Genomic DNA, 72,089 nt, shown 5'->3' with positions numbered 1-72,089 from the left:
ACACACACACACACACACACACACACACACACACACACACACACACACTGAGGTTGTAAGAGTTCAGAGCAGGGTACACAAGGACCCCTCTGAACTCAAAAAGTTGGCTCCTTTCCAACTAATATATCTCTCACACCAGTTACACAGCTCATAACAGAGCTGAGTCTCTGTGCCCTCTTTACCTCGTACACATAAAGGCTCTCTACACGCACACACACACACACACACACACACACACACACACGCACACACGCACAGATGTAAAAAAAAAAAAGTTACATGCTGCCATGCTTTCCAAAACAACCGGGTTAACCTTGCCCAGGCGTACTAAACAGCATTTTAAAACCCTCTTTTGATCAGGCTGGATGACCCCGGGGTTTTGTGTCTCTGCCACATCAACACACAACGTCGGCACAGCCTGCACCCTGGCACCAAAGACAGACAGATGTTGTAACAACCAGCGTGAGTGATGAGCTGGTTGAAACCACATCAGACCTTGTAAACATGAATGGAGATGATATAAAAAACAAGGACACGGGGGGAAAAAAAAAGGCGGAAGCCTGGGAATGATGCAGAATCACATTCACTGTCACGCACAGATCGTCTGCACACACGTTGCAATGTGCTCGTGTGATTCTTCTACAGGTCGCTTTTTAGGCAAACTGTATGATGCACACTTCACTTCAGTTTTGTTCACAATTCAATTTCTATAGTATTTCTAAAAGCAAGAAGCAGTGGAAGGGAAGCACAATTACAAGATGGTACTATAAAAACAAGAGCATTACATAAGTTAAAAAATAAATAAATAAAATTAAAAACAACAACGGAACATAAAACAGAAGGCACAAATGTGTTAATGAAAATGCTTCAATATTCATATATGGACTATTTTTCCATTTTAAACCCTAGCTATTAGACTTTCTAGAGAAATTGAATTATTGAGCTGTTCGATGCTGTTCAAGCTAATGCTTACAAATGATTCGATGGTAACTATTAACGCTCTAAGGACATTTCTTTATTATTTAGGAAAGGTTGGACATTCTGGACTTAATGCTAAGATGAGCTAACCAACTGTACTGTCGATTTACAAAATAGGTAAACAAGACAGTCTACAGCCATGCTATCGTCTCTGGAGGCTGTAATTCGGCACAATGGTGCTTTGAGATGTCAATACCAAATTGCATGGGAATCCATCCAAATTCTGATGTGGACGCTTCACTTAAAGATACAAATGTGGTGTTGGGGATTTGTATAAGCGGACCCAAGAATAATACACAGACACGTCTTTAATCGGTTTATTGCAGGTGAACAGAGTGTGGCGGTGGCTTGTGGTGGCGTGTCTGGAAGTAGTAGGATGTCGCAAAGGCAACCATATGGCAGCAGATAGAAGAAAAGCAGTGGCTGATATATTGCAGTTAAACGAGCTGATTGCGAGTAGGTGCAGAAGACACAACATGAGGATTGTTATTCATCGTTAAATCTCAAATAAGAAGCTGCAATTACCTTCAATTACTCAACTCAGTACAAAAAACACCCTTCGGCATTTCCCCCTTACACAAACACAGAGAGACCAACAGGAGGAGAGGGAAACACCAGGGTGAAACTGACTAAATGGCCATGCTCGTGCCAGCTGGTGGCGCAAAAAGTCAGCAGGATTCATCCAGAGCACACGATAAATGTCTAATATGCTACATTTCACGGCCATCCATCCAATCTGTTAAAAATGTCACCAAAAGGACTAGATTTGCCCTCTGTCCAGCCATGACTGATAATATTATACAGTAACTACTGTACCATTGCTGGCTCTAGCCTTGCTGGTGCCATACCCAACATCTGGAAATACAGACCAGCACATGTTTCTGCTTCTGATGGCTTCCTGACATAGAATGGTATGCATTCTTACAAGCATTTGAGACATACACCATTGGGAAGAATCAGTTAGGTATGTCAAACTATGAGAATATAGTTTTTCATTTGTGATTCTGGAGAGTGTGCGCCTCAACTTTGAAAATTACATTTTAGGTATTTTGAAAAGATTGAAACACGAGTAAACATCATCTGTTGGCATGACAGAACCGAAGTTTGCTTGCGCAACGAGCAAGTGTGGCTTAGGGTTGTTTGTTTCTTTTCTTTTTCCTTCCCTCCAGCTCTGTCTCCACCATCAATTGCCAACATGAGTACAATAAATCTGCATGAGGAGTCAAAACATGCCCTGCTGCCCCTCCTTTCTACAGCAGTAAAATTTGTTGTTTAACATGTTCTCACACACACAGAAAACACAGGCACACTTCCACTAAGAGGGAGATCATTTTGGGCCACAGGAGTGTCTCAACACACTTGTTTTGATGGTCTTCATCCACATTTTCAAGTTCCTCTGCCTGTGTTTACTACGTCACTGAGCAATGTGGTTCTTTTCCCCAATGAAACCTGAGATTGTTACTGTACGCTCAGGAATGTTTTTCACTCGGTAAGTGGCAGTGTTTTCACATCTCTTTGCCTGTTCATGGAAAGCCTCCGTTTGAGGCTCCCCTGTGTGCTCACTCTCTCTCTTTATGAATGAGGAGTAACACATGCCACATGTCAAGCAGAAGTGAACGTACGTTAAGTCTCTACACAACCCAGTGCTCCTCTTGTTGTTGTAACCGATGCTGAATGAGGGCAAAACTGTCCATCATTCTGTAGTAAATAGTACCATCCTCAACATGTGGTTGCTCGCTATACGCTGTGTGAGTGTGCACATGATGGGGATCTGAAGTCTGAAGTTTTCCCATCCAGTAGTTCAACCATCTCATGTGGAACAGGCTTATTTCTGTTTACAAGTAGTACAGAGAAGTTATTTGGCATCTATGCTACAGTTGTGAAATATAACTTTTGCATTTGTCTGACAAATTTATATTCCAGATTAACATTGTTTTTCTTCCAATTTTAAATTCCTTCTGTCCAGTGAAAACCATAAATACCCAAATGTGGTTCTTTTGAAACTGAAATTGTTCTGATTAACTGAAGATTAAGAGAAACTCTCCTCCTTCTACTCCTAAGCTTAAGCTTCTCATGGGACACATGATGTGCTCACTTTATTAAAGTTTGAATTAAATCCGGATCTTTATCTTACCTTTACCACAGTACTTTGCTTCATGCAAACACGATTCAGGATTAAAGAGATCTATTTGTCATAGCTCGGACTGTTGGTTGCTAGGTTGATAGGGGTCTTTAATAATCCGGTTGGCTTTCTTCCTGCACCGATGGGTGTAGAGAGGTTCTCCATGGATGGTAGCTCTGTCAGTTTTCACCACCCTCTGTAAAGTGATGGTGAGAACATGATGCAGCCAGTCAGGATGCATCATGGAATGTAATTCCAAGGAGACAGGGTTACAGTTTCTAAAGGGCGGCAAAAAGAATTCTGATCTATTGAGGAAAATGACTAAACATACATATTTCACCGTTAAATACTCTTCCTGTTGGTTGACGCAGACTAATAGTCTGTGAAGCTTTACATGTTCATTGTTTTGCCCAGTGGCAATAAGAGCCAGCTGCAGCCAGGATATACAGTATCTGTGGTCACTAACCACCAGGAAGTTAAAGCTCGGGTGTGAATTTTGTTTCCAACAGATGGAAATTAGCCCCTGGGCTACAATCTGGCACATTTACATGTTGGAATGACTATGTTTATCAATGTGCATTGTCCTGAAATAATTAAATAAAAATAAAAATAAAATCTGTGGTCACTAACCACCGATAGGAAGTTAAAGCTCGGGTGTGAATTTTGTTTTGCAAACCTATCCATGTTCTGCCTCGCACGGTCTCCTTTGAATGCCCACCAGCAGGCAGGCTGACAGGACATCGGTGCATGATGACATCCACCCAGAGCTTGTGTTTATGATGGAAAGATAACGGCGGCAGGGCGATGAGTTGATGGGGCCGTGGGGGTACACTGTATCTTGGGGTCAAACCTTTGACAAATTTACCTCGGAGGCGCAGGTCAGCGGAGAGTTCAAAGTGTGCCAACAATGTAATCAACGAGTTGATTTGGGGCTGTGACAGCGATTTGCTGAGATATCTATTGCAGAGTAATCCTAGTTCAGTATTTTTGACAACTTGTATTTATTGTTTGGTATTACTGCATGGGTAAAAAAAAAAATATATATATATAGGGGAGAACGGGGGAATCTGAGGCATCGGGTAATGTGAGCCACCCCCTGTATCTAGGCAACGGAAGACATTTGTGGTCATGTGAGATATATGTTTTCAAGCCCCTCTCATTTTCCCATGGCCCTGAAAGAGAGGACCTCATGGTGCTGTGGTAAGCATGTTTTTTTCACCAAAATAGGTATTTTGCATGTAAAAGTAAATGTTCTTGCTCAACTGTTAATCAACTGTTGTGCCAAAGCAAATGTATTAAAGAGGACCTATTATACTACTTTTCTGGTCTTAATTTCTTGTTTTACACTGCTATAGAGCAACCTGACACGAATCACATCACAAAAAACTATGTAGATTTTCGGGAAGCTCTTTCTCTTATTTTGGCGATCCAGCACGTCCTGTCAACACTTGAGTGTGTGTGCTTCGGCAATCTCCGCTCCCTCCGCCTGTGCATCGGCCATCTCCGCTACCCTCCCCCCCCCCTCCTGCAAACCCCACTCCGTTGTGATTGGTTACCTTCCTTCCGGAACACTTTCAGTGGCGGGAAGCGCGAGCATGGACCTATAAGGGCGCGAGGCAGACGCGAGGCAGACGCGAACAGGGAAGTGACAGCATTACCATACATGGAAACATCCGCGTGGGGACTTCACGAAGTTTTATGCGACGTCACGAATTATGAAAGGGTAGACCGCTTTGAAGACGTGACTTCTCGGCTGGCTAGAATAGTGTTTAGTGCTCGGCACAGACACCCCAGACGGTCAGCAGGGAATACGTCGAAATGCATGTAAGTCATTATTTGATAATTTAGTATGGTTAAGCATGACTATGAATCATCATAACAACGTTTATAGGTCATAAAAGTCAAAAAGCATCATAGGTCCTCTTTAAGGTAGAAAAACTTCTATCATACGTGTTGATGAACAACCAACATATAAAAACCATGTGATGATATTAGCTAAAGATTAGCCTGAAATGCTAAGAGAGGTAGTTTTTTCTCAAATTGTGGTGGTGGGGGAAAGTGAGCCAAATGCTGTGGGGGAAAGTGAGCCAGTGCCTCACTTTCCCCCACCATGGGGGAGTTAAGTTTAGTCTTAAACATATTTTAATGTAATATTACATGACATATGTTTTATTTTAATGTCATACACATTGTAGAAAAGCCATCATGCCAAGGAAATACACCAGGAAGACGACCTGGGGCAACCACATGGAAAGAGCACCTTCTCATCTTTCCCTGTAACCTTCAGGGCTGGAATGTAGAATAGGCCTAGTTGTAGAGTATGACAAGCTGATGTTATAATCCAGTTGGGTCTTCTCCTGTGTTCTGAGTCCCAGGCTGTTCTCGCTGGTTCTGATTTTCCTATGCTTTGACCCCCAGACACAAGCTGGCTCTAAGGGTCCTGTGTTCTGACCCCCAGACTGTGTTCTAATCTAACTGGTTCTATCTTTCATTTGAATCTTATTAAAACCTTTTGAATTATAATATGTTGTATTTGATTTTGTTCAGAGTTACTTTCAAGTGTTTAGAAAATTTGCTTTGCTTAATTGACCAAACCCTGTTATTCTTTTATTATTCCGACATTAGTTCTGGAATGTGTGGCTAGCTTTCAGGATTCTTACTGTTACAATATGTGTTGTTATGGTAGTTTCAGAGTGGAAAAAGTAAGTGGATCAGTTTACCCCACAGCTGGGGTAAAGTGAGCCACATGACAACTATTTTTAAAACAATCATATTTTCACTGCCCTTTGCCTTGAAAAAATTCTGCTAATGCTCATTTCTAGGAAACATCCTGAATTAATGGGAAATGTTTACATTTGAGTGATAAATCATTTTAGCTCGCTTAGAGAGAAGCAAATGTAAAAAGTGGCTCAGATTACCCCGTTCTCCCCTAGATATGTGTAAACCAGCACATACAGTAGGTAGGTGTCTTCAGCTGCACTTCTCCTGCTACCCTTTGGTCAGATATTCTTTGTTCTATCAAGGAGCTTCTACACTCTAACTGGCTAAACAAATATTTGAAAACAATCAGATAATGATGGTCAGTACTCCTTTTAGAGTGTGCATGGATGCCCCAGTTACTCTCTGAATGTACAAACCGTTTACCAACAGCAAACTTTGAAGTACTACATTACATTTTGAAAACTGGTAAAAGGCATTTTAGTGTAGCTACAGTATAGTGAAGATTAATATACACATTTTTTATTTATCTTCAAACAAGACTAAGAGTGTACAGCCATGCTAGCTGCTCTGTAATGATGAAAACACAATAGCAGCTGGATAATAGTTTGACTCGACAGCTAGTGAAAAGTGGGTGTCCGGTGCCATGATGTATAGCATTATCCTGTGTAGTGTATCATACTGAAGGCCCCCCAATGTCCCGACAAAATAAAAATAAAAAGTTTTGTCTTTGAGACAAATTCCAAAATGTAGTTGCTGACGGAGTGCTTTTCTGTGCACAACAGTAAAGAAGCAGAGATGCGTAAGAGGAATAATGTAGTGTATGCGTTATACGTGGAACTTTGAAAGAGAAAAGGTAATTTCTTTTTTCAAACACAAGCCTGTCTGAATAATACACACTGCTTCGGACCCCATTGTCCGTTTTCATTCCGGTTCTTGTCTTCTGAACAAGTAATAACAGTCAATCTTTATTTTAATACATTTTTTGGGCAGTTTTATGCTCTTATTAGACAGTTTGAAAAGACAGAGATAAAATGGGGCAGAGAGGGGAATGACACGGGGAGAATGACCACAGGCCGGATTTGAACATGTGGCCTGCTGCTTCTCTGTACTGAACCTCGGGGGGAGGAGGGGGGGGGGGGGGGGGGTGGGCTTTAACCACCACACCATGAGCGCCCCCATAACAATCAATCTCGAGGAGATCATAAGATGAGATCAGTAGACCAACATTTGGTACAGATGGATATCTGTTGTGAGATAATCATTTAGATATATTAAGTATCCTGTCATAGTGGGTTGGAGTTTCCTAGGAGTTGTAGTTCACAGATATTTCCTCTTTCCAAGGAATACAACCCTAGTGACTCACTTCGAAGCCTAAGACACGATTTCTATTCTTTCAACTTGTTGCTGTCAAAGAGTTCGGGAGGTGGGCCCTTCTCATCCAGGGAATCCTGACCCACATACTGAACCAGCCGTCCCCTTTTTAGGAGGAGTTCAGCAAGTTCACAGAGATCTCCCTCCTTACAAGCTCCAGCTCCAGCTATTTCCCCATCATCTCTATCAATAGCAGTGGCCTACTTTCTGCCCAGAGTCAATAATGTATGGACGTTCGTAAGACCCATATTTTGCCTGCGGAGTCGGTGTAGTGTAAGGCGGGGAAAGAACTCACCGACCCGCCAGTCAATTTGAATGTGAGTGAGTTTGAGTCATCAGGTTTGCCTGCCCTGTTTGCTGATTACTCCAATGCTGCAGGGTCAGCTGCCCCCTACATCAGTTCATCACTTATCTCTCTGCCTGCCAATGTCCCGAATTCAGAGCCCCTTGCTGATTTAGATAACAGGGAAGATTGAATAATGCTGTAATCAAAGGGATATCTCTAAGACGAGAGCTGAGTGTTCCTTGGAGTCAAGACTCAGGATATCACACAGAGCCGTTCAGTCAATTCAGGAGACTTCAGTTTAATCTTAACCAAATCATCTAGCCGGCACTAAGGAGTACTACATTTAACACTACAGATGTGAAATAAGACAATCACTTTTCTTCATATTTTGTGTGTGTTGCAAAACACACAAACAGTACGCTCCTGCCACAATTTGCCTTTAAAAACAACATATTAGTTCATACACCAAAAGCATATGTTTTTATATCAGCAGATAAGTAACATTTAACATGTAGACAAATTAGTGGGAAAGATAATGTTCCGGTCTCTTCAAGGAGCAAATAGCACAAGAACATGTTTATTATTACATTGCAGAACGTTTCGCAAATGCTACATGAGGTCAGAGAAGGGTGGTGCGTAGCACTATTTGCCAACAGGGAACATCACAAGAAAACATGTTTTCTCTATGACTTGCACCGTGCATGCACAGTGCCAGCTGTCAGTGGAACTTCCAGTGTTACTCCATGTTCAATATGCCAGTAAAGATCTGCACACTGCGAGGTTGAAGTCCTGAGTAAAGCCTTGCTCAACAACATGCAGCTCTTGCCTTTTTGTTGTTCAGTTAATAAAGAGAAAAATCAGTGAGGGAATAAAGTGTTCTACCTGATTTTACTAATGTAATGTACACTACACACAGACTCGGCTGACTATCAGTGGTGGAATGTAACTATATACTTTTTTTTTCAAAAGTTCTCCAAGTTCAACATTTAATACACTTCAGTGGGAAACATTGTACCTATCACCACACTACAATTATCTGGCCACTTTAGATCATTTTACTAAAAAAAACTAATTACTGTACCAAATTATTATGTTTGTGTGTAAATATTAATTTGAGTTTATAAAATATTTTCTTTTGTTACAAATGAAACTACCCAACAGTGAATACAACTACAGCTGAAAAGATTATTCAATAAATTGATGAATCGATTGACAGTGCAAAAAGCCACTGTTAGATCAAAATGACTACGAGGTTTTGAAGTATTGGTTGGACAAAACTTACTATGGATAGTCATGATGGGCTATTTCTGCTTTGAGGACTTTGACTTTTAAGTACATTTATCTGATTATAGGCATACTTACTGTGTACTCTACTTGAGTAATGAATCTGAATTCTTCCTAAACCCCTATTTGCTATATAAAAAAAGGAAAGCAGCCACGCATTTATGAAGCTTTAAACTGGGAATGTTTAACTTTCTTGCTTAAAACGACAGTTACATTGAAAAGTTATTGTTAAACTTTATGTCTTTTGTCTAATTATTACAGCTCTACAACGATACTCTACAATACAAGTATCAGTTTATTCAATGACATTTTTGTAATTGTAGTGTAATTTACCTCCACTAAACTCTTGCCTTCCAGAATGACCCAAAGTGAACACTGCTTTGATACAGAAGAAATCTCTTAAATGGCATTTAGCAATTTTTTCTTATGGAGACCAGTTTACTCGTCTTGGGTAGTGTACTGTTCTCTCTATGTGTTATGCTCTTGCGTGAACACAGATTAAACAGCCAGCCAAACTCCTTATTCAAGAGCCAGGAAGTGAGCGGCTTGCTCCTTTAATATCTTCTTACACATAAGTCAGCATTTCTGACTGCACTGAATTCGGTGTAAAACTAGGAAAGAAAGATACAAAAAAGTGTCTTAATAAACAGTCATGTAAATATCAGTATCAACGTGTTGACTGCTTCATATTAACTCAACAGGTATTAGCACAGCAGGCTAGAAAACAAAGCAACTTCGCAGGTAAGAATACACACTGCTGTCACACAAGCACGGCATTAAACCGTTACTTTTATACACAAAATACCCTTGAAAGATATCAACACATCTTATCACACCTGTAAACTATGTGTAACACTTACAACCATTGCTTTCTGAGAGATAACTGCATTGATGCGGCCGTGAGACGATGTACACACACTCGTTTTTCCTCTCGTTTACGTTTTTACTTCCTACATCCGGTTCGGGAGATTTTCAAAATAAAAGCGCCGGAAATACATATAAACGTAGAAAACAGTAAATTAACATTTCAATGTCATTTTGAGTGTCTTTTAAACATATTAAACATATTCAGGGCAGAACACTCCCCGTCTGGCATTTACTGATGCCACTTAAGACTTAATTGTCCTGATTTGACCTCTGGCTTTCCTTTGCCAGGAGTAAGACCACTTCAGTGACAGGCCTTAAGAATGTCTTTACTTTGTCATGTGATGTTGTCCTGACCTCAACTTTGCGGACTTTCCCATCACCGCTTGGACTGGTAGATGTGACCAGACCCATAGGCCACTCGTTGCGGGGGGAATCAGTCTGTTTAAGTAGCACAATGTCTCCTACTTCCAGGTTGCGACATGCTGTGTGCCACTTACGCCTTGGCTGAAGGGTGTGGAGGTATTCAGTTCTCCATCGACTCCAAAACTCATTAGCAAGTGCCTGCACCTGTCTCCATTGACACTTGAAAAGATCCTTTTCCCCGAAACTGCCGTGTGGAGGAGACACACCTGGTTTTTGGGTCAAGAGCATAGCAGGGGTCAGCAGCATTGGAGAGGAGGGATCGGAGGAGACCGGGACTAAAGGTCTGGCGTTGATTATAGCACACACCTCTGCCATTAAAGTACAGAGCACATCATGAGTCAGGTGAGCATGTTTGGTTCGCAGCAACATGGCATCGAGTATCCTCCGGGTCACGCCAATCATGCGCTCCCACACCCCTCCCATGTGGGATGCGTGCGGGGGGTTGAATTCCCATGTGCAACCATTCTCATGTAAGTACTTCAAAGTGCTGGTTTGCTTTGGATCATCCGGTCTCATGCCCAGTTCAGAGCTGGCTCCGATAAAGTTTGTGCCCCGATCTGATCTCAGCTGCTTCGCTGGCCCTCTTAAAGCGAAAAACCTTCGGAGGGCATTGATGCAGCTGGCTGTATCCATGGACTCTATGACTTCTACATGCACAGCTCGGGTACTCATGCATGTAAAAAGTATGGCCCAGCGCTTACTCTGAGCTGCGCCACCTCTGGTGCGTCGGGTGAGAACCTCCCAGGGGCCAAAAACGTCCAATCCTACATAGGTGAATGGCGCTGATGAGCTCAGGCGCTCTGGAGGGAGGTCGGCCATCTTTTGGACCTCAAGTCTTCCCCCCAGCTTGCGGCAGGTTACACAACGATGAAGGACTGAACTTATCAGCCTCTTGCCAGCAACAATCCACAGGCCTGCAGCCCTGATTGCACCCTCGGTGAATTGTCGCCCTTGGTGTTCAACTTTCATGTGATAATGATTCACCAGTAGTGTTGTTATGTGACTTTGTTTCGGGAGAATGACTGGATTTCTCACCTCTGGACTGATTGATGCATGTCTCAGACGTCCTCCGATCCGTATGAGGCCATCATTCATGGATGGATCGAGGTTCAGGATTGTACTTGTTCTTGAAATTTCTCTGTCTTCTTGCAGTGCAGTGTACTCTTCTGGATAAGCATCTCTTTGAACAGACTTGAGTATGAACCGCTTGGCTGCTGTCAGCTCTTCTGGAGTACGAAGTCTGCTGCATCGATGCCATCCTTTACATGTAGCTGGTGAGTCAGATCTGAATGAACAAGTTTGATGGATCAAGAAGGAAACTGCCCTCAGCAAAGACCCCCAAGTGGAGAAGCGTTGGAAACGTCCTGAGGTAAGTTTACATTCACTAATGCAGGTAGCAAGAGTGGTCACTTGAGGTCTCACATCTGCATCTGTTTCAGGATCCACCAACTTAAAGGTCTCCTGTGTTTCAGCCAGAAACGGTTTGTGAAGGAACTCTGGCCCTGTAAACCACATGCTGCTGGTAAGTTGGGACGCTGGAACAGATCTGGTGGCCAGGTCGGCTGGATTTTGACCTGTAGGCACATGATGCCACTGTTGAGGGGAAGTTGTCTTGCGTATACGGTGAACACGGTTGTGTACATACACAAAGAACCGCTTTGATTCATTGTATATATAACCAAGGACAACTTTACTGTCACAATAGAACCTCACTGCATCTGGTTTGTGGTCAAGCTCGTCGAGGATCAGTTCGGCCATCTCTACGGCCAGCACAGCTCCACACAGTTCGAGGCGAGGAATGGTGGGCTCGGGTTGAGGAGCCAGCTTAGCTTTTCCGAGCACAAAGCCAACTCGACACTGTCCATCTGTCATGACAACTCTGAGGTAAGCTACTGCCCCTATTGCCCAGTTTGAAGCATCAGAAAAAAGACATATCTCTGTGTATGTGGCACTGGAGAGGGACCGTTGTATGTAGGAGCGGGAAATATGTAGTGCACTCAGGTCCTTTAATGATTCTTTCCATGTTTCCCATTTGTTTAACTTGTCTGCAGGAAGTTCAGTGTCCCACTCGTGAATGTCGGCAGAAAGTTCTCTGAGCAAGGCTCGCCCTTTAATGGTCACTGGCGCAACCAAGCCCAGTGGGTCGAAGAGGCTATTGACGGTGGATAGCACTCCACGGCGGGTGAATGGTTTGTCGTTGACTGCCACTTTAAATGTGAAAGTGTCAGAGTCTATGTTCCAGCACAAACCGAGACTTCTTTGCACTGGAAGCTCTTCTTTGTCGAGGCCCAGGTCTCTCAGGCCTGCAGCCAGGTCGTCAGGTGTGAAGGCTTGCATCACTGTGACACTGTTAGATGCAATTTTATGCAGTTTCAGATTTGATTCTGCCAGCGAAGCTTGAGTGCGCTTGAGCAGATCGATGGCTTCAGTCTCAGATGGGAGGGAGATGAGCCCATCATCCACGTAAAAGTGTCGCTCAACGAAGTGGCGCGAGTCAGAGCCGTACTTTTGTTCGCCTTCTTGGGCAGCTCTCCGGAGGCCGTGTATCGCGACTGCCGGCGAAGGGCTGTTCCCGAACACATGTACTCGCATCCTGAGCTCCGTCACTTCCTTAGTTAGATCATTATCCTTGTGCCAGAGGAATCTTAAGTAGTCTCTGTGGTCTTCTCTCACCAAGAATCCATAGAACATTTGTTGGATGTCAGCAGTCAGTGCAACAAGCTCTTTTCTGAATCTGAGCAGCACTCCCAGGAGCGAGTTATTTAAGTCAGGGCCTGAAAGCAGGACGTTGTTAAGAGAGATGCCATCTTCTTGTGCGCTCGAATCAAATACAACTCGTATCTGACCCGGCTTTTGGGGATGGTACACTCCGAAAATGGGTAAGTACCAGCACTCTGCACTCTCAGGAAGAAGGGGAGCTTCTTCAGCATGTCCGTTTACAAAAAGCCTCTCCATAAAGGCTACAAACTGTTCTTTCATTTCAGGATTTTTACTCAGAGTACGCCGCAAGGAGTGGAGACGGGAGAGGGCTTGAGCACGGTTATTAGGAAGGCGTGGCCTGGGGGACCGGAAAGGTAGGGGAGCAGTCCAGCTGTTCTTTTCATCTCTGTGGAACTCCTTTTCCATGACCTTCAGAAATGTTTCATCCTCGAAAGACAAGGCTGGTTTGTCATCATTCTCTGTTCTCATGAACACACTGCATCCAAGCTTGTCTTGAGCTGCCACACCGTTGCCAGAACAGCTAGAGAGGTGAGTAGAGGTGCCGTGTCTGTGCTCCCCGCCGTAGCTCACTTTTTCTTTGACGCTGATGTGTTTCTGACAAGGCGTCAGATAGGATGGACGTCCATTCTGCAGGACGTTGGTCTTAAAGACGGCGACAGTGGGTTTGTGAGCACTATCAATACAAACTTCCCCCACTATAACCCACCCTAAATCCAAACGCTGGGCAAAGGGTGCATCGTGGGGCCCACTGATTTGTTGCCTCACCTTGTGGACACGTATGAGGTCTCTCCTCAGTAAGATCAGGATCTGCGCCTCAGGATCAGGCTCTGGGATGTAAGGCGCCACAGGTCTCAGGTGAGCGTGGGAAAGAGCGACCTCTGGTGAGGGGATTTCTGATCGATTGCTCATGATCTCATTACATTCAATGAGTGGCGGTAAGTTTAAACATACTTCACCATTTATTGCTTGTACCTGGAAACTGACTGCCTTCATTCCAGTCATTTCCACAGTGCCGGCGCATGTTCTCATCAGGTAGGGTGAAGCGTTGCCTTGTATACCAAACAGCTGGAAAAACTCAGCTCTAGCCAGCGAGCGATTGCTTTGGTCGTCAAGGATGGCGTACATCTTGACTGAGCGTTCCTTTTGTCCTTGTGGGAAAACTTGAACCAAGCATATCTTTGCACAAGATCGTGCTGGGAGGCCTTCTCCGCAGACTTCAGTGCACCGTGACGTAACCTCTGAAGGCGTGTTGCTTTGCTGCTCTGTGTCTGGCTCAGTCACAGATGACGCTGCTGGTGAGAGGTGTATGTCTGGATGCATGGCTGTGCAGTGTCGATCACTCTCACACTCGTAGCAGTTCAGCTCCACAGAACAGTCTTTGGCCATGTGAGTTGCAGAGCAGCACCTAAAACATCGTCTGTGCTCTCTTAGCAGTCTTTTGCGTTCTGTCAGCGGCTTCATTTTAAAGGCTCTGCACTTTTCCAGAGGATGAGCTTTATTGTGAAGTGGGCAGTATTTAGCTGGATCACCACTGTTTCTCTTCTCCATCTCTGCTCTATACGTTGAGTTTGGACCTGCTGTTGCTGACAAGTCTGTCTTGTGGACGGCTATAGTTGTTCTCACACCCTCATGCTTTGCTATGGGCCTCTCATTACGGAAATGAGTGCGGCTGTTGTTCATCACGACAAAGCTGGGGTCATTTCTAGCTTTTGCCTCACCGTTGACAAAGTCAGCAAAGAAGGAGAACGGGGGATAACTTACATCATAATGTTCTTTATATCTTGACCCAGTAGACAGCCATTTTTCTTGCAGGTTTATTGGCAGCTTTTCGACGATGGGGTTAATGCCCCGAGGTGTGTCAAGGTAGCTGAGTCCAGGTAAGTACCCGTCATCTTTGGCTGAGAGCAGCTCCATGAGCAGGTCACTAAGTTCTCTTAGTTTAATGTTCTCCCTTGAAGTGAGACGAGGAAAATTGTCCAACCGCTTGAATAGAGCGCTCTCTATCGCTTCAGGGGCGGCGTAGCACTCTCTGAGCCTTGTCCAAGACATCTGAAGTGCGGCTTCAGGGTTAGTGACATGTACTGCTCGAATTCTTTTTATGTGTTCAGATGATTCCTTTCCTAGCCATTTTACCAGGAGATCTAACTCTTCACCAGCTGTTAGGTCTAAGTCTTGAGTGGCGTTATAGAAGGAGGACTGCCACGCTCTGAAGCTCTCAGGCTGGTCATCAAACTTGGTAAGACCTGTAGTTACTAACTCCCTGCGTGCCAGATATTTAGCAAAGTCTATCATGTTAGCAGCTGGAGCAATAGCAGAAGTCTTTGTGTGCATTGGTGTTGTGGGTGAACCATCATGACGGTGGATGGGGCTTAACTCAGGGGGCTCCTGCGTTGTCAGTGGCTGTGTCTTTTTTATATGGGGAGGGAACAGTGTGTCTGGGGCAGGTGTGTTAGGACTGAAGCTGGTCTGAGCTTGATGGTCCAGATATGCCTCTGTTCGCTGTTTAATTACCTGTGGTGAGACGTCACTCCTGAGGACACTGCCTATATCCCCATATTCTGATCGTGCTGCAGCTTCCAAAATCTCAGCCTCTGCGTTAGCAGCAGCAGCTGCTTTTTCAAGTCCTAGTGCTTCTAGATCCGCTTCTATTGTAGCTTTTTCCAAATCCAATTTGGCTCTTTGCTTTTTCAATTCCAGCTCTTTTTGTCCATATGTGACTCTGGTGCGTGCAGCTTCAGCTGCGGCTCTGGCCTTAGCAGCAGCGCTAGCCACTGAATGCTTGCAGGAAGATGTGCGCTTTGAGCTGGCCTCTGACGCTGCCTTTTCATCCTTCTGCGTTGTCTGGGCTTCCATAACTGCAGCAGGCGAATCCCTCTGATGATATGGTTTTTTACTGTACTGTTCTCTCTATGTGTTATGCTCTTGCGTGAACACAGATTAAACAGCCAGCCAAACTCCTTATTCAAGAGCCAGGAAGTGAGCGGCTTGCTCCTTTAATATCTTCTTACACATAAGTCAGCATTTCTGACTGCACTGAATTCGGTGTAAAACTAGGAAAGAAAGATACAAAAAAGTGTCTTAATAAACAGTCATGTAAATATCAGTATCAACGTGTTGACTGCTTCATATTAACTCAACAGGTATTAGCACAGCAGGCTAGAAAACAAAGCAACTTCGCAGGTAAGAATACACACTGCTGTCACACAAGCACGGCATTAAACCGTTACTTTTATACACAAAATACCCTTGAAAGATATCAACACATCTTATCACACCTGTAAACTATGTGTAACACTTACAACCATTGCTTTCTGAGAGATAACTGCATTGATGCGGCCGTGAGACGATGTACACACACTCGTTTTTCCTCTCGTTTACGTTTTTACTTCCTACATCTGGTTCGGGAGATTTTCAAAATAAAAGCGCCGGAAATACATATAAACGTAGAAAACAGTAAATTAACATTTCAATGTCATTTTGAGTGTCTTTTAAACATATTAAACATATTCAGGGCAGAACAGGTAGTGCTCTTTAGAGGAGTTTTTTACAATCTGTTATTATTACCCAATTGATGTCTCCAGGGAGTTTATCAGCTTGGGCTTGGGACTTTGAATTGTTTAAAGACATGGACATTGACCAGAAAGGGAGTAAAATACATTATAATCCATGATTGCTTTAGAGCTGCATTATGTAACAATTCCTCCAAATTAAATGTCAAAATATGTAAAAACTAGTGGTGGGCCGATAACGGCGTTAACGTGCTGCGTTAACGCCAGACTCTTATCGGCGATAAAAAAAATATCGCCGTTAATCTCTTGTTCCTCTTATTTTAGCGCGGATGTATACCTGGCCGAATTGCACTGTAGTGCACGAGTCAGAACGAGTCCGACTTCGCACCTGTGTAGCCTACCACATCAAACGTAACGTGCTGACATGGATGCAGCTAGGAAGCCGCCGGGTTTGCTTCAGGGAAAATGTATTTTTAAGAAGCTTCCCAATGGAAACCTCGACAAGACCAAGGTTGTTTGCACCTTGTGCAATGCGGAATTGGTTTACTGTAGGAGTTCTAACAGTCTGTGCTCTCGGAAGCGGCCGGGGCATGCGTGTGTGCAATGGGAGAGCTTTGTGTGGAGAGAAAAAAAAGAGGCAAGGGAAATCGCCAAAGCCAATGCATAGCCTCGACTCATTAAAGGTTGAAAATCACTGAATTACACAACATGTAGGCTAGCCTATGGCTTACGGCTATGGAAATCATTATGGAAACAATATTTTTTTTTATCAGTGATAGCTCAGCTGATCTCGTTGCTATAGAGACCACGTCCGTCCGCTTTGTTTGACAACTGACAGAGCTGCCAAGTCTCACCCTTTTGGCCGTGAGACACACTCATATCAACCAGCTCACACTCTCACACGCTAGCCTACAACTCAAATTTCTCACGCGGAGAAGTTAATCCCCAAAATAACGATTGTTTTGCGGGACTTTTATTTTGACAGTCTTATATTGAAAAGCTAACGGACATGAGTTCCGTGACATCCTCTTTCTGCACGCAAGTTAACTTGATGCATTAGGTGTGCACCTGCACAGGAGATGAGCCCCTGGTCTGATGCGCCACCTGGCTTGAGAAACACGTTCTCAAAGACTTACTTTGAGTCATTATTTAGGGAGCACAGCAGCACACACATATTATGATTGAATTCAAATGAGCCATTTTAATCTAGATTAATCTAGATTAATTCCAAAATTAATCTAGATTAAAAAAATTAATCTATGCCCACCTCTAGTAAAAACACTACAGTACGGTTAAGGTTTGGGTGAGGTTTAGGCATGAAACACAGCTCTGTCAGATTTAGTTAAGGTTAATATAACTACTTTGTAAATGTTAGGGGAACGTGAATATCATGGTTACAATGACACAATGACTTGATTACTGTTCAAGGATCATCTTGGTCATGAGCTGACTGTGTTGAAAACGGTGTTGTCTGCTGGTTGTGAAAGATAAATATGTTATGGCCAGTAGCCAGTTAGCTTAACTTAGTAAAAAAAATGTTAAAACAGGTGGAAACTGCTAGCCTGACTCTGCCTAAAGTCAACCAAATCTGCCAACCATCACCTCTGAAGCTCCCTAATCAATATTTTAAATCTTGTTTATTTTAATCTGTACAACAACCAAAAGAAGTCACTGTGCCTGGAAATCGTCCCGCACACAAACCACGTAAATTGCCAAGTTTTTGTTTGAAGTATGGATGCAACTGTGGATGAAACAATCAGAATATAATATTTTAATAGGTTGTCTTTGTGAGTGGATGTTGTTACCTTTGAACAGAGATAGGCTTGTTGTTTACGCCTGTTTGCCAGACTGGCTGCCGCCATCATGAAACATGGCCTTGATCTTCTCATCCAGCTCTTACCAAAACAACAAATGCGTGCATTTATTTATTTCGAAATATTCCTTTCATGATGTTATCTTCTTCTCTAACAGGCTGTGTATAATATTGATAATACATTCACAGAGAATTGATATTTGCCAAAGCTGACTGATATTTTCATGTGACGCCACATGTCAAACTGCATGCTCTAAATCTGATAGAACAAATGTTCGCATTTGTGGATGTGTGGGTGGTATTTTTTACTTTTTTTCCCCTTCTTCTTGTTCACTCCCCAAAATGCGGAAAACATCAGTCAGGGTTCAAGGTTCTGATGCCACCTGAGAGTCGTTTTACAGGCTAACAACATGGGGGCCCTGCACATGTTATTTGAGTCATGCCAGTTCTGAATGGCTGGTGTGTGTGTGTGTGTGTGTGTGTGTGTTGGCCAAAAGAAAATGCCTAATCAAAGAGCCGATTAATGAAATTACAATGATTGATTTCACATCTTTTTTATACTATATATAAGGTTTTGCTAAATCTAAATTTGATTTTTACCACATTGGAGGCCACATTGAAAGAGCTGAAAGAATAGAATAGAATTAATTTTTTCTTATAGGATTACCATGTTTGAGAGGACTATTGCAAAAAGGCAAAACACTCATTTTGTCAGGTTTTCAGGGAAAGACAGACAATAACCCAATTGCAGGACACAGAAACAGTTCAGATTCAAAAATAGATTTTAATGAAGTGGATGACAAACCAGGTAGTAACACAGCGTGGCAAACAAGTCCAGTTGGGGCAGGCAAAAGGGAAAGTCCAAAGACAGGTCGAAAAACGAACACGCAAGCAGGATCGGAACACAGGATGAAATCTGAATGCTGGAAAGCTGGGTGAACACACTAGGACATCAGACAATCTGGCAACTGACTGAGGGAACTGAACAAAGATATATACTGGGGCTGATTAACTGATGAGGAGCAGGTGAGTGTGGGGCAGACCAGGTGAATGTAATTAACAGGGAGTGCAGAGCAGGAGGGAGTGGCCGGGTCTCAAATGACATGAGAGAAAGTAAACCAGGAAAACAGACATAAGAAAACAAACTAAATACTGGCTGAAGTTGTGACACATTTATTCTGTTTAGTATGTATTTACTGTATGTTTTTATATATATATATATATATATATATATATATATATATATATATATATATATATATATATATATATATATATATATATATATATATTTTTTTTTTAAAGAGAATTTCACTGAAAATGCCCAATTCCCCTTCTTCACCCCTCTACAAGAACACACACTTCAAAACACAATCTGAGCAAACACACACACGGCCTGTAATCTGTCAAATATTTGCCCACGGTGCTGAAGTGTGGCAGTAGTATTTACTTTGCCAAAGTTTCGGTTCGGTCGCTCTGAAACACGGTTCAAGCGAACCGCGTCACCTCCGACGTGTCCTGTGTGTTTATGTATACAGCGAGGGGAGGGGGCACTTCCTCAGTCCTTCTGAGGTCATACGATCCACTCAACGTGGATTCATAATGAATAGTGGGCTCGACCGCCACACCGTGCAGCACCGATCCCTGATTGGTTCTGTGCTTGGCAGGAATAAACACTGCCAGTATATATATTGGAGTGAAACCAACCAAGAAACTACCAAGAAAGCAAGAAACGAGAAACCCAGCAACATCCCTAAGATAACACAGAAAAGCTACTACTGAACTTTATGCTCTTGTTTTTCTTTTTTTTAAGAAAAAGAAAAAATACAACAGCAACAAAAAATGAAATCCTCAACTTTGAGTATGAGGGCTCAGATCCAAAAAGTTCCTCAGATTGTGGAGCTGCTGAAGAAGGAGTTTTTTGGGCTGCTGCACTTCAAACCCAGATCCTTAGTGTGCGTCCTGGAGGAGAAGGATGCTGTGGAGGCTGTGGCTGCGCGGTGCCCTCACGCTGCTGCCTCCAGAGCGCACAGTCTGGACGCGATCCCCGGACCCACTAACTGGCCGCTCGTCGGGAGTCTGGTCGAACTTATCCACAAAGGAGGTCTGACAAGGCAACACGAGGCCCTGGTACAGTAATATTAGCAACTTCTGCTTCTAGTAGTCTTATTTTTTTCTAAGGGAATACAGCCGTTTCCCCCCTTTTTATATACAGCCAATGCAGCAACAAGACAAACATTGTAGGCATATTTCAATGTGAATAAGATTTATCTAACTTATTACTGACTCTCATAACCTATTGTAGGTGGACTATCATAAGAAATTCGGCAAGATTTTCCGACTGAAGCTGGGCTCCTTTGAGTCGGTGCACATTGGCGCACCTTGCTTGCTGGAGGCGCTCTACAGGACGGAGGGCAATTACCCGCAGAGGCTGGAGATCAAACCATGGAAAGCATACAGAGACCTCAGAGACGAGGCGTACGGACTGCTTATTCTGTAAGTAGGCTTTCAAATGTCTCTTTTATTCATATCAAACGTGTCTAAACTCGCCAGGACGCAGCTTATATAGGCGCAAATGTATTAAATGAACGCTCACTGACGGGTTGAATCCACGCGGTTGATTTTGCAGAGAGGGAGAAGACTGGCAGAGAGTGAGGAGCGCCTTTCAGCAGAAACTCATGAAACCGACAGAGGTGGTGAAGCTGGACCGCAAGATAAATCAGGTGAGATTCAGACACTTAAACACATTTCCGAAGATATGTTTGATTTATATCAGGTTGTGTGTGATTGCTGACAGACAGCTGTCGTTTGGAAATACAGGTTTTGGAGGACTTCGTTGGCAGAGTTGGACAAATTAACGTCAATGGAAAGATTGAAGACTTGTACTTCGAACTGAATAAATGGTCGTTTGAGAGTAAGTTCAATTGTTTCTATTTGTGTGATTCATAAGAGCTGCAGTGAATTAGATGATAACTTTCTTGATCTTTTGTTTAGTATTTTTAATATAAATGTAAAAAAAAAAAAAAAAAAAACAAGACCTTGTCTAAAACCAAAATATGTTTCAGATAGTGGAAAACAGGTTGTCTGCACAATAACCACTATTAATCAACTAATCACTGCAGCCTTACATTTTCTTTGTCCTAAACGATTGGTTGTATCTATCAACACCTTTTTCATACCTATGCCATTTTTACTTTTGGTTGAAAATGTTAAAGTTTACAATTTGTGATATATCTCTTTTTAAAATGTCTTACACGTAGCTCAGGCTCCCAATTTCATCCTTTTTTTTGTTTCTTCCTTCAGCCATTTGCCTCATTCTCTATGACAAGAGGTTCGGTCTGCTCAAGGAGAAAGTCAATGAGGAAGCCATGAACTTCATCACAGCCGTAAAAACGGTCAGTCAAGTCAACTTTATTTATGTAGCACATGTATAACTGCCGAGGCAGGCCAAAGTGCTGGGGCCGGTTTCCCAAAGCCTTCGTAGAGCCTTCTTAACGCTTCGTCATTCGTAACCCCTACGTAGAGTTCCTACTTAACATTTCGCCTGTTTCCCGAAACGTTCTTTGCTACGAATCTCTTTCGTACGTCCTACGTTGGTAAGGTTGGTCTGGAGCGCCCGCAGAGCCTTCTTAGCTCTACCGTAGGGATGTTTCAGCTCTCATTTGTGTCATTTAACTAATAAATCTGACTGTATTTCATATCAAACGGACACAGCGATGACTGTATTAAATAACAAACTGTTAAAAACGATAACTGTATATAGCGTACATATCACATTTAAAGTAAGCTATATATGTTAGCAGAATACCATTCACTCTGATTCACAAAGTGTTCAAACTATAAGTAGCCTACATAGTCATCTAACTGACTTGACAATCAGCATTAACTGATTGGATGCGATGTCCGTCAATATGAAAATAGGCTACTTTATACGTGATACACTACAGCCTACAGTCGAATCGTTTTTATCAGTTTGATATTTAATACAGTCATCGCTGTGTCCCTTTACAGTCAGATTTATAAGTTTAATGACAAGTGAAGTCCCTGCCATCGCTGTGGCATCGCCAGAGATAGGCTTGGCTACTACAGACCCCCACATTTCCTTCCGTAAGCACCATGCGTAAAACGGACACGAGTGACATCCCTGTTGCGCATGGAACTGCCACAAGTCATTCATGAAGAACATAATTGCTGGAAACAATCTTAATCTCCTCCGCTGTTTCTATATTTTTCTATAGCCTAGGCTACCTTTTTTAAATCAGTAGGCCTATAGGCTATGTTAATACGTTCGACCAAGGTTAACACTAGAACCATCGCATTGTGTTCCACACACTGCGGAGCTGTCAGCTGAGCCGGCTCAGCTGACAGCTCCGCAGTGTGCGTCGGATTCTCCGCCTTAAAACATGTAAACGTGTGAAAAAATTAATGAATAATCAATTAAAGCTTACCTTAAAATAAGTGTGCCATGTTACTGTTTATTGTATTTAGGATTTTAGCTCATTTGGACGCTGTTTGGGCCGTCTGTTTTTATTGATATAGGCCATTGGCAATATTCTACTTTCAGTTTCCTTACTGACCCACCACGAAACGTGATTATTGTTCTTACAGATACTTAGATTATAAAGCAAGAGGTGTTAAATAAATGTTTCGGCTTAGAAGGATTTCTAGTAATCTTTTATTCGCAAAGACTTGTCATGCAGCTTCGCATGAAATAAGCAGGAAATGGAAAATCGAACTCTGAGCCATCGATTTCTGCACTGGACAGCGCCGTGTACGAGCCACGTAGGGACTGTTTCTTAAGAAGACTCCTAAGAGACCGTTCGGGAACCACGACTACAGAGGTAAACAACTTTGGTAAGTCATAACGTAGGAGTCTTCGTAGCGCGCTAAGAGATGACGTTATCGGGAAACCGGCCCCTGTACAGTAAATAATGTTAACAGGCAGCAGTGAGCGGACACCTGGGATGATCTGTGAGACCCAAGAGAGATTTTTCTGTGACTGTGATTAGATTTGACAGCTAATCCCTTTTTTTTGCCCTGTCTTCTCTGTAGATGATGAGCACATTTGGCATGATGATAGTCACACCGGTGGAGCTCCACAGGGGCCTCAACACCAAAACATGGCAGGACCACACCACAGCATGGGACTGCATTTTCAGCACAGGTACTAACAAAAAAAACATGAAACAAACAGGGGCCCACATCCTCCACAGATTCATTTAATTTCACAAAGTCCGGGTACAGTTTGTATCCCATGATACCGTTCAAACTAGGTTGAGTTCACTTCCAATCAGACGATAGATAAAGAAGAACAGAGGGCGGGTGGATTTGAACCGGGTGCCTCCTGTGTTTTTGTGTACTTGGCACTCGGGGTAAACGGTGGCAACAGAGTTGTAGTAAACTGCATGACCTAAGAGGGAGAAATCTGCCAAATATTTGTAGTAGCAGGAGGTTGGAGGGAGGAAGAACGGGATGCTGGTTTGCGCCGTTTGTTTGGATGTAGCTCGTTACAAGCTCGCACTGAAAAACACACAAATAAACAGGCCCTTTTTCCGACATTTGGTAACAAGCTTAAGAAAAAAAGTGGTGGGAGCGAGGGAGGTAGTTATTATTAGCTTATAGTATTTTGAGAAGCTGTGGAGTGTAATACATTAAGTTAGCTTGGTGTGTTTCTGTGCCCTGTGACTTAAATTATGCTTAGCCTGTATTAGCTCATGACTCGCATACAGTCACAGGTCTACCAAATACATACGGAAGCAGCTGTACAGAACCGGTGCCTCACAGTCTCCACACCATTCAGATCATATGGATGTGATACTGCGTGAAGACGAACTGTCCACATAACAAACTTTATAACATAGGTTGGACATGTTTCCACTACATTACTCATTCTATAAAGTATCAGAAAATAGTATGGGGAAGGTTTAAAATGTTTTATTTTGTCTGACCAGCAGTCAAAACCCCACAGTGCAAAGCAGAAAAATACTCACGTTGGAGAAGCTTGGCCCAGCAAATATTTGACATTCTTGCTTGTTCAATGGCATTGATTTATCAATCATCTACATTGTTTCAGAATTATATTTTATCTAAGAACTCATTGATTAATTGACTTATTTTTTCAACTAAAGTCAGCAATATCAGACCTAACAGAGCTCAAAATAAACCAAATAATTGAATATTGCGGTGCAGGTGTATCCGATCAAGTTGTAATACTGTTTAATTGAAGCACCATAGGCCTATAGAGACGCAGTGGTCACACTTAGAAAGTAGCGTTTTGATATAAAGTGGCATAACATAACATGCCCGCATGATTAAATCTTGACTGTGTTGTGTTCCCTCAGCCAAGGTCTACATAGACAGGAAGATGAAGAAGAACTCCAGCAGAGCTCCTGATGACTTAATCGGCGACATCTTACACCACAGCCGCCTCTCCAAGAAAGAGCTGTACGCTGCCATCACAGAGCTGCAGATTGGAGGAGTCGAGACGGTAAACCAAGAAAAGTTAGAAATGTTTTGATTAGTACACTTAATCTCTTTTTTGGAAGAGTTACATGAGCATGTCGATACCACTGTGTTCAATATGAAGCTACAGCCAACAGCTAGTTAGTTTAGCTTAGCATATACAATTTGCAATAGGGGTCAGCCTGGCTCTGTCCAAAGGTAACTTAATCCACATGCCTCTTAAACTCACAATGTAATACAGTTTATTGTGTTTAATCCATACAAAACAGAAGTGAAAATAACTTCACGTATCGCATTAGGATTATGTGGCGGACTAGTTTCCTTGGCTGGAACCTTTCATATGTTTTACCTTCGGGTCGGGAGAGAGAGAGAGAGAAAAATGACTGTGTGGCCTCACAAAAAACAAACAGGTGCTGCAGTTACAGTGCTTCAAAGAGGAAAATTAATGTGCTGCGCATGTAACTGAGGAGCCTTTGAGGAACCCCAAACATTCCTCTGCTCCTTTTAGGACCCCACGGAGGAATGCATTTAGAGTAGCTGCCTCATTAAGTGACATATCCTCTCTGACTTTTTCCCTCTCTCTCTCTCTCCCTCTCCCTCCCTCTTTCCCTCGCCGTTTTTACGTTTTTCTCAGACCGCCAACAGCATGCTGTGGGCTATTTTCAACCTCTCACGGAACCCTGACGCCCAGAGGAAGCTACTGGAGGAGATTAAAGAGGTGGTGGCTCCAGACCAAGACCCATGTGGAGAGCACCTCAAGAGCATGCCCTACCTCAAGTCCTGCCTCAAGGAGTCTATGAGGTACGCTATGCACCAAGGTCACGCAGTGACAGAAAGGCTGCAACTCTAACGTCATTTTGTAAAGTTGATGCATGACTTTTCATACAAGTGGGCCTACAACGAAAGAGGCTGCTGTTCCCGGCACTTCATAATGCTTTGGGGGTTAGCTGCTGTTAACTAACTGGCTAACACTGAGTTCTATCTGTAGCACTTTCAACAGCTCTGTGTAGCCCTAAAGGGCTTAACCTCCTGCACTGTTATTGTTTGAGGGTTAAACAGTGCGTAGTGGATGCCAAAAAGTAAAAACTAAATGTTTACTTAGATTTTCTTGTAGAAAATAAATTGTTTCGATTAATAGATGAAATAGTACATACATCAATCGATAGAAAAATAGTCGATATTGGCCACCCTAGTTGTAGCTATACATAGGACATAACATCCACTGATAAATTAGATTTTTCCAAACAGTCCACAGTGTCCAGTCAGACTCACTCGCGGCGTTATTGATTTCAACCTGTAACACGCAGATTAGGAGGAAAAACGCTCACACATGACTGGCTCGAAAACAAGCTTCATGAGATATGGTGATCCCAGTTTAAAATATGTATGCTGTACGGTCACGTTCAAATAACTTCATAACCCTGTTAGGACCCTCTTTCTTCTTTCTCGGTCACAAGTTGTCCTACATGTTATTTAAGGCTAATGCCATAACCACATCACGCAGGGAATGTACTATACAACATCTGACTGGAGATTACGTATCACCTCGTAGTACACTGTGAAAAACTCGGGAGTGCGATTATCTTCCGTTAAACATCTTAGATATTTTTGTTATGCCATATGCTACTATGAGGCCAAATTCCCACACTTTTTTTCTATTTTTTTCAAACTCTTGCAGGTTATCGCCATCAGTCCCATTCACCAGCAGGACCCTGGACAAAGACACTGTGTTGGGAGATTATGCCATTCCCAAAGGAGTAAGTGGCTTAGTTCTCGTTTCCATACTCCTTACATGAGCAGATTACGTTCTTGTATTAATTTACACTTGTCTGATGTCTGAATGAAGCGTGTTACACTCAGGTACTGTACGAAGTCTAAATGGGGCAACTCTCACAGAATGTTCAATTCGGCAAAACTACGAGGATTAGATTTACATTAACAGGGTCGTCATTGGTCTTAATCTATTTGGTTTACCTTCTAGCAAGGACGGAACATTCTACCAATTGATTTTTGAGTGATACTGTATAAAAACTGCAAAGCACTAATCAATTGTTTTCCTTTACAGACAGTTTTGATGATAAACACTCACGTACTGGGCACCAATGAGGAGAACTTTGAGGATGGGAAGCAGTTTAAACCTGAGCGCTGGCTGCGGGAGAACGGCTCCATCAACCCCTTCGCTCACGTTCCCTTCGGCATCGGAAAGAGGATGTGCATCGGCAGACGGCTGGCCGAGCTGCAACTGCAACTGGCCATGTGCTGGGTAAGATGAGACAAAGTTCAGATGAGAACACAGTCAAATATACCATACAGTAAATGTCAAATCACAATCAAAAACTGTGTACAAATGGGTAGTTCAAACTGACTAACAACTGACCCTTTATGATATTTACACTGCTGAAGCTTCAATTGACTAATCAAATCCTATTCTGCTTGTCTTCCTAACAGTTGGTCAGAGACTTTGAAATTGTGGCAACAGATAACGAGCCACTCGACGCCATCCATTCAGGACTGTTGGTTCCCAACAGAGAACTTCCTGTTGCCTTCATCAAGAGATGAGGTGAGAAGAAAACCTTTTTCTCCATTGTTGCTTCTTTAAAAAAGAAAAGGAAAAAAATTACATTTTGGAAAATATGCTTACTCTCTTTCCTGATGAGAAGAACGATACCACTCTCTTGTTTGTCCGTTAAATAGGGAGCCACAATCGACTGGTAGTAAGCTTAGCTTAGCATATAGAATAGAAACAGGTGGAAACAGCTAGCCTAGATCTATCAAATAGAGTATCTGCCAAAATATGACTAATATATTTGATTTGAAGCTTTCGTTTTCAGTTTAACTACAGGACTTGAAGACTGTGGCATTCACTCTAATTAATTATTTCCGTTTGTCCTCCTCTCTTAGGCTCCATATTCTACTCTTCTGGACGTAGTAATGGAAAGATGATACCTCTGTTGCCATGGCCCTGATGGTCCAGTGACTCCCTATATTGCTGCTCTGTAAATAGAAAAAAAAATAAGAAAAAAAAATATATTATATATTTAATCATACCATGAATACCTCACACTTATTTAAAACTATTACTTATGACTGTTAATGTCTGACCAAAATACCAGTTGTTATGTACAAATGTAATGTTGCACCAAGGCAGCTGTCCTTAAATATAAATGTAATGTCCTAACCTCAGACATGTGTATGTAAATGTCAAACTATTACCTTTTGCTTCACCTTGTTTAATAACTTATGTATAAATATAGACATAGAGACATATTTTATTCGCTGAAGTAAATAAATTAATAAATGTATTAAAATTGTGCCTGTATTTATTTGAAAAAGCAAAGTCTTTGGGTTCATTTGTGTGATTTGGAGCTTGAGTAAAGGTCTTCTCATTCCCAGACAAGCTCTGTTTACTCAAGAGTTTAACCCAACACTATAGATTGAAATAATTAAAGGCTAATTCTTCTAGCTAATCCATGCATTGTTTTACATGGACTAACTGAAATCCTTTTGGGTTGCATGGGGGTAACGTATTAAGCATGATGTATTCCTGTGTAGATTAGGGTTTTCATAACCTTGTTGGCCTCTAGCTCCTTGGAAAATCACTACTTGTTGTATCTGTAAGTCACACCAAGTTTCATTTAAAGGGTTTTATAGGGTCAGAAGCTTTAATTTCCAGTATTTGACAAGCAATTTTTGAAAACACTTGAAACAAGTAGATTGTTTTTGGCGGAGCAGCAGTGGCTCAGCACAGTTCCACATGTTGAATGTGTTTGTGGGTAAATGAGGAAAATTGTCAGAGAAGTATACAGTAGCCTTCATGTTTCCATTTACCTTATTTATTTAGTTTAGTGTTTTACTATTTCTATTAAAGAAACGTCTGCGCCTCCAATAATTGCAATATAATATGGTTATTATGAATACATAGTCTGTATTAATATATGGTATAATATAAGGACATACTATAGTCCTATACATACTTTTATTTTTATAAAATGTCACTTTTATAGAATATCACATGTGTTTATTTTCAACATGATCATTCAGATAAAGTTACAGTACAAATGTGCATGGTGATACAAACATATGAGCAGGAGTAAGTCTGTGACCCTTCCACTAAGAGGGAAACTCACACAATGCAGAGCAAACTCATTGAACCTACGATGAAAACATTTGTTGTTGGCAGTTTCACCAAAGATTGATGATTTTCCGCTCTACACCTCTCAGATGGTTTCGTTTAAATAACTATTTGAGGCCCAGAGAGTTAGAACATCCAACCTATCTAATCATCTCAGGACAACTCAGATTTATCTTGTGACCCTTTGGTTGGGAACCACTAGACGGAACAACCTCTCTGTGTATAAATCAGTTGAAACGAGCTCTGCCTCAACTAGCTACAACAGCAAACTGCTGCGTATACAGTGAAGCTACCAATCTATTAATGTTATACAAGACAACATATCACTCAGTGAGGCCATTTTTTCTGCAGAACAAGCACTGTTACTTTATTGCTTTTATTTGCTTGTAAATAAACAATTTTACATTGTGGTTCTGGAACTTTTACTTAAGTCAACATAAAAGCTACGAGGAGGTTACAGTTTCTGTTGACTGTAGCGGTATTGTTTTTACGACATGCACCGCAATGTGGTAATGTATTTATGTGATTTATGTGATTATGTTGGAATGATAATATGACGATGGTGACGCAGAGTGAACTTTGATTTAGTACCGTTCATAAACAGAGGATGTTCTGGTCTGCCTGTAAAGACATTAATAAGAAGTATATCAAAATAGCGTTGTTTTTGCTGATGGTCTCGTTTGCTGTTACAGGTAATTTATTATCATCAGAAGAAAAAGGTGACCGTTTAAGTAACATTTAAAAGTTGCTCGTATGAGGTTAAAGGACAAGGGACAGTTATTTGAAGACTCATGATCTGAAAGTAAAGTGACACCTGTTATCAGTTTGTCACGTTCTTTACTTCCCCACCCTGGCAGTTTTCACGCCACCTCAAGTCTTTATTCACAAGACCCAAAGACTCACATATGTGACTTCAGCTCAGGAACTAGTGACTTCAGCTCAGGAACTAGTGACTTCAGCTCAGGAACTAGTCACAAGAGGTTTCAAAGGCCTCCAAGCATTTCCATGCTTCATGCATAGCTCAAGATTGTTTTTCATGCTAAGATTAGTGACACAAGACAAGTCTAAACTTTTATCACTGACCTGTTGGAATACATCAGTTATACTGTAGAACTCTAATGTTGCACATAGGATGCATATGAATAATAAGTTAATACTTATCTGCCCATTCAAATTCTAAGAGCCGGTTATTATTTAAAGGATCAGTTGGACCAAGTTACAAAAAAATCGAATACAAAAAAAAAAAAAACTTTCAGTATGATTCACCTACCTCCAGTGGTATAGCTATTAAGAATGTTATATTAATTCACATGTATTTGGAAAATGCTTTTCTAAAACTAAAACAACTTAAAATAAGTGAATTGTGTTTTACTACTATTGATCAAAGAAAGACAGCTGTTAAAAGTAGATATCTGCATTAAAAAGAGACACAGGGACAGTTGCACAATCAGCTAAATATTGTGGAAGAATGTTTAAAAATGTTAGTTTGTAGAATATTTTATGGAACGATTCCCCTAAATATTGTTTAAATATAATTACATTCATAAAGTACCAAAGGTGTTTTTCTGTAAGTTGTGGTTGAAATGACCCTTTAAACAGCAACAGAACTTCTGTGTGGATGGCAATTGTACAATACCGCCACCCAGAGGCCAAAGGCTGCTTTCACTAACTCTATATTTATTTTATGTCATATGTTATTTATTCAGTGCAAACAAGAATCGCTAGGTGGAGCCTATGTTATAAAGGCTGTCCCGATTTTTAATTTTTTTAAAGACATATTTAGTTTATTCACGTTACTTTATTTACTATTTCCTCAGACATTATTGTCAAATATTAATTATGTTAAAACACGTAATTCTGCCTTAACACTGAAAGCCTATGCATATGTAAATGCAGTCCTCCCACAACGATATTAGTCATTTACTAGGCTGTGAATTGCTTTGTACTATTTGTATTTGTTCACAATTTACAGAAACATTAAACTTCTAGAAAAGTTGTCTGTTACTTGTAACTGTTTCTTTTTATCGAGGCTATTTATACACTTATTTTTTTTAATTACTTGTATGTAAATAGTTTTATGTTTTTTTTCTATCGCTGTTCACCTTTATAGTCTACGGAATACACACAGGGAAGAAAAACAATTAGAGGAGGAATTTATTTTGTATTTAATTTTTTAAATATTTGAATTTATTTATTATGCACTTCGAGAATTAAGTCGAAATACAATACTGTGAAGGAAAGAGGAGGACGTTTTTTTATATTATATTATATTTTCACAAGGATGAAGTAGACATTTCGAGAATAAAGGCGAAATTTTGATTCTCGAAATTTTGACTTTATTCTCAAAGTGTATAATTTAAGAAAATATTAATAAAACCCATTTAAAAAACTTCCTCTTCACTTTTTTTTCTCAATTTTGTATTTCGTCTTATTCTCGACATTTCGACTTTATTCTAGAAATGCATAATTTAAAAAAAAAAATCCTTAAATCCCCTAACTTTTTTTCTTCCCTGTGGCCCAAATACGACTTCCGTGTTAGTCCGTGTTTTTAGCTGTAGCCTATGTCTATTTTTTTTAAACTGACCTCACCTTACATAAATGCACTTGAACAACTCCTATCTTTGTTTAAACCCCCCAAATTATTTATGCAAAGAAAATATTAGCCATTTTGGCCAGGCCTTGCTCGGAAAAGAGGTCATATGACCTCAAGCAATTTTGCCTGGTTAAATAAAGGTTAAGAAGCATACAATATAATTTGACCATAGAGCCTACAGGATATATTTTGCATAATAACAGGTAGGCTACACGATGACTGTAGCTTACACACAAGAGGAAATGAGACCTGTGTTGGGAGGTTGCACACACACACACACACACGCACGCACGCACGCACACACACACACACACACACACACACACACACACACACACACACACACACACACACACACACACACACAGACAGACAAGAGAGAGCGATAGAAGCAGGTCTGCCTGTCATCATCAGCAGTGACAGGAAGCGTCTGTCGCTCCTTCGTTCATGTCGCTCTGTGTTGAACGTGTTTTTTATTCGAGCAGCCGCGCATGTGTTGAACTTGAAAAACAAATAGTTAGTTTGATTTTATTTTAGTATCGTCTCTGTAAATTCAGTTTGCGTTTGATGCCACAAGTTCTTCCAAAAGATACATAGCCTACTTTTCAGAAGGAAATCTTTGCGTTCTAAGGTAGCGATGACTTCTGGAGGTTTGGGGCTACCGGAGGGCCTGAGTCAGGACATCAGTCAGGAGGAGTTGGACTTCTCCGACCTGTTTCTCTACAATCCACCTGGAGAATATTTCCCTGACGGCTGTGATAAAGGTGTGTATGCATTAGTGATTCTGCTCAACATCATATCTCATTTGCACTGACATGATGTTATTGTCTTAGTATTAGGCTACATTATATGAGGATGGTGGTTCTGCTTTGAGATTGTATAGACTAGTATTAAAGTGCCTTTGGGATATCCATCAGTAGGCTAAGTACTTAGCTGTCAGGTACTGATGTTATCCTCCTCTTTCAGTACAATTAAGTAGGGAAATCAGCTACACCCTTCTTTCTGCTTCACTTCAGTGCACACAGAGAATTAAGTAGGACTCTATGCTGTCTTTAGCTAAAATATTTAAATACACTCAAAAAGGTGTTTTTTTCTTGTAATTCACTTGGATGCATGTTTGACCTTCACTGTGAAGAAAGATGCATGTGCACAGTTTCGACACTAAATGACTCATTTCACATTCATTCTGTTGAAGAAGGAAAGTTTCTCTGTGCTCACCTTAAATCTCAATTTTAAAACAGGGACATACAGGATCAGGCTTTATTGGCAAGTAGTTTTACACATTCTAGGAATTTTGCTTAGTTGTACCCTTGCAGGAGGCTAATAGAAATAATAAGACAGAAAAATTAAAAACATGTAGCCCCAAGCAAAAGTCAAGAATCATTAATCAAAACTGAAAAAGGTAAAGAAAAACAAAAAGGTTGTGTCGAAATACAGTATATCCAATATATTTTTAAATGAACATTGATTGAAACAAATGTTACAGTATAGAGAATCATATTGGTGTAAAAGAAAAAAGGCAACCTGCAAAAGAAAGTAATCCCAAAAATGGGTTAATGTAACTTTGAAAGCCATGAATTAAAAAATATCAAGTCACTGGGACAGATTATAAGAACATTACCTGTAGTCAAAGTGCTAAAAAACACAGTAAAAGTTTTTTAAGAAAATGATGTTGACAAATCATACAAATGTTGGTATTTATTGATTAAGACGGTTGCAGTCCGGGAGAAAACGTTGTTGTGTCGTCAGGTCTTGATGGTCCACAGTCTGTTAGATAGAAAGTGGGTTGGTTGGGGTTACCTATTGGAAGTGTGATATGCTTATGAGCTGCAAAGTGTTGCATCACACTCAGCAGCACATTTGCACAGCATGCAGATGTACACAATATTCTGACCTCAACTGTACAAAATAGTGAGTTATTTCAGCTTTTGTGGGCTGGTAGGGGCACCATACACCCAAATATGTGTGCACAAAAACTAAGAAAGTCAGTTTTTATAATATGTCCACTTTAAGTTGTCTCAGGGTAGTAGTAGGAGTCAAGTAGTCAGGTACTTTCAATATGTTTGCAAAACGTAATCCTTACTTTGGTTTCTTTACAGATGATTCAAGTGCTCTTCTTCAGGCCGACAACCGGCCTCCTGTACTGGTGGTGGACCATCATCACATTGGGTACATCCCCAGCTCCATCCAGCCTGCCTCCTCCTCTCAGAGCCCCACCACGGACCACCTGCCTGGGGCAGAGTTTGACTCCCTGGGCCTGGTATCGAGACCAGAGACCATACCTGCTCCCAGCCCCAGGATTGAGATCACTCTGTTGGGCGACTCGCTCAGCTCTCACAGCCTTGAGCTTGGCCCTGGCACCAAAGCTCTGGGCGCCTACAGGGAGTGTGTGAGCCCCGCCAGCAGCAACTCCTCCACGGGCTGGCCTGTGGAAACGCGCTCTCCTTCGCCTTCGCCCAACGTCTCCCCATCCAACGGAGCTGGGTGTGGCATGGGACTGTTCGCCTTGGACCTCTGCCCGGGCCTCCAGGGCATCGGCACCTCCTCGGCCCACTCCTCTCCTGGAGCCTCGCCTCGTAACAGCGTCACGGATGAAACATATCTCCTGCCGCAGCACCAACGCGCCTCCTCATCGCACCACCACCAGCGCTCCCGCTCTGCCTCACCACACGGTAAACGCTGCTACGAGCAGTCCCATGCCTGTCAAGGGGGGGGCACTCCCGTCAAGCAGCGCTCCAGGAGCCCCAGCCCCATTCCCTCGCCCCACCATGAGCAGCAGGGTTCCTACTACCTCCACCACCAGTACCACCAGCCCCAAGCTCAGATCTCCTCTGCGGGCCTGGAGGAGGTGCTGAGCGGCCTCAGCTCCAGTCTACCTCCCAGAGTGGTGCCTACTGCAGTGGTGCGAGATGTACACGCACAGACCCAGAGACAGGACTGTGTGTACGGAGAGGGGTACGACAAGCCTGAAACCTTCTATATGCTCCCAACTGTGTGGCCTCCTCCTCATCATCCAGTCCACCACGGAGCATTTGGGTGTGTGATATGTAATATGAACTATGGTAAACGTTTTTTTGGATTATCATATTTTGTCATTCTTATTGCGTTTCTCTTGTTGTGTTTCCCCGCCAGTGGTCTCTCCGTGGCTCCGCTTCTGTCTTTAGAGTGCCCGTTGCCCAGTCAGTCCGGTCAGTACGAGCTTCTCATCCAGCAGCAGCCCAGATCTCACCACCGAGCTCACTATGAGACGGAGGGCAGTCGTGGGGCTGTGAAGACACCTAACGGAGGGCATCCAGAAATTCAGGTGTTTTTTGTTGTTTTTTTGGCTCGTGCATGGAGGATTTGGGGTGTGCAACAAAAGACAAAGCAAGCATGAAAAGAGAAATCACTGCCACACTAAAGTTGCAGATGAGATTGTTCATGTAGGGTGGTATTTCCTGGATTATGCTGTGTTTATGTAAAACCGACAGCCAGGCAAATGAATGAAAGAGCTTCACGTCACCACTCCCATGAGGACAAATTATCCAGGACAAGCAGTGTTTTCAAAATGCTCAAATATACACTTAATAGCTGATATATTGACAAACTGTGTAGTCCAAGTATTGCTGCATGGCTTGCTGCTCTGGTGAGTTAATTAATAAGCCACTGTTGTTGGATTTCCTGCCACTGATGCAGTAAAGGACTATGCAAAGCAGGGTCCTTGCTAAGCCGGTTAGATAGTGGCCTGTGAAATCATGCCCAGGGGGAAAAGAGATTTATTCCACATTGAGATGTTGTTGTCTGCAACCACAGACATTAATGGTATTATCTAGTTATGATTAATTCAGTGTGAAGCATGCACATTTATTTGCCTACGTTGCCCTCACTAGCTCCATGGGTACCGAGGAACAGATCCATTGGGGCTGCAGATCTTCATAGGGACGGCCGACGAGAGGCTTCTGAAACCCCACGCCTTCTACCAGGTCCACCGTGTGACAGGAAGGACGGTCACCGCACCCAGCATGGAGAGGATCATCAACGGGAACAAAGTGTTGGAGATCCCCCTGGAGCCTAAGAACCACATGACAGTGGCGTGAGTAGGGAGACTGTGAGATACATGTTAACCAAGAAAGTCACACGTCAATCACAAATTCTCTAAACATGTGGCAGCAACATAAATCACTAAAGACAGTTGTCTTTGACCAAGCAATTACTACTGTGGTGTTTTTATGCTTTATCTCTAGAAAGTAACAGTTGCAGAGATACGCCCATCCCCAGTGGTGTGCACTGTTCTTGTCCTTTTCCTTATATCTCAATCATCACCCATGTTAGCTTATGCTGCCCATGCAAGCTAAATGTTTTTGTCTTTTCTTGCTCCTATTAAGTTGCTGTTACTGCCTACGGAAACATTAAATGCATCACTTCCTGTGTGCCAAAAAAGGTTTTCCAGGAAAGGCCTACAGTACCAGACATTGGCTGCTCGCGGCAGTAACCGCTTTGATGTAGTAGATGCACAATGAATCACTGTAAAACATTAGTGAGATAAATTATAAATTACATCTAATCTGACTAATCAAGACAGACTTCATCAGCTAATAATGCTTTGATTGGGATTGTGTCAACACAAAAAGATTCTAAAAAAAAAAAATCTTTTAGGCCTCAATTTTTATCTTTATTAATCTCATCACATCTTCTTACATTGCACAGGATTGACTGCGTGGGAATCCTGAAGCTTAGAAATGCAGACATCGAATTGAGGAATGGTGAGACGGACATTGGACGGAAAAACACACGTGTGCGTTTGGTGTTTCGAGTCCACATTCCTCAACCTGGAGGCCAGCTCCTGTCTCTTCAAGTTGCCTCTGATCCGATCGAATGCTGTAAGGAGTGCTTGATTCCTGATAAACTGAATTTTGCAAACCTAAAAGTTTACTGTTATTACTTCATTCCAGCTATTCATGTGTTGTTGGCAAATTTACTAACTTTAAGAACTCTTGTCTACGTTCCTATTTCCTCAGCCCAGCGCTCGGCTCAGGAGCTCCCTGCAGTGGAGAGGCAAGACCTGGACCGATGCTCAGTACTTGGTGGTCAACAAATGGTCCTTACCGGGCAGAATTTCACAACTGACTCCAAAGTGCTATTCTCCGAGAAGACACAAAGTAAGGCAGAGATATTTTCAGCACTAATTGAATTGTCTGGTAATGGTATGTAAGGTTAACTCTTTCCATCACTGTAATTGAGATTACTTAAAGCAAAGCACAACTTTTTGTGGAAAAAGGCTTATAAATTGGTAAACAGATTTTGTACAGAGCAAGGCTAGCTAGGAAATTCCACCTACCAGCACATCCAAAGTTCACAAATTTAAAACAATTTAAATGTTGTCAGTAAAAAAACACCTCTAACATGTATCATAGAGGTGCTGTTTTATATTTACTGTACACATGAAGGAGGTGTTAATCTTTAACGTGTGTGGTTTCTTTTGTTGGCTTGTGATTATTATGTGTGGAGCCTGTATTTTGACACCAACCTATAGTTCCTCATCCTAGACTCATATTGTGTGCAACACCCAAATAGATACCTGTGTGGCCTCTTAATATCCTGCTAGAGTGAATCCACCTACTTGTGTAGTATATGTATTTTCAGATTATTTGCATGTCGCCTGGGCAACATCAACTTTCAATGACGCACACTTTGCTTCAGCCCACACATTTGACTCTGTCAAACTAAGCCCATTACTTTAAACTTTTACTGTTTTACTGGAGGTGAAACGTTTTGTTTATTTCTACACGGAAATTTCTCACCTCGCAACTGCTCCCCCTCCCACGCAAAAACAAGAAGTTGGGTTACATGGTTCGAGAGCTGGATGGGTACAGTTGACTGCATGTAAAGCCTCCATGTTACTTGGTGTGGGGTTTTATACAACAGGATGTGGTTAGAAAGACTGATAAAGATTCAGAGCCAGAGCATAGGTTTTCTTTTGTTTTTTGTATCGTAGCGCGGGTAGAAAACAGAAACACTAAGTAAAACAAACTGAGGTGGGAGTGAAACACTAAACCAGACATAAAAGATTCCACTGTCTGTGTATGAACGTGCTCACATTCGGTAGACTAATGTAATGTACAGAAAGGACTGACTTCTGATTTCTTATAAATTCTTTTCAGCCCAAAAAACTTGCTATTTAAAAAAAATTACAATTTGCTTATTTCATATCTTCATGAAAGTTTTTTTTCTTTTTGAAAGTAATACAAGTAAATCAATAACACTCACACATCTGTATGGCAAATATGAAGTTAAATCCAGTTAGTACAAATCCGGAAACAGAATTAGACTGGCTCCGGAATGTAACAAAATACCACAAGCACCTCTTAAACCCAGCATTTGTCTCAGCCTCCATTGCTGACGAACAATGTTTAATAAATAGGTTAGCACTGTAGCACTTAACGCTTTACTCACACGTTTTAGTGCATTAGAGGAATGTGCAATAACATATTAACACCTGCACTTCATCCCTACTCCTTACATTTTTATGCAATACAGCAATTTGCACTATTAAGCACTATGTCATAGATGATGTTCAAATGTTTGTTTGTTTTGTTATGATTGATTTGTTCTTGGTTTTGATTGTAAAGTATGTCTTTATGAAGCAATCATGCACTGCGCCCAATCCAAATTTCCACACAGGGACAATAAAGTTAAACCTAACCTAACCTAACGATCTTTTCATCTTACTTTTATCCTCAAGAAAGCAATCAAGTGTACATCCCAAACTATCAAACTACCGTCAAACCCTAACCCTGGTACACTGTTTTCCTTCTGCTTTTTAGATGGACAGCAAATCTGGGAGGTAGAGGCAACTGTGGACAGAGACAAAACACAAGCCGTGAGTCATTTCACAGTTATCTGCACCGAGAAATGCATTAATGCAGTAGCATCATATTGCATAACCAAAGATTTGCTTTTTCTAGATATATACGAAGATTACATCAACTTCGTCTGGTGCTGTTACAAAGTGACACACGTGAAAAAAAGCAAAACACGATGACTAACTCAACATGCTGATATCATATTTGATTTGTATTTTGGATGCTACATTTTGATCTGAAACACACATTTGAGAGATTTGGGGTAGCCTATATCCCTCTGTTAAAACATTATTTCTATTTGCTGTCTAGAACATGCTGTTTATCGAGGTCCCTCCTTATCGAGAGCGGACCATTTCCCACCCAGCCAAAGTCAACTTTTACGTCATCAACGGGAAGAAGAAACGCAGTCAGCCTCAGCACTTCATCTACACTCCTGTGCTAGGTATGTATCAGAGGGCATGCTAGCCACCTCTGCTCTGTCATCACAAGAGGAGTAGGGCTTCCTTGAATGTTTGAGAAACAAGAAAGGGTACAGAAAGGTCATCAATTCGCAACCCCTGGCCAAACAGTCTGGAGATGTGAGGAAATATTGGTTGCCCCTCTATCAACCCAAACCTCTGGCTCAAACACTAGAAGGAACACAGTTAATGTGCATTTTGACTTTTCCTTCACTCTAAAAAATATTTCAAGGGCTTAGTAAATGTAACAGTAATATAAAAGTATTTTTTGCTTGAAAAAGATGAGTAAACATCATTTTGGTGAGCATTTGGGTTAACTTAATCAAAATTCATGAGTAAAAATTAAACAGAAATATTTGTGTGAAATGTAATAAATAAAGTAAGTTTATTTAATCAACAAAATGTATTACTTGACTGACAGATTACATTGTGTAAATATTTTAGAATAATTACAGTATGTTTCATTGATATTTTTGAGAATAAACTATGAATAGAAAATATTAAGTAAATCTACTCATTATTCATGGTTTGTTTTACTTGATTTCTAAGCTTTGAAATCTACTCAATATTTTTGAGTGTAAAAATGTTACATCAATTAAATTAAGTAATATGCAGTATCTGTTTTTAGAGTGTTTACAGTGATGCCAGTTAATAAAGATAAAAATGAAAATAAACCGAACATTAAACGGTTGAGATGTTAAAAATTTGGCAAAAGTGTTCTAAGTCAGCCATCCCGTGATTAAGTCAAACTTAAATAATACAGGAAATAGCAACACTTTGTAAGATAAGGTCACATGTGTTATGAATGCAATACAACATTTCAACCTGAAGCAGCTACTACTATCTACAAGATTTCTATGGTCTTCATTTAACAAGAAATCATTCCATATCACAAGAAATCCACCACTCAAGCTGATAGCAGTGAACTGCAGCCACAGCATATAGGGTTCTGTGTAGGGTGACAACTCTCACTTCCTCTATCGAGGGAAAATTGGTCACTCCTCTACTGTTATCACTAATGCTTTCTTCGCCTACATTAAATACCCACATCCGATATGTAGACACACACACTTGTGTTTTTATTCATTAACATTTTAGGAAACAAAGGGCCTCACTAGAAATAGATGAGGCTGGTTGAGGAAAAGGGGTGTACGTCAAAGAAATCTAAATTACACTCCTTCATCATGATTTTTAATTGGTGTAAATAAACCAGTCGCTGTAACATATTAGTATAGCTAGCATGGCTCAATGTATGTCACTCGGTTGGTCGGTCCAGTCAAAAAATCTCATCCAATGGATTGCAACGTCATCCTGTACAGATATTCAGAGAGAGTCACAAGAGGATGAATCCTGATGATTTTGGTGATTCTCTGCCTTTTCCTTGAGAGCCACCAGCAGGTCAAATGTTTCACATTTTCACTGAAATAGCTTGATATCTATTAGATGGATTGGCACACCATTTTGTAGAGACTTTTATGATTCCAAGAAGATGAATCATATGACTTTGTTGATCCATTGACTTTTGCTCTAGCATCACCAAGAGGTTGGCATTTGTGGATCAGAGTGATATTGCTTGAGCCTTGGGTGGATAGCCGTACAACCCATTTAATTTGCCAACTACTTTATCTTTTTACCGGACACCTGCAAAACTAATGACATTCGTCAGCATCAGCTGTACTTGAGTTTATTGGAAAATAATTACTTTTAGCAAGTTAACAGGACAAAATCAGTTAACATATGCCAGCTTAATATCAGACTGTTAACATTGCCAATGTTAGGATGTTAGGGCGCACTCACACTAGTGCCGTTTGCCTGTTCCGTGCTCAGCACGATTCAGCACGATTCCCCCCCCTCCCCACTCCCCCCGCAGGCCCGTGCTCACACTGCTCGTGGCCTGGGCACACTTGCACCTTGCCTACGTCACCGTGCACGTTTAGGATTTGGAGCTTAGTCTACTTGTAGGCTATACGACTGTTTGTGAATATTTTCATCCGGCCAAATTTGCATCAAATATTCCACTTCCACATTAGAGCAACGAGAATCCTTAAGCTATTGTTTTTTTTTAAATGTAGTCTTGACGTAATAGGTCGCGGTGAACAGTCTCATATTTGTGCAGCACGCTGTTTATTATTAATATAACGGCCCGTCATCAGACCATATGTATCCGGATGGTTTTGTACACATCGATCGCTCCATCAAATCCAAGTCAGAACTTTTTGTATGGGCAGAGATCGTTTTTTTAAGTGTCTTTATAAAGTTTCTTGTTAAACCTTAGTGTAGGCTACTGTTTCCTTATCACCGGGCTGCGGTGTGTTGTTTTGGGTGCGTCTCCACCGCCATGCGTAAATGCAGTTATGACAGCTGACGGGAGGAAAAAGAAAAAAAATCATCTGACGAACGTGAGTAAACACGAAAACCTTTTTGCTGTGCTTTCTGAGCCGACCTAATTAGCTCTCTCCCTCTTTTATTAGCCCACACCTAGGCTTACACACACGTTAATTCTCACACATTATAGCTACAAGTCCAAGTGGTGGGCAATTCTGGTGCCGACTAGTAAGGCAGCGGACGTTAACGGACAGTGCATCCTTAATAAATTCACGTCAGGAACGCCGCCTGTGCGCTTGCTTGTGCGCGTGTCATCTCATTAGCATCTGTACTTTGGCCACGGCACACCTCTCCCAGGTGTGCCGTGGCCAAGGGGCTGTTCCGTGCTGGAATACGGATGGCGTGGTCACACTAGCCAAACGTTCTAGACTTTAGTATGCTAATGAGCTTTGGCACGGGGCCGCGGCCCTAGTGTGAGTGGCCCCTTAGAATGCTGATATTGGTACAGCCCTCACAGAGACTGTAAGTTGTTCCTGGCACTCTTGCCAGTGAACTGATGATAAACCTATACCTATCTCTTACTCCCATCATGGTCAAATAAACTCTGTATTTGTATTCTAGCCGTGAAAGCAGAGCCATTGGATGACTACCAGTTGAATTCGTACGGCTACACAGACCATCAGTCTCGCTCTGGCCTGTCAATGAAGTCACTCTACCATCACCTGGAGCAGGACAGCAACCATCAAGCCTTGAACGTTTCTCCGACACTGTATCATCTAACCACTCTAGACCCCAGAGCCCATGTGTTAATCCCTGATCCGCTGGATGACCAATCGGTTTATTACCAGTCCAGATCCAGCAGTCTGATCAACAGCCCGGCGCTGTACCACACGGCAAACCAACATTACAGCAACTGCGGTACGGCCCTGCTCGGTGCTTCCCCAATGGCCTCCCACCCTGCCTCCATTCCCAACCAGTGTGTCAGTGCCAGAGTCCCTATGGGCAAACTGGGCGAGGGTCCTCAGGTCGGCGATACATTCGAGGCCTGTTTGGTGTCAAGACATCAGAGCTTTGTGCAGTCAGCGCTGCCACTGGGTAAGTCCCCACCTTCAAGATACATCCACAGCCAAGCTCAAGGAAAGGGCGGAAGCCGAGCGGAGACATGCAGCCAGCCTCTGACCCAGATGGGCTCCGGTAGAGGAAACCACGAGGAAGCAGCTCCGGAGAGGGTCGCAGTAAAACAAGAGAACCTTCGCTATGCTTACCTGGAGGATGGTGAGTGTTACTGTCACATACTGTTTTTCTAAGGGGGTCTGTATTCTTCAAACTACAGTCATATGAAAAAGTTTGGGAACCCCTCTCAGCCGGCATTATAATTGACTCTGCTTTCACAAAAAAAAAGATAAAAGTGGTATGTCTTTAATTTACCAGGAACAGCTAAGTACTGGGATGTTTTCCAAACAAAGATTTTTTGAAAAGCAGTATTTGGTTGTATGAAATAAAATAAAATGTGAAAAACTGGCTGTGCAAAAATATGGGTACCCTTGTGGTTTTGTTGATTTTAATGCCTGTAACAGCATGTAAAACTGATGACTTTAAACGCAAAGTTGGTTGGATTATGTTGTTAAGCCTTGAACCTCATAGAATTGTCTGTTTAATCATGAGAAAATGTATTTTAGGTGCCTAAATGCAAGTTGCACTTCTCTTTGACTCTCTGCTGAAGTGAAACAGAATGGGATCATCAAAACAGCTCCCAAAAGATCTGAAAAACAAAGATTATTCATTGTCATGGTTTAGGGGAAGGCTACACGAAGCTTTCCCAAAGGTTTCAATTGTCAATTTCGACTGTAGGGAACGTTGTCAGGAAATGGAAGGACACAAGCATAGTGGCAGTTAAACCCAGGCATAGCATACCAAGAAAAAAACAGGAGCGGCATAGGTGGAGGATTGTGAGAATGGTTGCACACAACCCACAGATCACCTCCAAAGACCTGCAAGAACATCTGGCTGCAGATTGTGTATCTGTACATCGTTCAACAATTCAGCGCAATTTGCACCAAAACATCTGCTTTTTATAAAGACCAAATAACTTAATTGTTGTCTCATCAGTCCAAAGCATTTTCTTCCAATATGAAGCTGGCTTGTCTAAATGAGCTTTTGCATACTCCATGCAACTGTATCTGTGGCGTGGGCGCAGAAAGGGCTTCCTTCTCATCACCCGGCCATACAGATGTTTTGGTGCAAATTGCACTGAATTGTAGAACCATGTACAGATACACAATCTGCAGCCAAATGTTCTTGCAGGTCTTTGGAGGTGATCTTTGGGTTGTGTGCAACCATTCTCACAATCCGCCGCATATGCCGCTCTTGTACTTTTCTTGGTCTGCTAGACCTGGGTTTAACTGCAACTGTGCCTGTGTCCTTCCATTCCCTGACAACGTTCCTTACAGTAGAAATTGACAATTGAAACCTTTGGGAAAGCTTCTTGTAGCCTTCCCCTAAACCATGACAATGAATAATCTTTGTTTTTCAGATCTTTTGGGAGCTGTTTTGATGATCCCATTCTGTCTCACTTCAGCAGAGAGTCAAAGAGAAGTGCAACTTGCATTTAGGCACCTAAAATACATTTTCTCATGATTAAACAGACAATTCTATGAGGTTCAAGGCTTAACAACATAATCCAACCAACTTTGCGTTTAAAGTCATCAGTTTTACATGCTGTTACAGGCATTAAAATCAACAAAACCACAAGGGTACCCATATTTTTGCACAGCCAGTTTTTCACATTTTATTTTATTTCATACAACCAAATACTGCTTTTCAAAAAATCTTTGTTTGGAAAACATCCCAGTACTTAGCTGTTCCTGGTAAATTAAAGACATATCACTTTTATCTTTTTTTTGTGAAAGCAGAGTCAATTATAATGCCGGCTGAGAGGGGTTCCCAAACTTTTTCATATGATTGTAAGTGGTGATTTGTGAGCGGATTGGTGAAAAGCCATTTATAATCTATCGTTCAAATATGTCTCACTGGTGTCTGCTTTTAAATCAATCAAACCAACAAGAATGCAATTATACAGAGATTGGCAGGGAAGTATGCAGGGTTTCGAGTTCTCATTTTCGTTCTTCACATAATTACTTTCCTCATGTTCATGTACTAACGAGTGCTAAACCCTACTGATGTTCTTGAGGACGCATTAATGTGTCATTATCCCCATTTGATTAACTCATAGAGATGGATAAGATGTCATTATATGTGATTATATACCCTTCTAATGGATCTCTGTCTCCCCCTACTTATGCTTGTTTTGTTTTTGTTTTTAAAGTCCTTAACAAGGCATGAGATCACTGAATTGTTTGGCTGAGCAGTAGAGGATACTGTATTCACAGACAAAAATGAAATAATGGAATATACAATCAAGAAACAGAAAACATACAAACTTTAACTCAGACGTGACATATCAAAGCCTGTGGGATGAGTAATTGTGGTCCAGTTTGCAAATGCATACAAGCACACTGCAACAGTGCGCCTCCAAATCCTTCCTGTGGTTTTCTGTTAGGCCTTTCTATCCACTTTCCAATCTTTTTCAGTGTCTCTCAGTCTCTCTCTCTCTCTCTCTCTAACACACACACACACACACACACACACACACACACACACATCTGCAAGTAAAGTAACATTCGTAGAAGCTTCAAGAGCACATTTAGTCTTCATTTTGATAAATCTAAAACTTATTTATTAGGGAAGTGAAGGGGAAAGAAGCAACTCTACCATGAATCATGAGAACAAGTGATGAACCCTGACCTTGTTCACTCTGGGGCAAAGTTTCAGTTAACTCCTGATTGACGATAGAAACAAGACGTTTCCTGTATTGGCAAATACATTCAGATGCACCTATGGTACAATCAAAAAGCAGCTTTGTCCTTTGTTCTGGTCTCTTATACAGACTGGGGAAACATTCTATCTTATTAAGCATCAAAAGCAAATTGACCAATTAAAACAATTATTTTTATGTTATCATTATTTACATTTTTCCGATAATTTTTAAATAATTTTTTGAAAGAAAAAGATCATTGATCAGCCCCTAAACCATTGCACTTAACTTTGTTCAATGAAATAGATACATCTAGTGGACGTTAATTTAACTGCAACACAAATAGAGATTTCTAGCTATCATTGGACTGATGGAAATGTATGAAATCAGAATATTTCTAGGGACACCATTGTTTTTTTAACCACAAACCACAATAACTCAGGTTCAAGTCAGGTTGGACTTTTGTTGCACTCCCCATATATCTCCCTCCCCCTTACTGTCATCTGTTTTCTATCTATAATAGAATAGAATCATACAATTCCCCCGCAAAAGTTCAAGTTTGGCGACTCCTAGTGGTAGTGTTAAAACCAAAAAACGGCTGTAGATGTCATTATACCCTGAGCCCCGTAACAAATCAAACAAGTAACTTTAGGATTAATCAAAAAGTTATAACAGCTTTTACTGGAATTGTTTCCTTTTAGTCACATGCTTTCAACATCAGAATGGTATATAAATCTTTCCTTATATGGGTATATGAATACGAAAATGCTTTGAAATCCTTCACAGAATTACAAAAAGTAAGTATTTTGTCTTGATTTATCATTCTGCATCTGCGTAATTGTGATCATCAAAGTTGCTCACCCCTACTTGTAACATTTTCTAGTGCATGACATCATAAGAAGAGACCTGAAAGGCCACAATGGAGAGTGATCCTGGACTCCTGCAGCAGCCCTGATGTTCATCAGATTTGAAGCGTAAACATAATATATGGAGATCAGAAACTATAAATATGAAATCCTGATTGTCTTGGAGGATGCTTGTACTTGTAAGAATGGTAATAAAACAAATGTGAAAAGAATTCGTGGTAGGCATTGAAGCCAAACAGTAGAAACAGAACCGCTATATGCTTGTGTTGACTTTATTTCAAGACTAAATTGTCATTCTGTGGCCCTAGGAAAGTCTTCACTGGGCAATATTTGCATCTAAAACTAAGATGTTACATTGAAAAGCAAGTTAGCTCTTTGTTAGCCTTCAATATTGCCATATATTTTAGCCAAGGTAGCAGAACATGTACCTTATACATAATACAGTGTATCTATTGTGTGGTTATTTTATCTGACTTGACTTCTATCTGTTCATATATTTGTACAACTGCTCTTTGTACCTGTGTATACAATATTTTATATTAAATAAAATCAGTTTATTATATGAATCTGTGTGTCAGCATTCATTAAGAGCAGGAATACAACTACCTGCCATGACGCCATTATTTAGCCACTATTGAGTGTATTTAAAATATTAGTTCTAAACAAGGAAAAGTTATATTTTTCAAACTTCTGCTTATAGAACAGGCAGGTTTGTCTTGTAATGAATAATAAACATATGCCAAAAAAGTGTAGCTCAAATCAGTGAAAATGTCTAAATACCCAGATAGACCTATGTGTATGATATTCTCAAAGGTAATATTACATTTAAAATAAAAAGGTTTATTTCAGTGTTGAATTCTTGATGCAATACAGTGTAAGAAAGTAACTAGGCTATATAGCCTACCGTAAGTCCATCAGATATGTAGGCTAGCCTATAAGTTTCAAGATTATCACATTCACCACAAATACAGGCACAGTCATTGGAAATTAAATTATTGTCTTATTCTTATTTCCTTACAACAATGCAAACATCTAAGACATGAAAGGTAGTTATAAGTAACCAGGCTAATAGCTGAAGCTAAACACCATATCAAGTTTATTGAAGGCTAACCGAACACTTTTATCTCAAACAGTGAGAGGAGAAAGCACACGATTTTCTATTATTTTTTTCCACTGAAGCATTTAGAAATAATAAATAAAAAGGTTAGTTATTGCCGTTAGGGGGCGACATTTTCAAAACAATCACCGACGGGACCGGAGGCGGATTGCCTATCCGTGACGTCACTTCCCATCGACGGATGTTTTTTTTTTCTCCCTTTGTCAGCTGAAGAATTTACATCTTCCCTTTAAAGTGTTCCCCAGCTTTGGGATTGGAGTATTCCTGTTCCCGGTAAGTCTGTAATTAACATGTTACGTTGCATTAATGGTCATGCATAGCTCATACACGCTTTTAACAAAGTGGTCACACTGGTTTGATGTGTTGTCAATTATCCAGAGCGGCGTTGTGAATGTGCGTCCCATACAGGTCTATCCCAAATAGCAAATTAGAAATCTAGAATAAATGTTTTTTCATCGCCCTTTTCTATACAAGAGCAGGATGTATGATTTGAATTACATTTCAGAAGTTGTGTATTGTTTTAAGTTTATAGTGTGGGGTGGGGCTACAGCTTCCACAAGAAACAGATGGTCTCCTCCCCAATGATTAGCCATACTGACACATTTTCGGTCATTCAACCTTGATCTTACTGTGGGTGCAGGGGTTCCTGCGCAAAACCGGATCAAAAGAGCCGGGAGCACCATGTCTGCAGACCTGGACCTGTCCCCTCCAGAGGTCCCTGAGGCCACCTTCCTGGAGAGCCTACTGCGCTACGGACTCTTTCTGGGAGCCATCTTCCAGCTCATCTGCATCCTGGCTGTCATCTTCCCCACATCTAAAGGACATGAACTGGTAAGGAGGACAGAAAGGGTGAAGGAGAGGAGCATTTGCTCTTCTTTCTATTTTCTAACTGTGTTCCCCTCACCTTGCTATTACCTCCTGTAGTTTTTGGCGAATTCATAAAAGGCATTTTTTGCAAATAATGAACAAATAAAATGCCTGCAATGATAAACGGATATCAAAATGTATTACAAACACACCCATGACAGAAGCAAGTGAAACAATAACACCCTCATATAGAAACAAGTGAGCTATACAAAAAGCATCATTATCATTTTCTTGCATATGACAATAAAGACATGATGAAATACATCACCGTATCCATACCTTCTACCTGATACTTCTTGTGTAAAAGCAGAATGTATCCCTTAGAAAAATGCTTGCTTCGATGTACGTGCCAACTTGTTGAAAAGCAAATTGTATCCCCTACTTTCATATATACTAGTTTATATTTTCCATTTTTTCCATTTGATATGACATTAGGCGTACAAAAAGTAACAGTTATCCCTGCATATACCTGTTGGGTATATTCAGTTTGGTTTAAATGAATGAGTTCGAATGAGATCATACCTACAGGTAAATCTGACTTCACTGACATGGTCAGTATACAATATCCCTTATCTCTCAAAAAAATAGCTTATGCTTTTTTACAAGTGGCTGAAAGATTAATATTATGTAATGATGTTTACCTATGCAGAAAGGGTGCAACAAAAATACTTTTAGTGGTGGCTGCATGTGCTATTCAAATAATACTTTACCTTGACAGACGTACAGGTTTTGCAATAACACTAGACAATGTTACCATAGTCTTTCTGAAATCCAGAGAAGCCAGACCTCAATTAGCAAGTGTTGTGCAGAATATCTTATTTTTGAACGTCCATGAAGACAGAGCCACCAAGGGCTACTCTCACAATCTCCACACTAACAACTGTCAGGAGAGATTATTTATAGACAAGAGCAATTAAACCCACTTTCTCATTATTCTATTTTCAGACATTGTGATCAGATGCACTGATTACTCTCCACAGTCTGTCGCCTTTTCATTCTTTGCTCGCCACAAAGAAGATTGCACTCACAGAAACAACGCTGACAGAGGGAAAGTGCTGAAACACATCAGAATGTATATGGTTGAGTGTGTGTTTGTGCGTGTGTATTTGTGTATTTATCCTCCAGAGAACTCCATGGTTTAATTGAGATACATTCACAGACAGTGTGAGCTGTCAGAAGTGATAGAAAGCAATGAAACAAAATAATATAACTTTTGATCACATATTATTAACCCCTATGCACAGCACAGTATGTTGAATAAAACACAAACTGTTTCGTGGCAACATTTACATATAAAATAATATATTACCTTGGTAAAAAATGCTATATGTGCAGAAGTCGGACAACAAAAGCATCACTTGCATACATCTTCAAAACACACTTTTCTAATCATGCAAAGCAGTCTTGAATATATTCACACCATATTTATTTATATAAGTGACTCAAAGGACTTATTTGGAAATGACAGGGTGTGTAATGCTTCCTGTGTTTGCTCTACAGGAGGAGACAGAGTCAACTGATGGCAAGGCCGCCGAACAGCTGAAGAAACCTAAAGGACCAGCGCCTCAGATTCGACAGAAACCAAAGAAAGAAAGCAAAAAGAAGCGATAGACCGAGCTGTGTGTGTGTGTGTGTGTGTGTGTGTGTGTGTGTGTGTGTGTGTGTGTGTGTGTGTGTGTGTGTGTGTGTGTGTGTGTGTGTGTGTGTGTGTGTGTGTGTGTGTGTGTGTGTGTGTGTGTGTGTGTGTGTGTGTGTGTGTGTGTGTGTGTGTGTGTGTGTGTGTCTCTTTACCTGCCTGCCTGTGTGAATGTGTGTGTCATGAATTATTCTTATCACTACAGGTATGAAATACTAAAATAATGTTCCAACAATAAAAAAATATCCTATTCATATTCAACTGATTGTTCATTTTGTATCGGGTACATTTGTTTTACATTTATTTTCTTTTATGATTGGATATCACTTACTGAATTGTATTTGTATTGCAACAGATAAATGCATTATGTAAGAATGCCACTCAACTGTTTATATTCATTGCTGAATTTTAGTTTGGTTTAAATGAGTCAGAATGAATCATGTCCTGTGCTTATATTTACTCCCTTGGTATGGCAGAATGCAGCATGACTTACTTATAAAGCTACAGCTTTGTGGCACCATAAGAGCATATTTCACTGCAGGTAATGCAGCATATTTATACTGTATAGGCATAGGGGAGAACGGGTAATGTGAGACACTTTTTACATTTGCTACCCTCTAAAGGAGCTAAAATGATTTATCAGTCAAATTAACACATTTCCCATTAATTCAGGATGTTTCCTAGAAAAGGGCATTAGCAGAATTTATTCATGACAAAGGGCAGTGGAAATACAATTGTTTAAAAAAAAGTTGTGTCTCAGTTTACCCCAGCTGTGGGGTAACCTGAGACAGACCAGAGAAATCAAGGGGGTAAACTGATCCACTTACTTTTTCCACTCTGAAACTACAATAACAACACATGTTGTAACAGCTAGAACCCTGACAGATAGATTGAAAACCAAATATTCTAAAACTAATGTCGGACTAGTAACAGAATCATGGGGTCTGGTCAATTAAGAAAAAACATTTCTAAACACTTGAAAGTAACTGATCAAATACACCATATAATTCATTTTCAATAATTAACATTCAAATGACAGATAGAACCAGTTAAATTAAAACACAGTCTGGGGGTCAGAACACAGGACCCTTAGAGCCAGCTAGTGTCTGGGGGTCAGAGCAAAGAACAATCGGAACCAGCTAGAACAGCCTGGGACTCAGAACACAGGACTAGACCCAGCTGTCATTTTCCATCTTTTGAGTCTTTGATTAATATTTTTCTGCATTTGTTTTGTTGGGATCATTCATTGAATAAAGACATAGTACTTAGAGTCTATTGATGTTAAAGGTCACTCTCCTGTCCCCCACATACATATGTGCCAAACCATGCCGTTGCTGACACCCCTTCAACCATCAACTCCCACCTCCAGCCCACATTGTCTTTTGTCTTATTCAAACTAGTCTCCTTACTACCTCAAATATAACGGATTCAGTAAAATAGGGCACAGACACTGTCTCACTTTACCCCACAGCATTTGCCTCACTTTACCCCACTGCCACAATTTGAGAAAAAAACTACCTCTCTCAGCAAATCAGGCTAATTTCCAGTTATCATCATCACATGGTTTCATATGTTGGTAGTTCATCAGCATGTATGATATACGTTTTTCTACCTGAATCAATTTGCTTTAGCACAACAATCGATTAAGTTGACAGCAAGACAATTTACTTTTACATGCAAAAAAGACATTTTTGTGAAAAAAAACATGCTTACAACATCACCATGAGGTCCTCTCTTTCATGACCAAGGGGAAATGAGAGGGGCTTGAAAACATATATCTCACATGACCAAAAATGTGTTCCATTGCCTAGATACAGGGGGTGTCTCACATTACCCGATGTCTCACATCCCCCGTTCTCCCCTATATATATACATATATTCATTTTTACATTTACTTGATATTTGGAGACCATTGATGCTTCCTACTCTAAAATTAAAATAAGTAAGTAAATAAAGAAATTAAAAATAATACCCAAACTATTAATTTATGGGCAATTTTTATATCATCCAAAAACATCATCATAGATCAAGTTTCCAGAAAATAATCATCACCTGTGTTTGGCTGAGCCTACCTCTGTTGTGGTCACAGCAGTCCGCTGTGTTTTCCTCGTCTGTATCTGCCACTCCCCCTGTCTGTCTCACTTCGCACCTGGTCCTCATCTGCAATCACGCTCACCTGGTCTTCACCTCCAATCAACTCCCCTTCATAACCCGTGGATTCCTTGCTGTTGGCGCCAGATCGTCCTATGCGCTACCGTGGTAACTATTACGTACCTGGCTCCAGTTTACTGTTCCCTCGCTCTCGCTTACTCGTCTCTTGTTTCTTGTTTCTTGTGCCTGTAGCTGTTGACCACAACCTAACTTTTGTTTTTCCTCTGCCTGCAGTATCCGGATCACTCTCCAGCTTCCCGGCTTTGGTCACCCCCTGGCTCCCTCACCCACTACCTGCTTCCCCACACCATATATAAATAAACCTTTTTTATATAAATCCTACTTCGTCTCTGTCTGCTCTTGGGTCCAGCATCGTAACCATAACAACCTCCAAACCATTGGGGGTCAAAAATCCTAATTTTAGAACACCTGTGAAGCCGCATATCGGTAAAGTATCAATGCGCCAACAAAAAGTAGGCCTATCCGTTCATAACAAGGAAATGTGTGTCGCTTAGCAACCCATCATCCCAGCCAGCATAGATGACAAAAAAACATGTCTAGCCTACTGAGCATTTGTGTCCTGTTGTAACTAAAAGTAGGCCATAGACTAGGGCCTACTTTATTACAAAAAAATCTCAGACGTGACTCAGAATTATTTAAAAAGAAAAAAATTATCTGAACGGGGTTTGGTTTGCATGCCAACCACTGAATTCATCCGTCGAGTTGCGCAACACGACGTACATCCTCTTCACTCCGCCGTCGCTGCGTAAACAGCGTAAAATCCAGGCTCATCACATTTGCGCTCTCGTGTTTCGTCAGTGATGCACTATCCCATGCCTTCCCCCTACGAGGCATGTCTCCTCCACTCCACTCCCGCTGCCTCGCATGAATGTACGTTGCCGTCGTCTCGCGCCAGCTGCTGAACGGGCTGCTTCACCCTTTGCTTTGGTGTGTGTTTGTCCGGCCCACCGCAGCCTCTCGCCCGGCAGCTGTGCCCTCTGCTCCTGAAGGCAGCCCCCGTCATGACCTCCCCTTTCTGCTATTCTGCCCAAATTCACTAAATGGGAATCGTGGTTGGTCCGAGGTTTCCACAGCAACTGGCCGTCCGCTGCCATTATTTCTCTAATGAGGACAGCCATACGGATTTAAAACGGTTCCTCGGTGCGCGTCTCTGATTTTTGGGCTGAATCTCCAGACGCGTCAAAGGTGAGTTAATTAGGCTAGAGTTTGTGACGTTTTTAATGGGAGAAATATTTGAGGAAATTTCGGGATTAAATCCAGTTTGTTGGGGGATTGTTGCTGCGTATTTTTCATACTGATGTGTTACAGACAGCGTAGCCTACGATGCCCCCCGCTCTCTCGCACTGACTTGTATTGTATTTCATTGTTGCACAGGCCATTCAGTCGGTGCCGCGCACACATTTGGTCAGCGCCGCTCGGTCTGTGCCAGCGCTAATAGGCTAGGCTGTTGACTATTTACTAGCCTACACCCCGCACAAAATGCGCACTGCATGTGCAAAACTATCATATTACTGACTCTCTCATGACCAAACAGTCCTCCGGGAAGAAGCTGTAAATCGACTGCGGATGGAAAATATAGCCTACAATCCATCGAAATTCAAAATGGAGCTCTAACAGCACCTGTTTTGATTCATCAGGCCGCATATGCGCTGTAGCCTATATGAGCCGAAGTCTACGACAGCCACAGCAGTCTTGTCGCTTTTAATCCCTGATCCCATTCACAAATCCCTGTTTACAAGCCTAATGTGGATCACTTTGGGAAAGCACGTTGATGTTTTTTTTGTTTTTTGTATCCTTCCCATAGCAAAGACATTATCATCTTGACAGCTGCTACTCCTGTAGGCATCTTCTACCCCACCCCTTGTTTCTTTGAAAGCAGCTTTGCTGACAACTGGTGTCTTAATCCCGTGGAAATAGAATTTTAATGATGTGGATAATCTATTTAGAGTTGGTTTTGGGGTTTTGGACAAGTTCCAGCTAATTTCCAAAAAGCAATGAATTCAGGTTTAGTTAAAACAACAAAGACACATGAATCATGAGAAAGCTCCCATAAAGGATGCATGGTAGACTATGCCATGCCAACCTCATCTGATAAACATGATAAACACAAGGCGAGCTTAACATGAGAAATAACATCTAAAATTGGTTTGTTGAATGATTTTCAACGGTTCAAAATCCAAATGTATTTTTTGTTGAAATATATTTGGCATAAAAAGTTCCCTTTGAGGAGGTAGTTATTTTTTCTCTAAAATGACATGAGCGATCATTTTTGTATCAACATTGTCTCTGTGTATTTGTCTGGTGATTGACTGATACAATTGCATATTTGTTGCAGCTGCAGTTGGTTTGTTTTACTGTTCAAACCGGCTTTTTTTTGTTCATCTTACTGTCAGAACACATCATTAGATTGATACACTAAATGCTTGAATGGAGATCAAATATTTGCTTCTTTTTATTATCAGCTGTTTGTTAAGGAATTACGGGCCAAGTCCGTACAGTTTGTTGCGGTTAATAATTTGCTAAATGTGTGACGCCTCTTTGACTGTACCAGCCTTCATGAGTCCTCCTTAAATCTTCGCCCTCGTTTGTAGAATCCATGATGCGGTAGCAGTTTTTCCTCATAGCCTGGTTCACTTGAAGCCCAGAGCCACCAGTTAAAGATTGACAGAAAACGGAAGTGGGTTTTATCAGCTGAGCCACACTCCCCCTCTCTTCCTCTTCTCCTTCTTCTTCCTCTTGGCATTTCTCTGTATGTTTGAGGGGAGATGAGATGGGACAGCTACTGGACACAAGCTCAAGCTTTAGTTTGCAAATTGAGACAGGTCAGCAAAATATTTGGGGACAAGATTGAAAAAGAAATATCTTATTGAGGCATTTTAACGTTACTAAAATATGAGAATACTTTATTGTTATGTGACTGCACAATGTATTTTCTTTAAACCTGCTGACTGCACTCTCCAGGCTAGTATATAGACAGTCTGTGTATTATACATGTGTGGACTGCTCTGTTCAATGTTATCATCCAGCAAGGAGCAGGATATAAGACAGTGACGCTAATGTGCACATTTCCTCTTGTTTTGATCTCGAGGAACCATCATTGCCCCCCACCCCCTCCTCCCTAGCCTCTCCTCCCCGGGGGCAAACTGTAATTTTCCCATTCGACTGAAACATTGGCTCGTGCTCCCTTGCTCTCTGCAGCACTGTGGCAACTGTTACCGTCTGTTGTGACTCAGGGAGGTTTGTCACGGCCAAATGTGCTTCTGTGCCGGACCACAAACATACAACGTGTGTGTGTGTGTGTGTGTGTGTGCTCAGCTTCAGATGACGGATTAAAAAAATATGATTAGACAGGAAACGAGAGGGTCAAATTCTTTGTGAAAACAGTTGCTTTTCAGCTCGGAGACATTCTCTGCTTTCCAAATTGCATACTTCTTTTTACTATAGGGGAGAGTGGCCTAAGTTGTGCAACTTTTCACTCAAAGTGACTTTAAAGTAAGGCCTTGACAGTAAAGTCTCCAACTCACATATGTACATATAGTTCAGGGTGTTGTGCATCCCTGGCAATAAAAACTTTGGATCTGGAATAAACTGTTGAAGAAATATAGCTTTCGGAAAAAAAGTTGTCTTGTTGCACAACTTGCCCCCGGTGTGGTGTAAGTTGTGCGGTTGGAGAGAATACCATGGGGTAAATTGTGCCATTGCTATATATCTCATAAACTGTAATGCAAGACAAATCCATTAGACAATCACTTATTTAAGGTGTATTTAAAGTAAATAAAGTAAATAGTTGACAAAGATTGAAGGACAATTTTCTCAAACAAGGCCTAGCACATCTAATGGTTTTACCTGCAAAGCTCACAATGACAAAGTCACCATCATCATCTTTCTGGCCATCTGAACTCTCATCAGTGGTGTCGTTAAGTGGAATTGAGATGTCACTCTCTTCTGAGCTACTGTAGACAATCACTTTCTTTTGGTGACCAGCGTATACAGCCATGCCACTGGCACAACTCTCAGAAATGTACTTTGCACTAGTTGCTCCGTGCTTGTGGAACCAACTGCCACCTGACAAATGTGATTCCCCCTACATTTCTGCCTTTAAATCAAGGCTCAAAACCCATATGTACACCCTGGTGTTTCCTCCCCATTAACTATCTTACCTCTGCACTACTATCTGTGTTTATGTGGATGTATGGGCTTTACGTCTTTTATTTTGTTTATTGTTATTTTACCTTCATTGTTTATCTACTGAATGCACTATGTACAGCACTTTGGACAGTGCAAACTGTCATAAATGTGCTTTTATAAATACATTTTACTTACTTACTTACTTATAACTCACCTAGGCCCTTTGGCACAAATCACCCCAATCCCAGAAATTTGGATAATAAGCATGATGCAGCAATTTAGGGCTGACATCGTGCTAACTGTATAGACTCAAAATTTAGCATACCAAAGCACTAAAACATGTGTTAAATGTTTTCAAACGTGTCTATAATTGTTCAGACACGTGGAAATTTTACTTTGAAAGGCAAAACACAGTTTTTTGATCTTAAATGTGCTTATATCTTATTCCTTGTGTCTCCCTTCTTTACAGGATGAGTCAAATGGATGGCTCTTCATTTCCAATTTCTTCCACGGTTTTCTAGAAACAAGGGGTGGCACAACTTCCAAAATGCACAACTTAGGCCACTCGCCCCTACTACATACCACAGCTAACCATTACAAAGTATGTTGTTTGTTTGCATGCAGTAGGCACACAATTGAATTTGGGACATACTTTTACTTGTTTATTTCATCATAACATTGCGCCTTGAACTTGCCTCTAGCTTGTATCCATCGCATTTATTCGCTGGTTGTTTTCACTCGGAGGCTCAGTCGATGTGACGTAACTTCCGCTTCGCATTGGATTGTGGGTCATAATCGCCCAAAAAGCAGTCAGATTTCCACACTAAAAATTATAACCGGATTTAGTAGGGCATCCAGGTATTTTTCAGCACTCTTCATTTGACCACATGTATTGGGACATCCTAAATCTACCTTACTAAATAGCAGGAACGTATGGGTATTGGAATGCAGCCATAGTCCTGCAGTCCAAACTGTGATAAAACTCCTCAACATGTTGACATGTATATCTACTGTAGCAAATTGCTGCATTTTATAGTATGGAACTTCAGTGTCTAGGCTCATTGGTGGTATTATCAAATGAACTTAGAAACCATCTACGTCATTTTCTCCAAGTCCAAGATGTGTAGATAATTGACTGTATATCATTAGGGATTTAAAGGATAGGTTCATACTTCTTCAACACTCGCATGCTAATCCTAAGGCTAAGCCACGCTAGAGGCTCTTTGAGGCTCTGCTTGAATGCGGAGAAGCTTTGACCTGCATGCTAACATCAGCACTCTCACCGTGATGATGCCAACATGCTGAATCTGATGTATAGCAGGAATACTGATGGGGCGTTGATGAAAACCTTAAAGTGATTACATGTCATCCTTATTTGAACATGAAAGTTTGCACCAGATTTTGTGACAATCCATCCCATAGTCAAGAAATATCCTCCAAAGCCACAACCGTCAGCCTTATGGTGACACCTGAAAAAGAGTCAGGACATCACCATGGGCAGTAGAATTCATCATCTGGAAACCAAAATGTCATGTAATCCATACTGTAGTTGTTGAGATATTTTAATTCAGAACAATGTGTCCAGCTTTGGCGTATTACGTAATGTCTCTATGAGTGAAGCCTGTGGATTTTCAATCACATTCATTTGAATCAGGTTAAGTGCAGATATACTGTACTGGTCGGTATCGGCAGGATGACTTGAAATAATGCGAACATTTTCTTCAATCCAATAGCAGTGTCGATTTATTCCATCTTTTCAAAGACCGACTTGCCTGCTATATTTACTTGCATCCCTTCCAGGCGACTGAACACACTCTCACTTTGACTTTCTCTTCCTCTCGATACAGTATTTGACTCTCACACCCAGGGTTCAATTCATGTACAGGGAAAGTTATGTAGATTTTGTAAAAGTCGTTTAACACTTTGACAAGGACGCAGGTTGTTGATGAGGCAGTTAAACTCCTGCTGTTGCGAGCAGCCTTCACACTAAGCCTCTATTTGCCATAATTCAAATCTAACCCCTGAATATCCCTTCACACAACACAAAAACATAAATCTTTATTTACCCAGTCAGCATGGCTTTGCATTTAATGTCACATTTCTGACATCGCTCAACCATATGTTACATAATTAAATTTTTACAGCCCATTTCAAACCAGAGACGCAGCTTGTACTGCTTTGAATCAAGAAATGAAAAACTACAGTAAGCACAGAAACATGCACTAATACAGTCCAAATTAAGAGTAAAAAAGTGTTTAGTTTGATTTAGACATTTGGGATTACGAATAATGACAAATTTCTTTTGGAATTCGATTTAAATTGTGTCCTGGGAAACTGATAGTGTTTCTTTGTCACCCCTGCAACCCATCTCCCTCCTCGTCACTTCCTTCCTCCCATCCTGGCCTCCAACTGTTCAGGTGCCGGTTCTTGTTGCAGTTGCTGGCAATCCTAGCAGTCAGGTGCAATCTGGATGTCACAAATTCCTGCGGTGCTCCTATTGAATTCATTCTGTCCTCATTTCCCATTCCTCAAAATCCTTCAATCCATTTTTTCCCTCTTTTATAATTTTCTTTTAAAAGACTTAACAATATCTTAAGTTCTACCTGCTGGCGCTTTTGTCCTTCCCTGCCTCATCTTGACCTCCACACACTCCTCCATGTTATATCAAAATGTTGGAATTATTCCCATGTTAGCATTTCTTGATATTAGGGCATTCTGACACCATATTAGGAAAAATCGTGAGGCTCAACTCTGTTGTTTACACACGCTGGCTCCGTGGCTTTCAGAGGTATACAATCATGTTTGCAGCATCCTGGAGAGAACCAGCGGAAAGTGAGTGTCATAGGACATGATTCCTGCCATCGCTTACTTCCATGTGTCAGTGTGTCCTTAATCCTGAGGTTTTCCTAATTGACTTTTTATTCAGCCAGAGAATCAGGTATAAAATGTCACTTCTAGCTATGTCTAAATTCCTTAACTATATATACTTATTAAGGGGAAGTTGTTGTAGCCTATGCAAATATATTTTGCGAAGAATGTAAACATGTAACAGATAGATACTAATATTGTAAGTGTGAAGTCAATGATCATGTTACAATCAAAACTGTGCCGCAATAGTGTGTGTTTTTTAATATAAACTCTATTAAGACAGGGGCATTTTCTAAATGATGATGATTGTTCAATTCAAATGTATACACTCAGTCACCACTTCATCGGGTACACCTTTACAGTTTAATGCAAACCAATACAATGAACTACTAGACTGCTGAACATCTGTTGCTTAGGTGCCTCCATCGCTGTACTCATTCTGTTTAAACCTCTGAGTGTCTCTTAATGTCAGTGTGCTGGTAGATGTTTACAGCAGGCAACAAAGTCCCCTCACTGATATCCACACTATCCGGCCGAATTGAGCGTTTTCACTTATCACACAATTCCCACAGTCCTGTCCACATTTCCTGCAGGCCTTTGGGTATCTCTCTGTCTGACTCAGTGTGTTGCACCATGGGATACGTTTACCCCCCTGTGTGCCAGATTACATGCTGGCAGGAGTTGAATCAAAGCTCGCATGACTGTACGTGTGTGCTTGAAATCGCTGGCGCTTGCGCACATTGGAGCAGCTTACTTGCCCACGCATCTCCACAGTCGAGTTCTTTCCATATCTTTTGAGAATTCCCCTACCTGCGTAATTATGTTACGCTCACATGTGCCACTTAAAAACACCCACTAAGCCTCAGCTGTCCGTGCAGTACACCACAACCGCCTACACGTTCCATTTTTAAAGCCACTGCCAGTTCCTTCCTCCTTAGTCTGTTAATAACCCTCTTTGGCCTGTCCATCAGACTCACACAAGCGGATATATACAAGTGTTGGAAAAAGGATGTGAGACGCAACTGTGGTTGGTTGTCAGTTTGTGATAGGGCCTCACTTCCCAGGGGCCGAGGAACAGCTGCTCACGCACATAAACCTGTACACACACACACACAAACACACACACACACCACACACACAACCTGTCTGCAACTGAAAGTGCCTCTATTCCCAAAGGAACAAGGCTGCTTCATGCGTGTGTGACTGTCTCTGTTTCAGCTGGCCTGAAATAGCTGGTCTCACAGTGAGTCACTCTGTGATGATGACTAGAGGGGAAGATGCGACTCCAACTTTTCTGTGGGTGCACTTGACTGTCTGAGCATGTTTGTCTTTGTCTGCACTCAAGAAGACAGCGCAATCTAGTTACATTAATCAGGCTGTAAGATATTTACTGGGCATCAGGATGGGAAGGAGAACCAGCGGTGTAATAACCTGTCAATAAACAGTTTCTGTCCTTGTCTACTCACCAGAATTAGCACTCTGTTTCATTACAGCACGCTGCTCCTTGTTTGAGCCTTGTTTTCCTTGTAGATGCTTATTGATTCAGAACAGATTAAATCAACAGATAGGAGTGACCTTGAATGTATGTGTATGGACAGTTTCAAGGTGTCCTGTTTGCAGAGTATTTGCATGCTAAACAATTCTATCTGAAGCTGGAACTGCTCCAATGATAGATTGTGGTGGATTGAGAGCAAAAATGAATGTGACGCTTACAGCACAAGCTGAGGAATTTTAAAGTGATTGAATAGAAACTGAAACAGAGTCAGTTCCTGTTCCTGGAGGAACAGCTTTCCTCTCCTGCCAGGATGGAATAAAAAAGAAGCTACTTTGAATTATTACTTAAGTTGAGCCCAGTCACACTGAACTAATTAAGAATAGCTTACGACAGGTCTTGATATACGCTAATTGTATCACAGTCCGACGCACAGCAGAAGCGGTGAACGATTATGAACCAATCTGATTTCTTGGTTTGAGCAACCTGTTTTATAATTGTATTTATTAGATGTGTATGTTCTGGGGGCGCCCTTAGCTCAGTTGGTAGGGCGTCCCCCCCATGGGCCTCGGCCAGCAGCGGACCCGGGTTCGATTCCAGCCCGCGGTCGTTCTTTGCATGTCACTCCCCTCTCTGCCCCATTTCAACTCTGTCTCTACACTATCAATAAAAGCATAAAAATGCCAAAAAAAATATCTTAAAAAAAAAAAAGAAGAAAGATGTGTATGTTCTTTTGAATCTTAGCAGTTGCGATTTTGATATAAACATGTACACATATGGTTTTTAAGACAATAGTTCATAATTGATCAATCTGTTGATTATTTTTACGACTTAATACATTTTTAGTCAGTAAAATGCCAGAAAAATCCAGTTCCCCAAATCCAAGGTCAGTCTTAAGACTTGATCTGTCCACCCATCCAATAATGCAGGATTTGATTGTTCAATCAATTCATCTGTTACTGAAGTAGCCAACGTTTTTCTCCTGTTGATCAACTAATGGTTCAGTCTTTATTTGGCGTACCCCTTTCAAACGGAGATGACATCACAGAAATCCCTTATGGGCCTATTTAAAAGCACTGCATCCTTTCTCACCATTGGCTCTCTTCCCAGGTCTGCACATGGGGGCGGGCAAGAGCAAGCCCAAGGAGCCGGGCCAGCGCTCCATGAGCCTGGACGGCACCATCGGCACAGGCTCTGACAGTGGGCACTTCCACCACCTGGGCCCCGCGCAGCAGACCCAGACCCCCAACAGGAGCCCCGCCGTGGGCACGGGCAGGAGGGGGCATCAGGGGCACCAGGGGCAGCACCACCACGCCCCAACAAACACCCCAGAGCTGGCTCTGTTTGGAGGGGTGGACCACACAGGCACCATCACCTCGCCTCAGAGAGGACCGCTAGCAGGTACTTAAGACAAACAGTAAATAGGTAGATAACAAGTGATGCTAAATAAGATTTTAGGTTTCAGGTAGTGACCCACCCAAACTTTATAAAGTTTTTCTTTGAAGCAGTAAAAACAAAGTAGGGAAGGTCAGAAAAAATACATTTATTTTCTGTCAAGCCAATACATAGATAATGGGATGTCATGTCTTAACATTATGATATGCCACAGACAGCAGCAGCCACTTAGTCTAGCTTAGCATGAAGAAGCGAAATGGGGGCACACACCTAGCTGTGCTCTGTTAAAGGAAACTCTTAAATTGAAGTGTAAAAAGTTGTAAATGCCAGACTATTGCTTTGCCTGGTTCAGCGACTTCAATGACTCCCTGCTGATAACCTTTAGCCTAACAACCAGCAAGTGACAAGACTCCAGGAAGTCAATGCACCCAGCCATCAACATAACCTCTGGTATAATTAGTGAGTTGTAGGTGCTAAATGTATGTGAGTAATACAGCACAGCCAATGTAATCTTGTGTGCTCTCAGTCGTATAATAATAAAAAGAGAATTTATAGTGTGAATAAAGCTGTAAAGCTGAGCAGAACTGCCCAACAAAAAACGATTGAATAAGATCTGATGAGAGCTGGCCTGCTGGCCTAGTGTCTGAGTCAACCCACAGACTTGCTGTCAGTTGGAGATTACAGAAGTCATGGGAAAAAACAATCATCTAAAAAACTGATTCACAATATGAGTCATAGTTTTACAAAAAATATTTTACATAACTGATTAACAAGTTTTAAACCTTGTCTTTTGACTTTGAAGCCTGCCCTGCCACACTGTCCAGACTTGACCTGGCATTAAGCTGTGATGTGTCTAGACCTGCCAGATGGTTTGGGTTAATGTCACTCTGTCCAGAAGGCAGAGGGCTGATGCTGTATCTGCCGACCGCCTCCTCCTGTGTGTCTAATGAGCCGATCGATGATCAGAGAGTTTTTCGCGTTTTAGATCACAGGTTGAATAAAAGGACGGGGGCTAGACGGCTGCCTTGTATCGGATGATTGCTTTGTCCTTCATTGACGACCGGTCACAGACAGCCAGCATGTCGATATTTCTCATTACACCTTGATACGCTTTTTATATCCAGATATGGAGCAGAGGCGTCTTAAAGATTTTTGGTGGATAGAGAGCATATCATTAAAGACTAGACCTGTGTTGATGAAGTTATGGAAGTGAATGTGACTTTGACTTTAAGAGATGTATCATTATCTTGAGGCAATGTGTGTGTGTGTGTGTGTGTGTGTGTGTGTGTGTGTGTGTGTGTGTGTGTGTGTGTGTGTGTGTGTGTGTGTGTGTGTGTGTGTGTGTGTGTGTGTGTGTGTGTGTGTGTGTGTGTGTGTGTGTGTGTGTGTGTGTGTGTGTGTGTGTGTGTGTGTGTGTGTGTGTGTGTGTGTGTGTGTGTGTTGTTGGTTTTGCAGGAGGTGTCACTACATTTGTGGCGCTGTATGACTATGAGTCACGGACAGCGTCTGATCTGACCTTTAGGAAAGGCGACCGGCTGCAGATTGTCAACAACACGTAAGAATCCCCAGTCATATGCTCTCTCTCTCTCTCTCTCTCTTTTTCTTGGATGCCGCAACTCTCATAATAAACGTACATGAACAGATTTGTTGACTCACACGTGATTGCACACAACCGTGTGTGTTTGTGAATGAACACAGGCAGAGCTGGTAACTGGGTGGAGTGGTCCAGACAGCAGACACTGATCGTCTCCATCTGTTGACTGAAAACCGAACAGAACGGCGTTTTACTAATGCATTCTCTACCTCTCGGGCAACTGCCACCACCATAATCATCTTTAAGACACTTTTTAGAATGCCTTTAAGGCCATATCTACACTTTACACTGATAACGCTCTCCTGGATATCAGCACATGTTGAAGTTTGGCTGTGTTGTAGTGGGATTTAAACAGAGGGAACATTTTATTTAAAAGGCTGCTGTTTAAAAGCATCTAGAGTATAATTCCCACAAAAGTCTTTATACTCAGAACAATGGTGTTTCTTTCTTTTCTATCAGGTCTTTCCCTAACCTCCTGCAATGGGTCTGCTCTGTTCCGGTGTCTATATTCTGGCACTACATAGTATGGCTGACGACGTATATAATAAATTCATGTTTAATTAATTTTACACAATGAAAAAGTTTTGAATATTTATGTTACGAAAGAGTATTTAGGAGTTTTTATAAATATTTCGAAAGCAAAGACTGAATTAAAATTTGTGCGACTGTATCTGTGAGACTATAAAAGCTAAAATCTCACATGATATGCGGATCTGATCATTTATGGATGGTGCAACCCCACTGTGTAGCCCCCACAGCGTACTCTGCTCCTCTGCTTTGTGTCTGTGCCGTGCTGCTTGGCTCACTGTGTCTCTTTGCTGTGTTTTGATGTGTCTGCCGTGTCTGTTATCTCTCCCTCTCCCTTTCTCTCTCATGCTTCATGGTTTCTCCTAGGAAAAAGTACAGCTTCAGGTCAGTAATACTTTATGCAATTAAAAAAAAATCACTCAACCTTCTGTTCACAGTCCCTGTGTTGCTGCTGTAATGAAACTGCAAAATAATGAGTACACATAATAGATGTATAGCTTATATGTTGTTGTTTCTGGATAAAGAGCAGTGAAAGGTTTACAATATAAACTGAGGGACAAAAGGTTGCCACTGTCTGTCTATTTCCTCTCTTAACAATGTGCTTTTCTTCACATCTTTATGTGTACTTACGTATGTGTCGGCTGAGATGTTTACTTTTTTTTCAAATACTGAGGCTTTAGGTTTCCTATTTGCTTTGTTATTAACTTTATGGGTCAGGTCCGTTAAATATTGTGGACGTTTTTACAGACACAATCTGAAGCATCCTGTGTTGCAGATACTGTAATATACTGTATAAAGGATACGTCTGGTAGTCTTTTTTCCCCTCATTTATTTGCAACAAATCCCATGAAAAGACAAAAAAAAGACATGATACAAAATAAATGTACTGGTTAATTTTGGTACAAAATGTATTCATCCTCTGCTGAAACTAGAATGAATGAGTAATGTAATCCTGTTTAAAGTGCCAGGCTGTAGTGGGAAATGATTGGGTCTTTTTTTTTATATAGGAAATTGTATGTGATTAGCTTTTTAAAATGTACTTCTTGAGGCAACAAAGTAGTGGAGTCTCATAGTTGTATTTTGTCTTTTCTTGGCATTTGTTAACAGTAAGAAAAATATAGGCCAACTCCATTGTTATTCTTTGTGTATACTTCCTCCATTACATTTGTTTCTAAATTGGGAATAAACTTGAAGATCACTGAACCAAGAAATGTTGTGGTTGCCTGAGTCAGTTTTGTGTCTGTGGCTGACTGTCTTGCTCTTCTCTCTCTCTCTCTACCTCTCTCTCTCTCTCTCTCTATCTCTCTCTACCTCTCTCTCTCTCTACCTCTCTCTCTACCTCTCTCTACCACAGAGAAGGGGACTGGTGGCTGGCTCGCTCCCTGACGACAGGAGAGAGTGGTTATATCCCGAGCAACTATGTGGCTCCGTCCGACTCCATCCAAGCAGAAGAGTACATTATCCTCTTTGTTTCACTCAGCTTAGTATTCTATATCTACTTCTACCAGCTAATGTCAATACCTAAAGTGTAGAGTAAATAGACAGTATTTTCCCTAACTATCCAGTGCAGTCCATAATTCCAGCCAAAGAGTATTTGTGCCTTCTTACTCCAGACACTCGGTAGTAGCTTCTCACTGATCTCCTTCTCCCTGGCCCACTTTGGCAGGTGGTATTTTGGGAAGATCACTCGGCGCGACTCGGAGAGGCTCCTTTTGAACTTACAGAACAGACGAGGAACCTTCTTGGTGAGGGAGAGCGAGACCACTAAAGGTGAGAGAGAGAGAGAGCAGACGTCTGCATCACATAGGCTGAACTCATTATCAAGATGGTCCAATTAGCTCGGCTGCTTTTCTCTGCTTCTGTCTCTAATGATGTGTTTGAATAAACAGTATATCTTTGTCCCCAGTTAGAAAAAGGTTTTGATATACAAAAGGATTCAGTATAAATATAAGATTCAGGACCCCTACTTTCCATTTTGGTTTTAAAATGCATGTTATTACCCATATTATTTGGATTAAGCCCTGCAATATGCAGACAGCTGAAATTATAAATGGACTTATCAATTAGTCGATAAGCAGAAATATAATTGACAAATACTTGTTCCAGATTCTCAAATGTAAATATTTTCTTTGTTTTGGATTTTCATTTTAATAGTTTGACTGTTTAAGAAAGATTTTATGAAATTTCCATACACCAAACGATTAATTGTTTATCTATGATATTAATTGGGACAATGCAATTAAACGTAAATTGCAGCTCTACCTGGATTAAGTACTCATTTACTTACTACTCATTTCTCAATAGAATGCCAAGTGCTTCATTTACATAAAAACATAGCAACTAACTAATTTTTATTTTTGTATCTACGGTCAGATATAATGAGAAGCTGAGAATCAAAGCTTTCTATAAAAACTTATTTTTGCAGTCAGAAAGACAAATTAAAGTTTAAAAAATGACCACAGAATGTGATTTAACAACAGACACCGGCTTTCAGGTTTTTCCTGGCAGTGCACCATGGTCTCTAGGGAGATGCTTGGCTAACCACCTCATCTTTTTTCATTTTGCGCTCGCTGCTGGGTATTTTAAATGTGTGAAAAGGGGAAGCGAGGACACTTTCTCTGTGTCTCTGGGGTTTGCTCAGTGCAGAAAGTGTTATCTTACTTTTGAATTAATAGATCTTTAGAGACTCTATTTTAGCAAGGCAGAACCTCGTAATTAAGTCATTTGTAAAGTCTCACACAGGCCTTTCGGCACTCTATGTAGATCTAAGGGCCTGTGGAAGAGTTTTGCATCCTTTTTCTAAAACTAAAGCAGTCTGATCCGGTCCCTGTGAAGCATGGGGGCTCTTTTTAGGGGGTTTGTTTTGGACAAAATGGGAGAAATGGGAAGCGAAGTGTATCTGAGTGTATTGGTGCTGGTGAATGGATAGGGGTGAATCACTCTGCCAGAACTAGGTCAGCCTAGGAGGGTGCAGGATTTCCCTCTGGCTAGAAGTCTCTGTTCTCCCAACACACACACACACACACACACACACACACACACACACACACACACACACACACACACACACACACACACACACACACACACACACACACACACACACACACACACACACACACACACACACACACACACACACACACACACACACACACACACACACACACACACACACACACACACACACACACACACACACACACACACACACACACACACACACTGAGAGAGGGGATAGGGGGCACTTGTAGGAAAGGGGGGGGTTGATCGGGTAGAGAGGGCGGAGCTCTGGCAGGAGGTGTAAGGGCCTCTGGGTGCGTTCTGTATTAGATGTCAAATGTGACACAGAGGGGCAGAAGCATGCTGCTCGTATGTTGTACCAAGTGTAAATCATGTCAGACTGCTCCTGATACATCTGATCATTTGCACGGCTCGGGCAATTCGAAACCCACATTGAATCCATTAACACAGAAGGGGAAAGACACCATCTGAGATTTAGTTAGTTTTACGAGTGGAAATACTGATATAAAACAAAGAGGGTCGGGTACTTCAGTTCAGTTCACAGTCAGTTCAGTTACCTTGTGGTTAAAATATCTGGGAAGTATTCTTTTTTACTGCCCTAGATTTTCTTTCTGACAAGCAAACATCAATCAGAAAAACTCAAAGAAGATCAAAAACGTTTGATTTTTAATTTTCCTTTCGCTGTGGAACAACCTCCCTTAGCTCATGTTTGCAGAGTCTTTTCAGCCTTTTGAATTGCACCTTAAGAAAAACACCCTTTTACAAGTTTGATACCTGTCATCATTATAAAGTCTCAATCATTTATTTGTATTTTGTGGATCTGAAAATTGGCTCTACAAAACAAGTCAAGTCACTCTTGGATTAGAAAGACAAAAACTGTTCTTGTTACTGGGCTATGGACAAGGATTTGAAAGGCTTAGTTGAATTTCCAGGGCCTTTTTTAAAGGGGCCAACAGGGACTTGCCCCACACAGCTGCTTGGAAAGTCCACAGAGCAGCTGTCGCACAGGCCCAAGATTTTATGATTCAAACCTGTCTCTGTCTCTTGTTGTTCCGTCTTGTTCACAGGGGCATATTGCCTGTCAGTTCTGGATTACGATAACACCAAAGGCCTGAATGTTAAACATTACAAAATCAGGAAGCTGGATAGCGGAGGTTTCTACATCACCTCCCGTACCCAGTTCACCAGCCTACAGCAGCTAGTCTTCCACTACCGCAGTGAGTATTGGACACATCTGCCCTCTGATGGTGGTTAGATTACTCTGGCCCTAACATGCCCTCTCATCCCCCTCTCTCTCTCCCCTTGTGCAGAGCACTCAGATGGGCTGTGCCACTCTCTAACAGACGTGTGTCCTGTGGCCAAACCTCAGACCCAAGGACTGGCCCGGGACGCCTGGGAGATCCCCAGGGAGTCCCTCCGCCTCGACCTTAAACTGGGACAGGGCTGCTTTGGAGAAGTCTGGATGGGTAAGAATTGAAAATAGATCAATCCTTTTTTGGTGGAATGGGTTGAACATCTCTCGCACCATGGCAGATACACTGGTTAAACAATAAATATTAAAAATATGAGAACAATGACATTGATGAGAAGATTCATTAATTATTTATCCTTTCATTTGATATTTTGCCATTTTGGGAGATATTTTTATTCGCTTCCTGGGGTAGACTCTACACTGGTATTAGTCTTGTTATGTGTTGGTTGCATAAGGCTACATCTATAAGCTAAGCTAAGCTACTGGCTGCTGATTATATGAATGCACAGTTATGAGAGATAACTCTTGGCAACTGAATATCTACAGTATATCAGGAGGAGATTTAACATTTCTTACTTTATAAGTAATAAAATAACGATACATTTTACTGGGTTTTTCAGGTACGTGGAATGGTACAACACGGGTAGCCATTAAGACCCTAAAGACTGGCACCATGTCTCCAGAGGCCTTTCTTCAGGAAGCACAGGTCATGAAGAAGTTGAGGCATGAGAAGCTGGTCCAGCTGTACGCTGTTGTGTCTGAGGAACCAATCTACATTGTGACAGAGTACATGAGCCAAGGTAATAACAGAATTCAGACAGTAACAAGTGCTTGGTTGGAATGTTTCTGTGGCACAGATAATTGTAAAACACTACTTAAAGCTGACTCAAATTCTTGATTAGATTCATTACTTGTTTTTTTTATTTCTCAAAATAAGATGTGAAAAAATCAATTGATGGATCTGGTACAGAAACATTTCTATGGGACATTGTTTTTCTTTACAAAAACACATACTGTGGTTGTGCTTTAAGAATTCTAAGTATAAAATAGCTCAATGGTTGTTTATTTAGCGCATATCTTTCCTTTGATGCATTATCTCCAACTCCAAACACGTTTTATCTTGCGCTCACAGGAAGCTTACTGGACTTCCTTAAAGGAGATGCAGGAAAGATGCTTCGTCTTCCTCAGCTCGTAGACATGTCCGCTCAGGTAAAACTGCTCACCGTTTAGCCACACTACAAACTGCACAATGTGAGTATAGTCAGTATAAAATCCCTGTGGACTCTTCCTCACTTCCTCCAGATTGCAGCAGGCATGGCCTACGTGGAGAGGATGAACTACGTCCACAGAGACCTGCGCGCTGCCAACATCCTGGTGGGAGACAGTCTGGTGTGTAAAGTGGCCGACTTCGGTCTGGCAAGACTCATTGAAGACAACGAGTACACAGCAAGACAGGGTAAGTCCACACTTCCTCTTTCCATACAATATTATTCCTGTATTCATATAATGTGGAACTGAACAGAAATGACGTCAGACCTCAACAGAAAGAAGTATAGATTTGTTCACTTAGAAAGAGTGATAACATGGTCATGGTGCTTTTAATTGTTACTGGCTCCGTGACTGTTTTTGAAATTCCCATGCGTCCTCAGGGGCCAAGTTTCCAATCAAATGGACGGCACCAGAGGCAGCTCTGTACGGTCGCTTCACCATCAAGTCAGATGTCTGGTCCTTTGGGGTTCTGCTCACAGAGCTGGCAACTAAAGGCAGAGTCCCCTATCCAGGTGAGCGCTACACCTGCCAACAGAGACTCACACAATGTTTCTTTAACGAGAAATTATTAAACATTTACCGTGTTGGACGTCAGAATTATAAAAACTGAAACAATTCATTGATTACTTGAGCATCAAATAATTATCTATCAGTTTTCAAGGAAAAATGCTAAACATTCTCACGATCCAGCTTCTCAAAAAAATTACTGTTTGGTGCAATTCCTTATGTTGTGTGATAGTAAACTGAATCGATCTGGGGTTTTTTTGGCTGTTGGTCGGACAAGACAGAGCAATTTATGACGCAATCTCGTGCTCAGGGATATGTTGATAGGCATTTTCAACAAAACAATCATCAAATGAAGATGAAGTGAATCATCATTTGCATTCATTAAATAATAAAAATATAGAATGGATCATTTAATATTTTAGCAAAGTGATTGGTAAACGTAATGCACTGATTGCCACACACATTATTTTTCATGTTAGTGTTTTACAGAAACTTTATTTTGAAAGATGGCGGCTAGTCTTTCCCTCAATCTAACTTGCTGTTTCTCCTTCCAGGTATGGTTAACCGCGAGGTGCTGGACCAGGTGGAGCGCGGCTACAGGATGCCGTGCCCGTCGGAGTGTCCCAGCTCATTGCACGAGCTCATGCTGTCGTGCTGGAGGAAAGACCCCGAAGAGAGGCCCACGTTTGAATACCTGCAGGGCTTCCTAGAGGACTACTTCACCTCCACAGAACCCCAGTATCAGCCCGGGGAGAACCTATAGAAACAACACACACACTGAACCCAAACCTGTGATAGGAGGCAGAGGAAGAGGGGGGGGGGGGGGGCGGGACCTCAACACAGAACCATCTGCACTAACCGACCTCAGAGGAGCACCTGTTTGGTAAGGATCTGAGCCTGTGAAACTAAAACCTGGGAGGAACTTGAGATTCTTCTGTGGAAGCAAAAAAAACGACATAGAAAACATGCAGAACATGTGCCATAAAAGGAACTGCTACAGAAGTAACCTGAAGAACCTCCTTCCTGCAAGCACTCGCCGTTAATTGAAGGTATTTCCCCCCCCCCCCCCCCCCCCCCTGCAGAACGGGGGTTGGAGGATGTGAAGGGGAACTCATTAGTGATTTTAAATTGAAGGGACTACACTTGTGGGGTAAATGTTTTCGAGAGCTGTGAGTTATGTGGGAGGAACCGAATCAGGATCCACAAACGGAGCGAGAAATAAGAGAATAAACCTCTTGTCAAGTAGAAGAGATGATATGTCAATGAGAAGTGATTTTTTATTTTTTATTTTTTTTGCGAAAAACCTCCCTCTTCCGGTACCTTGTCCGCCCACAGAAGAGCACTGCCACTGTGGCTCAGGTGCCAAAAGGAAAGTCTGTCTCTCCTGTATGTACCTTCTGCCCCTCTTCCTCTAATTCTGTCTGACTTTCAGTATCTCTCTCCAGTCCTCTCTCTCAAGTGCTGCTTCTTCAGAACGATCTCAGCTTTGGAACTCTACTTTGCATCTTTATTTATGTTAATCTGGACATTATGCATCCTGTGGTTTATGGTTTTCGTTCATTGGCAGACAAAGATTCCTGATTTGTCTTTAATTATTTCAAGGATTATCAGTAGGTTGTTAGAACCACTATCATGGCAGTGCCAGGGTAATTGTTCCAACAGGCAGGCTCTATAACACTGAAACTTTAGGTAAATTAAAAAACAATTTTTTTTACCCTTTTTTTATTTCTTGACACACGCTGAACGGCCATTGTGGATCCAACCTGGATGATTAAAACTAATGTATGATGCAAGCAGTGTTTGTTTGAACTTGATTTTACCTGGAAAGCTGCATTGTTATATAATCAGCACAGTTTTGATAGTACAAAAGAGAAGTATTACTAGTTATCAGCAACATTTCCTCAGAGGCTTAAAGGGTTTCATCAAACATTAAGGTGACCCACCAAGAGGCTGATACGGCTATCAAACTAATATCACTGTTTAATATCCAACTTGGCACAAGATGTGAGAACCCTGAGTGAAAACCCCTAAGTTGCTGTGTGCCAAACAAAACCTATTTATTTACTGCTGTCCATGTATATAATGTTTTATTATCAATGGGCTTATTTAGGGTGGGTTTAGTTATTCATTGAGCAAATGTTTGCTTAATTTACAATCAAACTCTGCATCATTCCCCCAGTAAACATCATAGTGCTGAGTTAACAGGACAGATAAGCCTGTTATTGTTTGCTGAAGCATTCAAAAGGTTTTTAATTCACTTGACAAACTGTTGTGTCGATGAAAAAAGAATATGCAACAAGGCGGCCCTAATGAAACTGTAACAACTTTTGATCAGGTAACTCTAATTAAACTGTGTTTATGACTTTGTTATGAGAGTTGATTTTAAAAACTTGGAGTTAGCATGCTTTTGTGCTGTCCTTCTCTTGACCATTGGCTGGGTTTGTATTTATGCTGTACTGTACATCAACACATGTATGTTTACTTTACAAAGAGGTTCAGGTGAGGTGACGGGATCATTAAAAAAAAGACTTCTGAACATTTGTGCCATCAGCCCAAAGTTTATTTTCTACCCACTGCTGCCAGTTCTCACGTCTCACTCTGTACATATACTGTAGCGCCTTAGAGTTGGTTTTTGTATAACGTAATTCACTTT

At 41.4% G+C, this 72,089-nt stretch overlaps 4 protein-coding genes across 4 annotated transcripts; all 4 read left to right on the top strand.

Annotated features, from left to right (window-relative positions):
• Window positions 1-19,958: 19,958 nt before the first annotated feature.
• Window positions 19,959-27,116, top strand: cyp24a1 (cytochrome P450, family 24, subfamily A, polypeptide 1; the record flags this gene model as incomplete). Its single annotated transcript, XM_080025549.1, has 11 exons — window positions 19,959-20,225; window positions 20,401-20,591; window positions 20,725-20,818; window positions 20,916-21,009; window positions 21,399-21,490; window positions 23,148-23,259; window positions 24,437-24,582; window positions 25,192-25,358; window positions 26,236-26,314; window positions 26,623-26,820; window positions 27,006-27,116. The coding sequence occupies 11 exons, from the start codon at window positions 19,959-19,961 to the stop codon at window positions 27,114-27,116; spliced, it is 1,551 nt and encodes a 516-aa protein (XP_079881675.1).
• A 4,701-nt stretch (window positions 27,117-31,817) lies between these two features.
• nfatc2b (nuclear factor of activated T cells 2b) lies at window positions 31,818-46,089 on the top strand. Its single transcript, XM_080026475.1, has 10 exons — window positions 31,818-32,046; window positions 33,382-34,318; window positions 34,415-34,586; window positions 35,152-35,354; window positions 35,969-36,141; window positions 36,280-36,420; window positions 38,086-38,141; window positions 38,434-38,566; window positions 41,529-42,182; window positions 45,605-46,089. The coding sequence occupies exons 1-10, from the start codon at window positions 31,920-31,922 to the stop codon at window positions 45,649-45,651; spliced, it is 2,643 nt and encodes an 880-aa protein (XP_079882601.1). The 5' UTR covers window positions 31,818-31,919; the 3' UTR covers window positions 45,652-46,089.
• A 776-nt stretch (window positions 46,090-46,865) lies between these two features.
• Window positions 46,866-49,451, top strand: manbal (mannosidase beta like). Its single transcript, XM_080026500.1, has 3 exons — window positions 46,866-46,977; window positions 47,345-47,535; window positions 49,072-49,451. The coding sequence occupies exons 2-3, from the start codon at window positions 47,386-47,388 to the stop codon at window positions 49,180-49,182; spliced, it is 261 nt and encodes an 86-aa protein (XP_079882626.1). The 5' UTR covers window positions 46,866-46,977; window positions 47,345-47,385; the 3' UTR covers window positions 49,183-49,451.
• Window positions 49,452-52,550: 3,099 nt separating this feature from the next.
• LOC307249072 (proto-oncogene tyrosine-protein kinase Src-like) lies at window positions 52,551-70,199 on the top strand (the record flags this gene model as incomplete). The annotated part of the gene is made up of 12 exons (XM_080025693.1): window positions 52,551-52,564; window positions 60,978-61,268; window positions 62,718-62,817; window positions 64,739-64,837; window positions 65,051-65,154; window positions 67,476-67,625; window positions 67,719-67,874; window positions 68,281-68,460; window positions 68,793-68,869; window positions 68,963-69,116; window positions 69,310-69,441; window positions 69,991-70,199. The coding sequence occupies exons 2-12, from the start codon at window positions 60,986-60,988 to the stop codon at window positions 70,197-70,199; spliced, it is 1,644 nt and encodes a 547-aa protein (XP_079881819.1). The 5' UTR covers window positions 52,551-52,564; window positions 60,978-60,985.
• Between the last annotated feature and the right edge of the window lie 1,890 nt (window positions 70,200-72,089).

The sequence above is a fragment of the Ammodytes marinus genome (assembly GCF_949987685.1).
Source record: "Ammodytes marinus genome assembly, chromosome: 4".
In the NCBI taxonomy this organism is placed as follows: domain Eukaryota; kingdom Metazoa; phylum Chordata; class Actinopteri; order Uranoscopiformes; family Ammodytidae; genus Ammodytes; species Ammodytes marinus.
Note: the sequence above shows the minus strand (reverse complement) of the source record. Positions and strands in the feature narration are given on the sequence as shown.

Excerpts from the sequence above, each read along its gene's own strand:
- nfatc2b (XM_080026475.1), top strand. The coding sequence starts at position 31,920 with ATGACTTCTGGAGGTTTGGGGCTACCGGAGGGCCTGAGTCAGGACATC. Across the intron at positions 38,142-38,433 it reads ACAGAGACAAAACACAAGCC|AACATGCTGTTTATCGAGGT; the intron begins GTGAGTCATTTC and ends TTTGCTGTCTAG. Across the intron at positions 42,183-45,604 it reads CTATGCTTACCTGGAGGATG|TGCATGACATCATAAGAAGA; the intron begins GTGAGTGTTACT and ends AACATTTTCTAG.
- manbal (XM_080026500.1), top strand. The coding sequence starts at position 47,386 with ATGTCTGCAGACCTGGACCTGTCCCCTCCAGAGGTCCCTGAGGCCACC. Across the intron at positions 47,536-49,071 it reads CATCTAAAGGACATGAACTG|GAGGAGACAGAGTCAACTGA; the intron begins GTAAGGAGGACA and ends TTTGCTCTACAG.